The sequence below is a fragment of the Sylvia atricapilla genome, chromosome 3 (assembly GCF_009819655.1).
Source record: "Sylvia atricapilla isolate bSylAtr1 chromosome 3, bSylAtr1.pri, whole genome shotgun sequence".
NCBI lineage: Eukaryota > Metazoa > Chordata > Aves > Passeriformes > Sylviidae > Sylvia > Sylvia atricapilla.
Window position 1 is genome coordinate 82,994,584 of NC_089142.1, and position 68,880 is coordinate 83,063,463.

At 50.9% G+C, this 68,880-nt stretch overlaps 4 protein-coding genes across 4 annotated transcripts in view; 2 read left to right on the forward strand and 2 right to left on the reverse strand.

Moving 5' to 3' along the window:
- The first annotated feature begins 2,236 nt into the window (after positions 1-2,236).
- Positions 2,237-18,954, forward strand: TMEM151B (transmembrane protein 151B). Its single transcript, XM_066316013.1, has 3 exons — positions 2,237-2,329; positions 9,381-11,551; positions 16,723-18,954. The coding sequence occupies exons 1-2, from the start codon at positions 2,237-2,239 to the stop codon at positions 10,815-10,817; spliced, it is 1,530 nt and encodes a 509-aa protein (XP_066172110.1). The 3' UTR covers positions 10,818-11,551; positions 16,723-18,954.
- A 3,884-nt stretch (positions 18,955-22,838) lies between these two features.
- On the reverse strand, positions 22,839-29,129 carry TCTE1 (t-complex-associated-testis-expressed 1). Its single transcript, XM_066314370.1, has 4 exons — positions 28,934-29,129; positions 26,457-27,025; positions 24,967-25,416; positions 22,839-23,054 (listed from the first exon to the last, which is right to left on the reverse strand). The coding sequence occupies exons 1-4, from the start codon at positions 29,112-29,114 to the stop codon at positions 22,878-22,880; spliced, it is 1,377 nt and encodes a 458-aa protein (XP_066170467.1). The 5' UTR covers positions 29,115-29,129; the 3' UTR covers positions 22,839-22,877.
- Positions 29,130-46,930: 17,801 nt separating this feature from the next.
- AARS2 (alanyl-tRNA synthetase 2, mitochondrial) lies at positions 46,931-63,955 on the reverse strand. Its single transcript, XM_066316014.1, has 22 exons — positions 63,728-63,955; positions 63,180-63,368; positions 62,392-62,537; positions 61,461-61,655; positions 60,812-60,956; positions 60,235-60,380; positions 59,826-59,934; positions 59,463-59,501; positions 58,695-58,806; positions 58,036-58,163; positions 57,151-57,301; positions 55,212-55,381; positions 54,121-54,234; positions 53,590-53,730; positions 52,818-52,955; positions 52,307-52,416; positions 51,094-51,202; positions 49,474-49,596; positions 49,023-49,133; positions 48,076-48,159; positions 47,824-47,934; positions 46,931-47,447 (listed from the first exon to the last, which is right to left on the reverse strand). Exons 1-22 carry the CDS (start codon positions 63,950-63,952, stop codon positions 47,283-47,285), a joined length of 2,961 nt encoding a protein of 986 aa, XP_066172111.1. The 5' UTR covers positions 63,953-63,955; the 3' UTR covers positions 46,931-47,282.
- Positions 63,956-64,120: 165 nt separating this feature from the next.
- Positions 64,121-68,880, forward strand: part of RNF8 (ring finger protein 8) — a 12,909-nt gene continuing 8,149 nt past the window's right edge. The window contains 3 exon segments of the mRNA XM_066316015.1: positions 64,121-64,316; positions 66,597-66,725; positions 68,263-68,880. The exon segment at positions 68,263-68,880 is cut by the window's right edge and continues 123 nt beyond it. Coding sequence (XP_066172112.1) covers positions 64,227-64,316; positions 66,597-66,725; positions 68,263-68,880 — 837 coding nt within the window. The 5' untranslated portion in view covers positions 64,121-64,226.

Consider the following 68,880-nt stretch of genomic DNA (forward strand, 5'->3'; position numbering starts at 1 on the left):
TGCTGCCAAGACCAGTATCAAAGATGCCTGACACAAAAAACTCTATCTCTGGCTCACCAGTAGCCACCGACTCGACCAGTGGAAGATAAATTTCATTGTGGGTAGCTCCATAAGGGTGGCAGCAGCCTGCTTCCCAAGGGTTTGTCCGAGTGGATAAAAAGCCCAGAATGGGCACATCAAAGGAAGCTCCTTGAGTCTCTGGGTGTGCTGCGAAACTCCTTGCCACAGAGTGCATGAAGCATCTACAAGTCCAAAATCAAAACAAATTCAAAAGTGAAACAGACAAATTCCTTGGAGAAAAAGACACTGTGGGCTATTAAATGCAAAGACATAAACTCGTACCACCTTTCCCCCCTCTTCACCTTTCTGCTTTGCTCTTTTTGTGTAATATTCACATATTTGAGATAAAACCAGTGCTGTTCCTGGAGGGTGATCATCCCTCAGGCACCTTTTGGTCTAGCTGAAGTCACATCCTATAAAAAGCAGAAATGCATATAGGAATGCAAATTATTTGCAACTGTCTATTGGTGTGCACAGAATTACATTCAGTGCTGCTACAGGAATTGTGGCAGCCCTGGGCTTGTGCCTCTTTGCCTTGCTCTGCTATGACACACATGCAGGGCAGAGTTCTCCTCAGAGGCGTGGGATCCATCACGTGAGGGTGGGTCTGAAACCCCCAAGAGCCAAAGTCTGCCGGGATGATTGGGCAGGGGGTGTCTGAGTGGTAGGCAGTGAAATTCCAAGCAGGCTGCTCCTGCTTGCTGCTGTTCCCATGGAAACAGGGGAAAGGCGAGAGGAAACACATCCCCAGCCTCTTTTGAAGATGAGCTCCTTCAGCAGCACCCCCGGTCATCGCATCTATTCCCATAAGAAGCAGGGGTTGACAATTCCCCTCGGATGCATCTCATTGAGTGAGACCATCAGGCCTACACACTGTTCCTTCCTCACCCAGGCAACAGTGGACAAGGCATGCCAATCATGCCACCACCAAGGCTGAGCCTCAGAGCTCAGAAAAAGAGAAGTTTCCAGCAAATTCTCCAGCTTATGCTTCTCCCCAGTCTGGATCTGGGGAAGCACCTGCAGAGACACCTGATTTCCTGATATCAAGGAAGCTGGGCTGTACCTGCAATATCCAGGCCTTGACAAGTACAGACCCCTGCCAAACTCTGTGTCTGTCCCCCCTGTGAGTTCGGATTGAGTCTGAAGAGACTTTTCCACTCATCCCTGAAACCAAGCAGGTTAGCTCTGCAGAGAAATAAGCTGCAGTTGGCTCTGCAATATCTAGCTGAGAACCTTTGGGCCCGGTACAGGTCACAGCAGGGAAGATCCTGCCCAACCTAAGGTTTTCCGTGCGTGCCAGCTTCAGCACTGGCGATCACCACTATCCCACTTCCCCCGACTAGCTGGGGTGCTTACAGAGTAGGTAAGCAGACGGGGCACATACAAAGTGCTCCTGGTTCTCCCGTTTCATCCCGAGGGAAAGAAAACTCACGGGACCCCTCACCTCTCCATCAGCTGTTCAGCTGGAACCGAAGCCAGCCTGACGAGACCCCTCGGCGCGGTTGAGAGCAGGAGCTTCCCCGACAGCGCCGGGCGGCAGCTCCGCTCCCAGTGGGGCACGGGAGGGGCGGCGGCACCGGCCTCCCTCCTTCTGTGCTGCCGGCCGGCGCCTCAAGGTCACCCTCCGCTCCGCTCGGGCGGCCGTGGATCCCGCCGTGCCCCCATCCCCATCCCATCCAATCCCCATCCCCATCCCCATCCCCATCCCCATCCCCATCCCCATCCCCATCCCCATCCTCATCCTCATCCCCATCCCCATCCCCATCCCCATCCCCATCCCCATCCCCATCCCCATCCCCATGCCATGCCCATCGCCATTCCCATCCCCATCCCATCCCCATCCTCATCCCATCCCATCCCATCCCATCCCATCCCATCCCATCCCATCCCATCCCATCCCCGTGCCGTTCCCCCCGCCTCCGCCGCGGCCCTCCCACCGCGGCTCTGCCCGCCCTCCGCCGCGTGTAGCGGCGCTGCGCTGCGGCGGGGCCGGGGCCGGGGCCGGCGGGCGGCCAGCGCTGCCGCCGAGCCGCGGCTGGGGGCGATGCCGCCGCGCCGCCCGCCCGCCGCGCCGCCCCGCCGCCCGCCCGGCGACCGGCGAGGCAGCGCCCGGCGGCGGGCGGGATAATGCAGCTGCCCGGCCCGCAGGCACCGCCAGCGGGGCGCCCCCGCCGCCATGTCCCCCCCGGCCTCGGCCGCCGCCGCCAGCGAGGGAGGCAGCAGCACGCCGGTGCCTCCGGAGGAGGAGGCGGAGGGGGCCAGAGAGGAGGTGAGGAGAGCGGCCGCCCCCCGCCCGGGGCTGCCCCCTACCACCCTCCCTGCCCGCCCGCTTTGCATGGCGCGTTCGTCGATCGCCCCGCCGCGGGTCGGGCCGGGCTTTGCCCGCACAGGTGCGGACCCGCTCGCTGGGAGCCCCTCTCGCCCCGCTCCGGCCCCGGGGATGCGGTGCGGACCGGCGGGGCGGGTGGGCGGTCTGGGGGGCGAGGATACCCACCCGTCGGTCCCCGCCGCCGATGGGCTGCCCCGGCGCACCTCTTCTCCATCGCTCGCCCGTCACCTGGGGATCGCCGCGGAGCCTCCGGGGCTGGAGGGAAGCAGCAGCCGGCGCCGTCCGGAGCGGGGGCCGAGGCTGGAGTGGCCGAGATGGAGGAGGAAGGGGAAAAAAATCACAAACGAGAAGCGCGGGGCACCTTTGGGGTTTACTGCTGCGGGCAGAGCTTGTTATGCCTGGGAGAAGTGGACGTGGAGACCCTGTCCTTGCTGTGCGCTGGCTTCTGCGGGCAGCCGGGATGTGGCACAGCTGCCTGGGTCACTGTGAGGAGAGACGCGGTGGGCAGCAGGGTACAGGGCTTGGAGACATGGCAATGCCAGGGGCTGTCGCTGGTGGCAGTTCCCAGCTAGAGGCTGGTTGGGGAAAGCGGAAGGTGTGCAGACTGGGGCAGCCTAGGTACCAGCACAGCCTTCCCTCTAGGTGTGCTGCAGTCTCCCTCAGCACATGACTTTTCTGGAGTCCAGGCAGCAGATGCCGGAAAGGGTCAAGAGTGGGGTGCCCTGTGCCTCGGGAGCATCACTGGGAGGCAGGTGTGCCTTTTGGCTGCCTCTACAGATCCTGCTTGCAGCTTGGGCTTCACAAGAAGTGAGAAAGCAACTGCACTGACTGGTGAGACTCATTTTATGCCATTGGGCTGTTGACCCGTGCAGAGCAGCTAGGCAGTGTAGGAAGGGCAGCACTCTCTTGCTGTGGTGGGCTGTCCTGTCTGGTGAGACCACAGCTCAAAGGGTAGCTTGGAGGGCTACTCAGAAGCTGGTGCATCACTTCCCCTCCTGTTCTTGAGCAGCTGCAGTTTGTGAGTGCTGCATAAGCCTGGTATTCTCTGCCTCCTTTGGCTTGGGCAGAACATTCATGCCCGTGCACGGGTATTCTATATATACAGACTTATATTTAGATATAAATAATTGCAGGAGAGGAATGCTGAAGTTCAAGGACTGGGAAGCTGTGCAAATACGGTATACTCTGCCCTGTGTCTGTTCCTATCTTCCTGCCTGCATTCACAACTCCTGATGACCTGAGCCCAGCTCTTCAAAAAGGTCCTGATGAGGGTAGCTAAACTGTGAGGTGCTTTTTTAGCATGAGGATGTGCCTGTGCCCTGCTGCGATGTGGTCTCTTACTGCCAGTGCTCTGGCAGTGTTGGTTCTACTTTCAAGATAGCACAGGCTTTTCAGAGGTGCCGGAGCAGGAGCCCATTTGGGTGAAAGAAGTGTAGCAGGGGCAGTTCCCAGACAAGTTTCCCTCACCTACAGTGCCCCCTGGCTCGCAGGGGATTATAAGACTCTCGGGCTTCAGTTACTCTGTGGTGGCTGCCAACTGGCGTGTCAGTATAATATTCCATGGGAGCAGGCAGAAAGGCTGTAGTCCATGACCCGCTCTGTTTAGGCTAAGGGCAGCCTTCTTGTGGCCAGAAGCTATCACAGACTTGCATGAAGCAGCTGGAGGAGGAGAGGGAAGCTGCAGCCTCTTGTGATGGTGCCATGCTTGCTGGTGTCTCCTCGGATGCAATGAGGAGAGACTTCAGTGGCAAACTTGGATTCATGGACTGACCTAGTGCAATCCTCTTGTCTTCAGATCTATCAGAAGGGGAGAATGTTCCTCCTCCCCTCTAGTGCCTCTGTAATGCCATACGGCCTGTGCAACATCCTCATTTCCATCAGAACCAGCTGCTGGTGCCAGCTTTGCTGAGTGCCCCTGCAGTGTGGCTGAATCCCACATGTCAAGGTCTATTGGCCAGGGTGAGTGGGAAGCCAGAGGAGATGTCTGGAAAATGGGAAACATGCCCTGTCCTGTTTGAAGGTGCCTCATCTTGATAGCTCAGGTTGCTGTGTCTATGAGCCAGGCAGGGCTTCAGGTGCTTGTCAGCTTGTCCCAGCAAGGCAAGTAGCAAGAGCTACTAGCCAGAGCTGACTGAGCCCTTGTTTCATCTTGGCATCACATGCCTACACCCACACTTAGTGGTGGTGAACTGAATTTCACTCATCAGTGCATCCTTGGAGGGTAGGAGATGCCAAAGGGACAAGCTCTTCAGCCTGGGAACACGCAAAATCCTGTCCTTGTCTTGCTGCTCAGGTGGGATCTGATGGAAGGAACCAGTCCTCCTCCAAGTTGCCATGTAAAATGGAGACCTTGGTACCTCTGCAGGAGCTGACTGCTGGCAGGATTCCCTGGCTTGTCGATGCTCAGCCTTCCTCTGTCCTCTGCAGTTGGCAACACTGCCAGCCTGGGACTGAGCCACCTCTTTCTTGTAGTCAGGTAGCTCCTGAACCTGGGCTGTAGGCATGGGATGTGTGATGTGGGCATTTGCTGGGATCATCCTGGCCAGGAGTTGCCAGTATTTGTCCAGAGCCTTGGAAGACAGTGGTAATTCCTAGAAATGACTGGATCCTCCCTACCCCCATTTTTCTGGGGATTTGAGATCAAAGGGATCAGGGCTTATTCATTTCTTGCGTGATGTAAGTGAATCCTGGGGAAGAGCCATGGAAACTGATGCTCAGGAGTCCCTCTGGGATCCCCTGCAAGCTGCTGCCACCACCTGGCACTGGGGAATTACCTGGGCTTCAGGCTGCTGCTCTAGGGCTTTTTTGGATGGTTTTTACAGCCCTCTAGAGGGCTGTCTCTAGGACACCTAACCCTCTGAACCCCAGGCCATCTCAAAAGATGAAGGTTTAGCATTCTGGAGGTGAATCAGAGATTTCACAGAGGTCTCTGCAGGGGAGGCAGGTGAGAGGCATGGGGAAATAATGACATGGAAACACTTGTTAAAAAGGGGGACAGTGGATGGGACCAGGGCCAAGGCTGTTACAAGGAGTAGCTTGAAGAACTTGAAGGGGTTTAGTATTCAAAGTTGCAGGTCAAGGTTGCAGGGGTGATTAAGGGATTTTGACCCATGTGCTTGGCCACTGAGGTGCTGAGCATGTTTGTCCCCTTGAGGCGGTTTTTTTAGAAGAGGATACCTCACATCTCAAAGGAGTTTTGTGCAAGCAGTGATGGGGGTCCCCTCTTCTACTGCTTCTACCCTGTGCATCTTGAGTCTCCTTTTGCTTCACGGCTGGTTATGAGTCATCCCCTGCATCCCCTCCATCCCTCCCCACGCATCCCAAGCAGCAACTGCAAGTGTTGGCCTCCCTCTCTGTTCACTTCAGGGGCAATGTCAGAGGCCAGTGCCACACAGCAGGGAGGGATGGCCCAAGCAGCAGCCTACCCCTTGCCTTTCCCAAGATGTGTCTCAGTTCGTGCCTGCTAAGGGTTGCCCCATGTGTTCTACGAGGTGAGCTGAAGCACAGAGAAGGGAGCTGGTTGGGATCCCAGGACAGGTTCAGCTAAGCTATGGCCAGCCTTGCCCTCTAGCACTGCAGAGATGTTTCAGTGCACCTGCAATAGCAGATTTGCTTACCACTGTCCAGTGCTGGGCCCTGAGCAGTGAGGGAGGCTCCCTGTGATGGAGGGAAACCCCGTTTGCAGTGAAGTAGGGCAAGCCTTTTGCCTCATTCCATCAGACTGCAGCGGGCAGATGACGATGGCATTTATATGAGTGCCTGCCCTCCTCCTAGTGACACTGTTCTGAGACAGATTTCTCTTTCCCCAGCTTTTTCATCTGCTTGTTTGCTATGCTGGACTTATCCAAGGCTGGTTAAGAGCTCAAGGAGCCAACCTTATTCAGCTGCTTTTGCAGGGGAATCTGTGGAGCTGATTGTTTGCTCCTGTGAGCCCTTTGCAGCCTGGGAGAGGAGCAGGGATGCTGCAGTTCCTACTGGGATTAGACTCTGCATCTGGCTCCTCCTCTGTCTCTGCTGTGGTTGTATCCCGTCACTGGCACTTGATCAGCTCTCGGAAACCCCACCAGTGCAGCTGAGGTGTATGTGTTTTACCTCAAAAGCCTAGGACAAAGCTGGCTTGTAAACAGTTTACAGCAGGGGTTAGTGTGACCCCGTAAAAGCGCTGCAGTATCTAAATACTGCGTAGTCCTAGGAGGAGACTAATGCATGGACTAGAGCCCTGCTAACACAGTTCCTGGAACCAAGCCTGGGCTGCATCGGGCTCCCTGCCCTGGGTGGGTAACCGCAGTGGGGCTTGCCTACATCTCTGCAGGGTGACAGCCAGCATCTCCCTTCTGCAACACAGGCAGTGCGGAATGTGAGGGGCTGGGGAGTGACTCTGAGGCGGAATTTGCTTTTCTGAGACAGATGTGTCCAAAGACCTGTCATTCTGGTGCCCCTTCCCCAGCTGGTAAATGGATGAGCTGGATGCTTTGCTTTATTATTCCTTGTTCTCCATTTGCAGATCTGCCTCCTAAACAAGGTGCAGTTTCTCAGCATTCACACCTCACAGCCACCCCAGGTTTGGCACGCACCACTGGAGGGCCCCGTTCAGACCCTCCCCATGCTCCTCCTTTGGCTGAGCAGCTCCTTTAGATCCTCACAGGCAGAGCTGCTGCTGCTGCCAGGGAAAGCCTGCAACGCAGAAGGCAGCAGTGAGAGAGGAAGCCTTTAGCTGCCTGGGTAGTGGTACAGTACTCCAGCATGGGAGAGTTGTGCTGCAACCAAGCAAAGACAGAGGGGTCCGAGCAGGCTCTTATAACTGCAGCATTGACCTCAGGAGGGAGAGCACAGCTCAGGTGGCTCTGCCTCCTGAAAGGCCCCCCCTTCTTCTCCCCATTCCCTTTTCTCTTATCTGGGGTTGCCTTCTTGCCCCATGACTGAGAGGCTGTTGCAGTGGTTGGTTGCCCTGGCAAGACTGGGCTGCACATGTGTCCGTGCCAGCACTGCCAGCAGGGCCACCCTGCACCTCTCTGAGTTGCCTGCAGACCAGCACCACCCCACCTATCAGCCCTGGCTCTGTCTGTCTGTCTGTCTGTCTCCAGGTCTTGCTCCTAGCCGGTGGCTTCAAAGAGGGGAGCTCAGCATTACTGATACCTGGGTCTGCCAGTGGGATGTGCCACCATTCTCTTTGCCAGCAGGGGTTTCTCTGGATGTGCCACCTGCTCTGCTCCTCTGCTGGGCTGGCTGTTGGGGTGGGCAGGCAGGGGAGCTCTGTGCCTCTAGGAGAAAAACCTCTGTTGGAGATTTGGGCAGGATCCAGCCCTGCTGAGTGCAGTGACAGAAATCCCACTGCCAGGCTTTGACAAGGATTGGGAGGAAAGATTTGGCTGTGTGACTCTGGAGCACCAAGCCAGGAATGAGGGGCTATTCAAAAGAGCAAGATGCATTTCTTAAAGGAAAGAAGAGGCCCCTAGACCTGCCAGTGGCCTTGTGATCTCTGGTTCTTGCTTTTTCTTTTCATGCCTGAGTGAAAGTGCCCCTCCTGCCTTCTGACAGTGTGAGTGCATTCAGTTGTTTGGGATTCCTGGATGAGAGACCTCTCCAGCCCAGCATGCTCAGGAGTGGAGAATAATGGAGCCACAACTGCAGTGCCATGAGCAGTGTCATTACAGCTGGTCTTGGCCCCTGCCATGGCACAGGTGAGCTCAGGAACTGCTGCCTGCAGGTACAGAGGGAGAGCAAAGCTTGAAGCCTCTGAGTGAGTTTTATGGCATCTCCACAAGCTGGGGTTCTTAACCCCCTTCTCTCAGGTTCCACCTTGGGAGATTGCTGGATGAAATCTTCTGTATAAGAAAACAAAGAGTTACTTTGCCTGTTCTTTCTTTGGGTGAGATGATGTCAGATCTCACAGACAAAGCTGGATCAATATTTGAAACTTCTGAGTGTTGCAGAGGTTTCCTTAACCAAGTTTTTTCATAGATTTGTGTGAAACCCTGCACTGTTCTATGGGAAAGGCACCAGTGCAATCCCTTTAAAAAGTCCTGTTGCTGAAGTTCTGCCTTTTCCTCACCATGAAGGACGTAAGAGCATTTTTTTCAGAAGTATGGGCTGTCACAATTCTAGTGCAAGCAGGCACATTTGCCAGCCGCTGTGAGTGGCCTCTTACTCTCCTTGCTGCTGCGGATTGGTAGGATGCTCCTCCCTTCTAGCCTGAATACTTTGGGATGTTACTCCATATTTGCTTTCTCTCCTTCCAGAGGCGTCTGCATTTCAGTTGTGGAAGAGTGCTTTCTCGTTGGTGTGGTTTATAAAGCACTTGAGAAGCACTTCAGAGCTTCTTAGGCTGCCAAGTGTTGTAGTGGGAATAGTCATTACCAAACACAGACCTTCCCAGCTGCAGGTGGTCTGTTTCTCCATCTTATAGGCACACCAGGCAGCTTGTGCCACCCTGGTGGAGAAATTGGAATGTTGCTGTTGGTCTTTACTGGGAAGGGGAGGAGAGACTTGTGTGTACTGGGATGAGCTGTGGTGAGGGGTTCAAGTGGGGTGACATCAGCTAGACCTGCCTGTGCTGGTGAGGTGGGTGTAAAAGCTGAGGAATGTAGAGGAGATCACCCAGACTCTTATCTTGTGCTCCAGCTTCTTCCTGGGAGGTGGCAGTGGTAGGGGTTGCTCTCTGTTGAAGAAGGGGGATGCTCGGCTGACATAGTTCTCCTTTGCCATTCCTCCCCAAGTCCAGCTGGGCTCTGTCTGTCTCCCAGGAAGGGGCAGAGCACCAACAAGAGAGGTAGGGGTGACAGTTGCCTGCCTGCATGACTGTCATCCTGAGAGATCCCAGCCTCTGCCCTGCCCGCTGAGGCCAGGAGCCCCACGGTGTCTGGTGTTGTGTCTCTGTTCGCAGAGCTATAGGTGCTACCACAGCACCCTGCTGCCTGCTCCCCTGCTGCTGCAGCCTACTGACTCCTCTCTTGTTTTCTCTCTCCTCCTCCTCCCCGGTCCCCCGGAGCAGCAGCGGCCAGTGAAGCAGTCTCTCAGCAAGTCCCTGTGCCGAGAGTCCCACTGGAAATGCCTGCTGCTGTCCCTCCTCATGTATGGCTGCATGGGAGCCATGACCTGGTGCCACGTCACCAAGGTGACCCGGCTGACCTTTGACAGCGCTTACAAGGGCAAGTCCATGATGTACCATGACAGCCCCTGTTCCAACGGCTATGTCTACATCCCCTTGGCTTTCCTGGTGATGCTCTACGTGGTGTACCTGGTGGAGTGCTGGCACTGCTACACACGCAACGAGCTGCAGTACAAAGTGGACGTGGAGAGCGTGCACGAGCGTGTGCAGCGGATGCAGCAGGCCACCCCCTGCATCTGGTGGAAGGCCATCAGCTACCACTACGTCCGCAGGACACGGCAGGTGACCCGCTACCGCAACGGGGACGCCTACACCACCACCCAAGTGTACCATGAGCGGGTCAACACCCATGTGGCAGAGGCCGAGTTCGATTATTCCAACTGTGGGGTTAAGGACATCTCCAAGGACCTCATTGACCTGGAGAGCTACCCAGCCACACGGCTCCGCTTCACCAAGTGTTTCAGCTTTGCCAATGTGGAGTCCGAGAACTCCTATCTGACCCAGCGGGCCCGCTTCTTCACGGAGAATGAGGGCCTAGACGACTACATGGAGGCCAGGGAGGGGATGCACCTCAAAAATGTGGACTTCAAGGAATACATGGTGGCCTTTTCCGACCCAGACAACCTGCCTTGGTACGTATCTCACTATGTCTTCTGGGTGGCAGCTCTGCTGACCCTATCCTGGCCCCTGCGGGTGCTAAATGAGTACCGCACCTCCTACGTCCATTACCACGTGGAGAAACTCTTTGGGTTCGACTATGTGGCGGTGACACCAGCCGAGGAGCGCTCCTTCTGCCGGAGGATGCCCCGTGTCAACACGGTGGACAGCACCGAGCTGGAGTGGCACATACGATCCAACCAGCAGCTGGTGCCCAGCTACTCGGAAGCAGTCCTGATGGACTTGGTGGGGCTCTCCGGCTGCACCAGCTACTCTGCCTGCCGCTATGGGGGCTACCGGCAGAACTGCGAGCGGTGCCACAGGACTATAAGCAGCTCCTCCATCTTCTCCCGCAGTGCTCTGAGCATCTGCAACGGCAGTCCCAGGATTCCCTTCAGCAGCAGCCGCTTCTCCCTGGGCCGCTTGTACGGCTCGCGACGCAGCTGCCTCTGGCAGAGCCGGAGCGGCAGCCTGAACGAGCAGAGCTGCCCCACGGAGCAGACACGCCTCTCCAGCCAGGTGACTGTGGAGGAGGAAGACCCCCCTCCTTATCAGGATGCCCTCTACTTCCCTGTCCTCATTGTACACCGCAATGAAGGCTGCCTGAACCACGACCACCGTCACCTCCATCGCAATGGGTCCTGCGTGGAGACCTCACTGTGAAAGCAGAAGGCGGTGAGATCTCATTGTCCATTGCCTGGCCCGAGCCAGCGCAGGATTTGGGAAGAGGAGCACGAGGGGGCTAGCCTAGGAGGACATCAGGATGGAGTGGACATGGCATCCTGCTCCGGCAGCCAGCAAAAGCTTCCCTCGCTGTGGCTCTGGCCTCCCAGAGGGGTGGATGATGATGCTCCCCCTGACATGGCACAGAACTCTAGACCAATCACCACATGCAAAAAAAAAGAAAAAAAAAATCAACCAAACCAACTGCAAAACCATAATTCATGGTATCAAGACCCAAAGGGGGGAATAAAATGACAGGCCTGATGCATGGAGGGGGTGGCTTTGGCTCCCAGCCCTGGCTCCAGGCTGGCTCATGCTCCAAGGAACCAGCAGCCACCAAAAAGCACCCTGCTGCACTTCTGCCCACCCTGCTTCCCACACTGGAGCGAGACCCCTCAGAGGGTGGAGGAGAACAGGCCCCTGGGAGCAGGGTGTCACTGCCTGTGATGGAAGGTCATGGGGACCCAGGCATGTGAGGCTGAGTGGCAGGTTAGAGCAAAGGCTGAAAGGAACAAATTCACCTCTTCCCCTTCCCCCCTTACCGTTCCCCACCCTTCCCCCCCTTTTTTTTTTTAGACCATGCTCCGACTGTTACTTTGTTCTCACTGCTGGGAATGGCATTGCCTCCAGAGGATCCCAGGCTCAGCTCCTTAGGAAGCTTCGGTGTGCCAGCTGTGAGTCAGCATCCCCTTGGTAAAAAAGGGTTTTCTGTTTGGGTATGCAGCACCGGGGAGGGATGAATGTGCAAATCCAGGTGGAGCAGAGATCTGCAGCGCTACTGATGTGTTTGCTGGAGGAGGGCTCAGCTGGAAAGAGAAAACGAGAGGCCCCTGGTGAGCTGGGGAAGAGGATGGCACTAGGACAGACATTGTGGTATCAGGTGGCACTTCAAATGGCTGGGGACCCTTCCTCGTTTTGCAGTGAGTCCTAATTGGTTCAGCTAAGCATCGAGGAAGTCTCTGGTAGGTTCAGCTGCAGTTCATCTATTGATAATGGAGCAGCAGGTTGGTGCATGTCTGCATGAGTGAATTTTGCATGAGATCCAGCTGGGTTCTGGCTGTGGACTCTGAGCTGCAGGCTCCCGGAAGCCTCATTTTGGCAGAGAGCTCTGAGGGGGTAGGAGGGACAAATGCAAAAGCACCCTGGAGAATTGGGAGCTTTGACTGGGGAAAGGAGGACCAAAAGGATTCCGTTTCTGTGGGACCCCACTATTGGTGCAGGACCCATGCAGGAGGCATCTGCCAAGAGGGATGCTCTGCAGAACCAAGGCTGGGGATACATTAGAGGAGAACCTGATTAAAACTTAATGTTTTGCACAAGAGAGGTTTTTGCAAGGAGGTGTCAGGCTGTGAGAAGTGAGGTGACTTCTGTGTAGCTCATTAGCTACTGAGTTCTTCGGCCTTGGTCTTGTCAGGGCAGGTTGCTCTGAGCTTTGTACTGCCCCTTCTACCCCACTGGAAAGGATCTCAGTGACACTGGGCAAAGAGCCTTCGTGTCACTGAAGCTGCAACAGTGTTTGTAGCGTGCAGACACCCAGCTTTTCCTCCTCCAGCAGCACATCCTCAGATTGCTTGAGTCCCTGTTCTCAGAAAAGCTGTCTCCTTTTCTGTCAGCTCTTAGGGAAGTGCATGCCGAATCAGCCAGCAATTTCTCCAGACAGCACTACTGCTCAGCGTCACCACTTTTGGTGAACAAAAGCTAAGAGCTGCATGTCTGGGTGGCAAGGGCAAGTCCACTGGCACCTGGGCATTTGTGCTTGCTGTCTGTCTCCCCATCTGCCACAGAAGGGCAAACAGTGAGACATGATATTTAGTCCAGCCATCTTCCTCCTGCCAGCTGTTAATGAGGGGTCTGTCTCTCTTATCGTGCTGCTGTACTGCTTTGCCTACCAGTCTTGAGGAGGCTGCAAATACACCCATGTGCCACATTGGTCCTCTTTCGAGAGTCATCTCCTGCTGGCAAGCCTGGAGTGGTCAGCATTTGTGGGTGTTGTAGGGTTCCACTTTTCATTTCCCCCAGAGCAGTCTGTTCTGCTCTTTATGCTCTGCATATCCTGGCTAGTGTCTCTTGCCCTTCGGGTGGGCTTGTCCTCCTGGATCTCAGAGGCTAAACTATGAACAACAGTGGTTTGAACAGGAAGTCTCTTAAAATCTCACTCTGTTTATGATTCTGTCTTAGCATCTGCCCTTACTTTCACTACCAGAGCTAGATGTTGGCTTAAAGAAGAGGGTCCCTTGGAGGACAGAAAAGCGTAAGGTCTCCAGCGTAGGCGCATCCCTCTCTGCGTTTTGTTCTCGTTATTTTTGGCATAGATTCAGACTCGGCGAAAGCAGCCCTGGGATTTCCTTGCTTACTAATGACATTTGGCTTGCTGTGCCCTCGTGCTTCTCTCTCCAAGGGCCTAATGTAAGCCAAGGCCACTGTGGAGTGCCCTCGTGACTCCCGGGATATAATGGTATGTGCTTGTATGTCCCAGTGAATTGAGGCAGTAGAGCTGCAATAGGTCATTAGTGAGGAATGAGGTCCCTGCTTGTCCTTCCTGACATGTTCTATTTGAAATCTTCTGCACATTGCTTAAATTAGGCTATAATGGCTCATCTTTCTATCTCCAGCCTCCATGGTGCCTTGGACAGATGGATTTATCTAAGTTTTGGCAGGACTTTTAGCTCCCTGGGGCAAAGACAGTTTTCACAATGGCGACAGATTAGCAGGGTCTCTGTGCCCCCTGGCTTTTACACCTGCAGCAGAGTTTCAGGTGTCCTTGGCTTTTTCTGGGGCTTTCCATGAGAATGCCTTGTCATGTTCCTCTGGCCCCATTTTCACCTATGAAATCTTATTCTGGAGGTGGTCTATCCAGGTGGACCTGTGGATCTTCGAGGCATGGCGGCTGTTCTGACCCACAGGATCCGTAAAGTCTTCCTGTTCCTGAACACCTTCCCCATGTACATGGTGCCAGCTGCAGCCAGATCCCAGCTGTAGTCCCAGTGCTGCTGTCTGTGGCTGGTCCAGACCCACAGTACCCTGAGAAGTGGGACCTCTCTAGTCAGTGTTCCCCACTGCATGCCAGGATTTCTCAGAAATCCCATCCTTCATATTCTTGGCCCTGCTACCCAAATGCAGCTGGTAGAACTGCCCCCTGTTCCATCCTATTCCATTCTCTCACCGGTAGAGACATGCCTCAGGCTCAGGAAAGGGGGATGGTGCACTTGGACATGATAGGGGAGCAGGACTGGGCAGCAGGAACAGGAGCTGCCTGGTGGATTGACAGAGAAGTGGTGGAGCTGAAGAGGAGAAACTGAAACTAGGGTTCACTGTGGCATGTCTAGTCAAGCAGGAAAGTTCAGAGCAGAAAACTGGTCTCTCCCTTCCATCTCCTGGAATGGGACACTGCTCCTGGCATGGGACACTACTGGCAAAGAGGGTCTCCTCCTAAGGGTTGGTGAGAGACCGCAGTGCCCTGGGCCAAGGGCAGCTGCTGTAATTCTGCTTATGGGTCAGGTTACGAGCACAGATAGCCAGAGATGGCCTGTCCGTGTTCTGGCACACAGCCTCTCCATGATGGCGTAGTCCCATCTCCTGGCACATACACATCACCCACCACAGCCCTGGGCTGTGCAGCAGTCAGATGTCTGCTCTTCCTGAGGTTTGTGTCTGCTTTCTGCCACATCCACATTGGTGATGACGATTCCTTTGGCAGGTTGTTCGATGGCCAATCTTCTCCTCTCAGGATAGCCTTCTCCCTTGTATCTAACCTGAGTTCTCCCTGCTGTATCTTAATCTCATTACTTCTCCTCCATTGACTGGTGAGTCTAATTGGCTCTGTTCCTTTTTCTCACGGCCTTCCTGACACGAGTAGGCCTGTTATATGTAGCCTTCTCTTCACCAATCCGAGAGTCTTGATCTCACTTGCCAGACCCTGGCTTGAGTGGTGGTGCTGAAGTTTTCACTGTGTAGTGAGTATGTCACTGCCCTGAGCCTGGCCCTGGCAAGAGGGCCAAAGGTGCAAGCAGTGCCTTCCTTGTTCTGTCAGGGTGGCTGTGTCCTCATTTCTGGTGCAGAAGAACCCTTCAAAGTGAGCAGAGTATACAGAGCTGCTGGCCACTTACACAAGGAGAGCAGGACAGCACACATCACTCTCTGGGAAGGTCAAAGCCAGGTGCCTGTCAGTGTGATGGGGGCAGTAAGTGGTAGAATCTCTGCAGTCAGGTGGCTTTGGTTTTTTCCATACATCATTCAAACACAGCAGTTTTCTATGGGCTGAGAGTCAGGCTCAGCATTGCACTTAACAGCAGACTTTGCTCATATACCAGAAAGGAGGGAGGCAGGAATGCTACCAACCCCTCTTTGTCGCCCTTCATGGTGCTAATGCAACCCAAGAAGAGGGCTAGTCCTTACTGCTGCAAGGCTTGAGAATTAATTCGGGCTATTTGGTGTTTCCCATCTGTCAATGTACTTGTCAGGTACTTAAAAGCTCTCCAGCTTTTCTGACCTAGAGAAAAAAAAAGAGAGAGAGAGAGAAGAAGTGTGTGAGAAGCTCTGGATCAGCTGATCATCAAGACACATCATCACCCGTTTATCTATCTTTCAGCACAGTGGAAGCTTCCCACGTAGTGCCTAGCACCTTGCTTGTGCAGAACCAGTCGATGACACCAGCCAGCCAAGTGGTACTTCTTTGAGCCCTCTATGTGTCATGTCTCGCTCCATACCAGAGAAGGAGGTTTCAGAGAGGGCCCTCAGGGTGAGCAGCTGTAGGGGCATTCATTAGGATGGGGAGAGGGAATCTGAGCCTATTGGCCAAGGCCAGACCTTCCAGGCAAATACACAGTTTTAAGGCTGGGGAAGCTGCTGTTCATCTATTGTCAAACAAATGCACCCCCTCCTTCCTTCCTGCTCCCTATAAAATGCACATTAGAGATCCAGCTGATCCCTGCCCTCTTTGTTGTCTCTTCACTCAAGAGGCTGCAGAGTGGTTTAATAACTGATGGATACCAGTGGGGTGAGAACTGCAGGAACAGATTTATTAAGTGGAAGTTTAAGAACGTTAGGCAGCATCTGATGCCAGTAAAACAGCACCTGCTGATTAGCAGGTGGGACAAATAATCTCCTTCCAGCCTTTCCAACCACAGCTTCAGTACTGGTGTCTAATGGCACCATGGTGCTGCCTTTAGCAGGGTACAGACTAAGCTGCAGTGTGCTCCTACTCTGCTGCAGTCGCGGTAGGGGCTGGGTCCGAAATGCTACACCACCACCAAGATGTTGTGTTACCAAAGAGCTGTGAGTCTCAAGCTGGGATATGTCCTTCTGATCATAGTTCATTCATGTTCAGTGATTAGAATAAAGTCTGTAGGAATATGATCTGGATCCAGGTAATGTCAGAAATGAAACATAGTTTAAGTGATAGCTCTATCTGGTGCTGCTGCCTTCTGTGATGCACTTGGGCCTACACTCTCCACTGAGCCAAGTATGCATGGGGAACAAAGGCTGGTTCATAGGACCTGGGACCCCAATGGGGACTTGGGGCTGAGCCTGCCTAGGACTTTTCCCTGTGGACATTCTGGAGAAAGTGGGAAGGGGTCATAGTCACAGTTCAGGTAGAAATTAATGGGCTATGTTCATTCCTAGTAATATTTTACTGAAGCCAGTGGTACTATACTAATGTGAGGTTGGCTTAGCAGCTCTTCAGAGGCGTCTGTCCCTGAGTCCAGAAAAATTGATCTGTCACACAAAGTGTTGCTTTGATGCATAGATTTTGTGTTGGGACTTGGCCAACGTGAATGAATGTTGAATATCTGTAGTTTCTACAAGCAGTGGGTTGAATTGTTCTGCTCTACTGCCTCTATCACAGCTGCTCTGCCAAGGGGAATATTATGCCTGTGGATGTGATCTCGTCAGCTCCCTCAAAAGCAAGCTAACAAGCAAATTGACCTCCACAGCACTGGGAGAGGAGCCTTCTCCCACAGGACCATAGCCTTTCCACCTCTGAGGTAAAAGCGGTCCCAAGGACAGAACTGAACCTGCAAGACTCACGGCCTGCCCTTCCTCCTTCCCTCCTTACCTCATGTCTCTCTTGGAGGAGGGACAGTTTCCCTGTGGAATTCAACAAGCTCCTCTTCCTGCGGTTTGTAAACAGGCTCTACTAACAGGTATTTCATCCACCTATGCAACTCTTCCAGAAGCTGCCAGATTTTCAGGAGCCCATTACAATGTGCAGCATGGCCATCCAGCACTGAGAATAAGCACAGCGGCTGCTGGAAAGCTAAGTGGGTTTTATTCCTCCCCCATTCCCCAGGAAGACTCTTTTTGTTGGGCCATTTTGTTTGTTCGTTTGTTTGGTTTTTGTAAACTTCATTTGGGGGAGTGAAGCTTGTGAGAAATTGGTGCCCATCCTGAACCCTCCCCAGTCCTTCGAACTCTGTGAATGGATGGATCACCTACTGTGATTATTATTTAGTGGATTTTGTAGAACAAAATAACTTCACACACAGACACATGAGGTTCTCTCACTCTCCATCACCACAAGCTGCTTCTGCAATCTTAGCTACTCACATTAGTGAAAGAAAAAGCCTAGCTAGAATGTGGTGAGATGACGTAGTACTTTGTATCAATCCCATGGTCCCAACATCCATTAGCAGCGCTGTCAGCTGCTGTGACATGAATTCAGACTTTGGATGGCAGCCTGTGAACCAGTCAGGGTGAAAATTTGGAAAATCCCAAGCCTGAGTCTATGCACAATTCCAGAAGCAGATGCAGGAGGAGGATCAGCTGAAAGCAGGCATCACCTCCTGCTCGGCCCCGGCAGAAGCTGGTGGGCTCTGTTTGTGCTGCACCTGCCCCCCAGGAAGAGCCTGTTCCCAGGGGCTGAACAGAGGGGAGAGAGAGTAGCAGTGTGTCTGATGGAGCAGCACTGCTCAGCTGACTGGGGAAACAGTGGTGACAGCTAGACCCCATAATAACAGGAGTTCACTTTGGAAATGCCAACGGCTTTTTCAAACTGAAATGCAACTAGAAGGTCTTAACAGCTGTGGAGAAGTGTTTCACATTGCTGTTCCTTGCTTTAAAAAAACAACAACAAAAAAGTTTTTTTGGTGATGATGTGGGTTTAAACTCTCCACTCCTTCCATCTCTGTTAGTAATGTGCCATGGTGGAGGAGAAGGAATGCCCAAGGCAGATCAGGATGGTGGTTTGCAGTGGGGTAGGTCAATCAGGAATGGACGCCAGAGTTTAAAATCTTTCTCTGTCCCTGGAGGTGTGACAAGACCACCACCCAGGCATAGCAGGGTGGGGTTCTTGTGTGCTTGTGCACAGCTGGGATCTGTGGCCCTGCAGAGGGTTGATAGGTCTGTGGCTTTGGTGTGGTGACACCCATCCACCCTTGCAGCAAGGGCTTTTCAGGGTGACAGAGCATTGCTTGTTCCTCGTGAGAGGAAACTCCTGACCTGGTTTCTGTGAGGCGATGGTGTGAAATGTCACATTTGCTGCAGCGAGTGGCAGGGAGCAGGGATAAAAGCATGGAGCAAGCTGTGTTTGAGAACAAGCTGATCCATTGCTGGCTGCCTGAAACTGGAAAGCTGCTGGATCTGCTCCCTGGACAATGCTTTCCAGCTCTTCTCACTCTTCCCAAACCCAGTGTGCAAACTGTCATTCCTCTGAGCCAGCCAAAGCACTCCCCTCCCCTGAACTCCTCTGAGGCCGTGTATTCACATCATTTTGGTCCCCTCCCTGCTGGGCCAGCCATGAAATGCCAGCAGATGCATGATGACCACAGGCATGCTGATGGCCAGACCTCGCCGTACCCTGCCTGTGCACAGCCTTCCAGCAGTGCTCCCTGCCCTGGCGTGCCCACTGCTTGCTTGCTTGCTGCAGAGCAACCCCAGCACATCCTGGCACCACTTTGGCATCACTTTGTGCTTTCCCAGAGAATTTCTCAGCACTTGTCCTAAGTTAGAAAACAGAAGGCCTTGATGTTTTGGTGGTCATGGTCTGCAGACCAGGGAGGAGAGGGGTGGCAGGTCAGCTGTTGTGGCAGTGTGGGATCAGGGGACAGCATCATGGTGAAAGCAGCATGTCTGCTGGAGAAGTGTCCAAACATGGGGCTCTTGTCCTTCTCTGCTGGGGCTGAGGGCAGCTGCCAGAGGTCAGAATAGCATGTGAATGCTCAGCAAGTCACAGGAGGAAGAAAGCTGGTTGAGAACAGCTGCAAAAGGCTTTGCAAAGGTGTTGGTTTTTACAGGAGACAGAAGGCAAAATGGGGCAGGAGGATGCGGTGCTGGAGCAAAGATGCTGCAAGGCAGGGAGGGTGGGGGGGGGAGTGGAGCAGGGCATTTGATAGAGAAGCTCAGGAACAGAGGGGGCTTTCAAAGCAATCTGTGCATGCTCTGGCTGAGGAGAAAGGCAGGAGGTATATCCTAAGCTGAGGTGCCCAGACCATGTCTTGCTGCATTTTTGGAGCAGCAATGTCGCCTCCAAGCCCAGCGCTGACAGCTTGAGCACGTGTCATCAACCACGATGGCTAATGCAGCCACAAGGTGTAAATGTCACTAATGAATAAATTGCCTTGTGCCTTGGAGAGGCTAATCCGTCACGGCCAGAGACAGGGATCTGACAAGCCTGGCTATTTCAGGCATACCCTGTAGGGAGGAGGAACACTTCGTTTCTGAACCGTCCCCTCTACCTAAGAAAGCCGATGCAGGGCTTGGCTCTGTGCCACTTCCCATCTTCCCAGCCACATGAGCTCAGGCTTCATCCCTCTTCACTGCAACTGAGGAAGCATGAAAGGATCTAGATTAGCCAAAAGTGCCCTGTCAGCAGGGTGGTACATGAGGCTGGCTGGTGATTGAGTTTGGAGGGAAGCTGCTGGACACAGGGCACAGGTGCTGTAGAAGTGATGGAATACAGTGATGGGTCCCCAGTGACTGAGGGAGCTTGTGTTAGTTGTCTGGGTGTGTTTCAGGCCAGGAGTGCTTGGCACTATGTTTTAGAAGCGTGCTGTTTCCTCCTCACCCTGCTGTGCTGTCCCAGAGGCAGTGCACAGGACTCCCATTTTCAGGACCCCTTGTGCTGTTGAAACCCAGCCACCAGCACCTTGGCTGACTGTGCAGGAGCCCAGCAGGTGCCAAACAGGCAGGGACAGCTCAGCCTACACAAATCCAGCTCCATGGGAGCAATGGGAGGCTGAACACAGCAACCATTTCTGTGCACAGCCTCTGCTCACTGTTGTGGCAGCCTGCTCCTCCTCCCCAAGTTGGTGCTCAAAATCAACCTGCCATCCTGTTTGTGACATATGCCAGTGTGACACCTTGCAAATCGATGCCTGGGTCTCTGTGAGCAGAAACCGCCAGGCTTGGGAAGCTGGCCACTGTCTCCTGCTGCCGTGTGCACTCTGCTCAGAGCAGTGGAAGCCGGACTCGCCATCTGCTGTGGGAAGGAGCCAGCCGGGTGTCCCTGCTCCGGCCTGATGGGACAGGCACAGCCCTCGTGTCATTCCCCCTTCTTTACCTTCTGGCCACCCCTGTCTCTGACCATCTCTCTGGCACAGACCCATAGGTGAGGAGATGCATCCACCTTGACTCTGCTGAGTGTTGCTGTTGCTGTTGGTGGGTGGTGGCAGTGCCCAAGCTCATTTCCTCCTCCAGATGGAGGCCCACAAATGACCCTCCCTCCTCAAAGCCTGCCAGTATTCTTTGGGGATATATCTGATGGGAGAGCTAAGGTATCTGTTCTGGCCCTGCACTCAGAACAGAGTAACCAGCTAGTTACCCTCCCTGTGGTAGCTGGACCTGGAGCTGGCAAGTGAACCACCAACAGCAGGAATGTTCACACTCCAACAATCCGCTGTTGCTGTCTGGCTAGAGTTCGTGGCATTTGAAATAGTTTCAACTGTTGCAGATTGGCAGATAGTTGAGTGTTGGTCTTGGGTGTGGGCAAGTGGTGCAGGCTGCTTGGTTTAGACTTTGTTTTTTGACCAAGAGATTGATGGGAGAGAGGGCAGAGTTCTCCAGGCAACAGCTACCTGTCCAGGCATTCCTGCATGTGGCAACCCAGGAATGGGTTTGAAGGGTGCTTAAGCGGTGTTAACAGTCTCAGCTGTTAGCAAGAAAATGAGCAGTAAATATCGTGGAAAGCAACTCAGAAGTTGTTCTGGTGATGACATGTTTTCCCAAGCCCTTTTCTTTCCGTCCCTTGTCCTCACTGGCTCTGGTGGCCAGTTCCTCCTCATGTGTCTGCTAGCATGTCTGCAGTATCTCATTGCTGCCCACCAAGCACGAGCTTTCATTGCACAGCTGACTGACCAGCTGCAGCCCTGTCCTTGGAGCTACAGGCAGGCTTGCCTAGGACCAGGCCAGCCCCATTAAACCCCCACCCTTGCTGCTGGAGCTGTCGCTTCATCAGCCTGATGTTAATCTGGGTCTTTTCTGCTGTTTCTGAACATGAGTTCTCATCTCATTGAGGTGTGTCATCCAGTGAAAATATTTTGTAAATGCAAATAAAAATAAATAAGTATATTAAATACCTCGGTCTCGAGGATGGGAAACAAGTCGTGGGAGATGCCCAGGTAGGGAGGTTTCACAGCTGCTACTGCTGGTTAGGAATTCTTCTAGACGTAGCCCCTGGAGCATCCATCAATAGTTGGGAAGGGAGCTACACAAGCCTGTGAGGGCTTGGGGCTGAGCCCTGTCAGCACCCCTTGTGTGGCCCCTGCTGTCAGGGCAGCCTCGCACTCCATCTTTTCTGATCTATGTGGGCGTGGCACACTGCAGGTGAAGGTCCTGTCAGCCAGGGGCCAGTGGCACTGTCAGTGTCTGTATACATCAGGCAGGACAAGGCAAAAGCGGGTACGTGGTGAATAAATTCTTTTGTGAACACTGGGAAATGGTTTTTACTTTTCAACTCTGTCGATATGATCTAGCTCTGTCTGTCTCTATATATATGTACAAACAGTATATCACGATGTTGCCTTTTTTGTTGGAAATATCAAAGTACAAAGATTGTAAACCAAATCGGTGTAATAAAAGTTTCAGATGATTCACTGAGGTGGTTGCCAGCAGTGGGTCTGTGAGCAGACAGGTGTTGGGCAGGGCTGGGAGGCATGGGAAGCTCCTGCATTGCTCAGAGGGTGAGAGGAGATGGAAGTCAACCCACTTGCTTAATTCCCTGATATCTCCTGAGCAGGGTGGTCAATGAACCAACTCATTCAAGTGTGTGCTGTGTCCCATCTGAAGATGACTACAGCCTGTAGAGCAAACAGAAGCTGCACTGTTTTCAAACTTGTGAACCAGCCGTCCTGAAGGGGCCTCTCTAGCTTGAAATTATGCAAAACACAGATTGTTTTGGACAGGTTTGCACAGAAGAGCACTACTAGGTAAAGTAAGCATCTGGTTGTAAAGAATTCACCTTGTTGCAAAGCAGGCTAGCACTGAACAAAAGCAGAGCAACCCAAAGCAGGAAACTACGGTAGTGAGACCTCTGGATTTGTTGCATTTATTTCTATTTACTTTTCACCACCCATATCAGACTTCAGACAGATTTTACTATAAATAGAAGTAGATTATTGAGCAGAGCAATAGTCAGAAAAAGCTGCTGAGGAACTAGAAGCAACATTCCCTCAGTCCTCTGCCTCTCACATCCTCCTCAGCATAACCTTTAAGTTAAGCCCGGACAAGACCATTTAGGTGGCATCTTAGGTGTTTTACAGGTGAAATAATATACAGGTGAAATAAAATTGCTTGAACTAAGCTTGCTGCTGGAGCATATACAAGCATCACAGGAGGAGAGATTTAGGGTGCAGTGGGGGAGAGGGCTTAAGAGGCAGATTGCTCTGTAGTGCCACTACAGTGCCTTGAGCTCTAATGTCTGTCTCCAATTAAGGTTGGATGATGGGGGTCTAGGAAAGTCTGCAGTGGCAGCCACAAGTTAAATGTTTCACAAAAAAGCAAATAAAACCAAGACCCCGAAGTAGTGTTTCCAAGAATGCACACCCAAAGCTCCCTGGAGCACTTTATTCAGAGGGCTTCTGTGGTGGGGTGCTGCAGAGATCCCAGCCTCACCGCTTCCCGGTTGGCCCACACAATTTCGTGAATGAGGAAATCAGTCTCCTGTTCCACCTCTGCGTGCCGGAGATCAAGCTCGGTCAAAGCCTTGTTGTTTGCCAGCCCTTGAAGCAGCTGCTTCCCACCATCCTGCAATAGGATGACAGGGGATGGTTAAAGGAGGACATCCAAAACAGAAGTGTATTGCTCCTTTTCCCTCCTCCCCAGGGCAACTTCTGCTGCTGTCAGTGGGAGGTCCATGAGATGGTGCCAAGAGGGATAAGGGCCTCCACCCAGGTCTGAAATGTTGCTCACAGGAGAAGTGCAGAGGAGGAGCATAACCTTATGCACCTCTCTGTGATATGACACATGCTAATGACTCCCTCTGGGTACCATGTCATGAGTTCTCAAGCTCATGCTGGTTAATAACACATCTGGCAATGATAACCTGAGAGGAGTCTGCTCCTCCCTGTCCCCCGGTTCCCAGCTTACTGCTGGCTGGGGACAAATGAGTTAGAGTGCTGTTCCTCATCTTGGCAGTCCTGAGACCCCAGAACTGGCAGTTTTCTGTCTGGATGCTATTTCCCAGGCTGGGTTGGCTTTCCTGAGGGGAATATCTCATGTAACTGAAGACCAGCCCTGCATGAGACAGAAAATGTCATGTAGCCTTAGGGAGGCAACCCACTCTGAGGCCTTTCCCCCCCATACATGAAGCACTGTATTCAGGGATGTGACAATTTGATTTTTTTCTGCTGTTGCATTTCCCTTTCAGGTACCAAATACACCTCCTGCCCCTTCTCCTCCATCCTGATGGTCCTCTCATCCCAACACCCTACCTCTTAGCCCTTTTGCCAAAAAGGGCAGAGCAAAAAGGACTGGGAAGAGGTCTCTTTTTAATGGGAGACAGAGGTCAGAATTGAATGCATCTCTAGCAAAACTCTCAGTTTTCCCAAAGATAATACTACTAGCCATCTTTTGGGCTTCCATGGAACTTCATAAATGGGTAACAGGAGAGCTCATCAGAGGGAAGATGCTAAACACAGAGATTATTATTTAATAAACAAAGATCCTTCTATCCTTTCCAACCTTTGCCCCTTTGTATCATTAAACTCAAATGGTTTTCCACATCCAGGACCATAAAACTCAGAACTCACAAAAGGTTTTCTGCCATCAAATCCTTTTAAAAACCTTGTCAAACACATTGATGCCAATATTCCTGCCAGCAGGGACAGCTGGTCTTGCTGTCTCTTTATTTGACAGTGAGAATAATTGAGGCAGCACAGAAAGTTTAAAAGCCAGCATGATTGCTTTTGGCTGTCTAGTTTCAGATTTCTAAAGCTCTTTTTAATCAGCAGAAGAGAAGCGGTCTGGTTTGTGGGCATGTTGCATACTGCAGCTCTTAGGGATGTAGTAAGATCTGTGGATGCTCTTATGTCTAGAAAATGTAAGCCTATGTTTTAGGAGCCACTTACAAGCACACAGACATGACACTCCTGACCCACCGCACCACTCCTGGGCTGCAGGGTGAGTTAAAGCAGCTCAACAAGCAAGCCAGTTTTCTAACAGCCTCCTCTGAGTGTGTGATGGACAGGAGAAATTCTGGGAAGGGTGACACTATCTGTGTTCTGCTGAGTGACAGATGGCACAGCAGATCGAAAGCACAGAGGATATGCATGAGACCCTCATCTCATGCTGCCTATCATTAACTACACTCACGTGTGGGAAGCGTCTGTGATTTTTCCCAGATATGCTTCCTGGTTTTCAGTTTCCTGGGGGAAAAATCCTGCTCTGCCCAAAAGCCCAAAGCCTCAAAGACAGATTTAACCCTATGAACAGAGCTAGACGTAACAAGTGAGGTGAATGCATGTTCATGCAGGGAAGGTGTCCTTCTCTTTCCTGACATCTGCTACAGTCTCTTCCCTGCTCACAATTGATTGGTATCATAGCAAGAATGCAAACTGAGGGAGGCATTTGCCTCTGTGGCTTTGAGACAGGTTCAGCATCTGCTTTGCAAGGCCACCACACAGGCTCACAGACTGCAGGGAGAAGAGGCTTCTCTTACCAGCCCCAGGTGGTTGCATGAGAAGCTGATGCTGGTCAGAGTGGTGTTCTGAGCCAGGACCTGGGAGAACACTGCCGCAGTTCGCTCTGACAGGTTATTACTTCCCAGATGGAGGGACTTCAGGCTGCTGTTGGTCAGCAGGGCACGGCCAATTGCCTCCCCACCTTTGTCCTCCACGAAGTTGAGGCGCAGATTAAGGGAGGTGAGGGTGGAGCTCTCAGCCAGGCTTTGAGCAAGAGCCTGAGCCCCCAGGTGACAGATCTGGTTGTTACACAGATTGAGGATTTCTATTTTGCTGTGGCTGATCAGCTTGCCAAGAGCTTGTGCCCCATGGTCCTTGATCAGATTGTGGGACAAGTCCAGCTCCAACAAGCAAGGGTGATGCTGCAAGTTACGGGCCAGGACCTTGATCTTATCATCATCCACTTTGCTTCGTGTCAGCTTGAAAACCTGTGGGCATAAAAACCACAGTCACTGCAAGAGCCAGTGCTTTGGGCTGAGCTTTATACAAGATCATCAAGGAGTTAAACCTGTGGTCCACCAGACAGCATTCATCTCCCTTCAATTCAGACACCGTTAACTAGGAGGCTCAAGTAGTTGCCATCTTAGTAGGCAGATATTTCCAGCAAGCAGCATGTGCCACTGATGTCCCATGCCTATTCTAGGGAAAAAGAATTTGTCTCCTGGAAGTGCCTGTTCCTCTCCTCTGACTGCACAAGATCTCTAACTGGGGGCTAAATTAAAGCAAGATAAAGCTGTCCAAACATCTGCAGCAATAGCAGCAGAACCCGCCCCAGATCACAGTCAAACCTGTCTGAATGGACATGTGCACCAGTGATAACCACAGCACAATGTGCTGTGTGGCCATCTTAATAGCCACAAGAGAGGTCATTTGTCTTCTGGAAGCCATATTTCCCAAAGCATGCCAACCTGTGAGGGGTTCATATAGCCTACTCTGGCTCCACTCTGGATAGCAGTGTCCACTGATGTTTTGGAGGGGCTGAGTATCTGCACTGCAGATACTACTACAGAGCTGAAGATACTGTTAATGCTTAGGAGGAAGATCCCTCATTGCTCTAAGGCAAGTGTGAATGTTTCTCCATGCTTTTTGGGGGTCTTTGCTCTTCTGGGAGAGGCTGGCATGCATTTACTGAGCAAAACTACCAAAAAGTCCTTATGAAAATCTCCCTCCCAGAACTATATGAGGAATTAAAACAGTGGAGTGCTGCTGCCCCTTATGCTACAGGCAACAAGTTTTGTGGGAGCAAGTATTTTTCTCAGTAATCCTTTGACAAGCCATTTTAACAAGGACCTGGCAGAACAAGATACTCAGCACTAGACCAGCAGGTTAACATCTCTGCACTCTGACAGAGCCTGTAACTTGCAAAAGGAAGGTGCTACCAGCAAGCAAAACTGGTCCCTGTATTTCTATCCACAGGCAATTTGAAGATCTAGCTGAGGGAGTAAGGTTCAGTTTGGGGTGTATTTACTTTCAAGCTACGGCACATCTTCACTGCAGCAGCCAAGTTGGAGCAGTCCAGCTCAGTGAAGTTAAAGAGGCTCCACTCAAAGTTCATGCCACAGCTCTTCACACCATAAGTGAGATGAAGCTCTTGAAGGTGAGGGAGATCACTAATGAGATCTCTCAGGTCATAGTGATGCATGTAGACCTCACCAAGTTCAGCTTCATCCTCTGTGTCAGAGAGGTCATTGTTCTCCTTCTTTTGATCCACCCACAAGGGTGGCAGGAACTGATCGATCTCCAGTTTCCGCACGTAGCCTTTGCAGAGCGGGACGAGGTCTAGGACCTCCTTGGGGTCTGTGGCATTAGGGATGAAAAACTTCAGAATGTTCTCCAGGTGACGTTCAAAGAACATCTGTTTCCAGCTGCCCCCATAGTTGGAGACATCACACACTTGCCAGCGCTCCGTACAGCATCTCTTCCAGTAGTCCTCATGGCTTACTATGTTGGCAGTCACAGTCAGTGGAAGGCTGGTGGGGAGCCTGTCCACCACCTTCTTTTGGTGCTCAGGCAGAAGATAGTTCAAAATAGGATTCTCTGGAAGAGATAAAAGGAATTAGAGGTTGGTCTGGGCAAAGGAACAATTGCTGGCACTATGGTTCTGCCCAGCCCCCAGCTGTGTGCCCATGCCCTCCTCTCTGCTGATACTGGCTCTCTCCTTGGTTGCCAGAAGCTAGAGCACAGAGCTAAGTTGGCAGAAGACACGTAGGATTTATTTGTACATTTCCATATGCAATTTCTAACTTTTACAATGAAACATCAGTGTAATTGGGTTTACTCTCATAATATTTGGGAACTGTGCCAGAAACTGAGCTCCCCATTTAAACTTAGTTTGAATGCAGTTTATATTCAGAGCAGGAATTCTACTCCCAAGAGAACTAATTCAGCCTTACAGTGATGGGAGAGCTTGGCCTGCCATTTGCTGAACTTTCTCCCTTTTGGTTTCAAAGCATATTGAAGAACAGTATTTGAGAACAACTGTGTGCTTTTCATGCAGACCTTTGTGCCTATTTATTTTAATTCAAGCATCGGTCTTAACTCAAATTGATTCCTGTTCCTTTTTGCTGAGGCACACTCCTAGCTTTTAGGTCCACCTTGTTTAAATAAAATTTCTGTTTTCCCAGGTACTCTTTCCCCTGAGTCTCTTTGCCAATGCTTGCCCTAGGTCTCAGCTGTCTTCTCTGGTGGAAGTTCTTTGTGGCAAGAAATGCCAGAGAAAAGCCATGCCTACTCACACCACGAATATTTGGTTAATGTGTACACAGTTGAGTAACATAAATCATCAGTGGAGAAACCTATCTGTGTATGGGAAACCAGATTATGAAACACAAAGTGGGGTTAGCTTTATATTTCCCCTATCGCTGGGGCATTCCCTTCCTGAGAACACTGACAGTTTTACAACAGCCTCTTCCTGGAGTCTGTTTTCCAGTGTCCCAGAGCTGACACTGCAGTGACCTTCTCTGCCAAGTCCCACAGCACAAGCAGAGGTGGGACACATATGGGCAGAGCTGGACTAGCTTCACTCAGGCTCACTCAGGCCCCACCTGAGGCAAGGTGCATCCTCACAGCTCAGGTGACAGCACAAGGTTCCCCATGAAAATGAGCACACTGCTTCTATGCATGCACAATGCAAGTCCAATGCATTTGGCGTCAAACTAACTGATCAGGCTGCTAGGACTGCAAGGTTGTCCCAGCTCAGACCCTCAAGAGCCATCAGCTTCTGGCATAAGGCAGCACTCACCTCCTCTCTATTGTCTTACAGTCCCAGTGTGGACATAGCCTTAAAACTATCTTTGGTCTTTGCTGCCACTTCACTGAATCGCCAAAAAGACAGGTAGGCCCTTCTTTTCCCCCTCCCAGTCAGTTTCAGATGAGACATGCTTCTTCTGTTTTGCTGTGTTTCATCAGTCCACCTGCTTCAAAAGCACATTCCCTGCCTGAGGATATAACTTGTCACATCATGGCCAAAAGCCACGGAGGAGGGCTGAGCCTGTGAGCACAATACTGAGATGATAGCTCCTCCGGGCAGGGAGCAATTCTCTATCTCCTTGTACAGCACTTGGTACAACAGGGCTCCATCCTCGAGTGCTACCCCAACGTCTGTATGAATCAAGAGCAGGAATCAGCAACTGCACAGCCCCAGTTGTGGTTCAGAGGAGTCCAGAAGAGCATAGATGGAAGAAGATGTGATGGAACAAGGTCAGAGTCACATCCTGGACTGCAGCCCAGAGGACTACAGCCATCCCTGGAGTGTACAAATACATACTTAGCAACTAAACAGTTTGTTTAACTGGCTGCCCAAGGGGATATTTCTCCCCATCTGTTCCTTTGGCAGGGCTGGGTGCCATACTGCCTTTCAGATGCATCTGCCTGCCTTGTTGACCCTCTGCTCTCTGAGACTGACCCTCTCTCCATGTGTCCTAGAGTAAATGTGCTCCCACTTACTTTCGAAATTGTGAACAATGTGCTGGAGGCAGAGCTCAGTAAGGGGGGAGACAGTGACCAGGGACCAACTGGGATCCTCAGTGATGCAGCGGCGTGTGTAGAACGAGCCATCAGCGAGGTTGGCCTGAGGTGGACATGGTGAGGCTGTGGTGCTCTTGTCACCAGCTGCTGGCTGCTGCATTCTTGCTCAGACCCTACTTCTCCTTCAGGAGAAGCAAGGGGAAAATTCCTTAAGAGTCACCACTGAGTAGTTACCTGCAAAAGAAAAAGGCATCTTTAGAAAGAACCCAGCAATATTAATGGTCAGCTCACACTGCTCTCCTGTAATGCACGTGCCCTTTGCCTGCCTCCTTGGCTTTGGACTGGAAGCACTGCAGCCAAACAACTATTAGTCAGCCTCATCTTTATACCCTGCCCTGTGCAAAGAGGTCTCTAGGCACCACACGCAATCAGGAGATAATAACGTGGTGTTAATTCAGAGTGCTGTTGAAGAGGATGGACAGGAATTGATTGTTTACTGTCTTTTCCAATAAAAGTCATAGGGGAAGCTGGCAGGAGCTAGGCTTAAAGCAAAGAGTTCTTCACACAGACGGCATTTGAACTGGGGATGCTGTGGATGCTAGGAGTCTGTGCAGACTCTAAGAAAAGTCCATGGAAGAGAAACCCTTTGAGAATGATGAAATACACAGAAGTCATGTGGCTCAGTGTGAGCAGCTGAACACAGCTGGAGGTGGGGAGAGTGCTGGAGGAAAGAACACACACTTGCATTAATCTACTCTTCTCCAGGTGTCTGCTTCTAGCCACTGTCAGAGATGGGGTTTTGGACCAGCTATCCCCTGGTTTGATCCAATATGCCTGTTCTAATGACTCTATAAAGACAGATGCTTTACAGATGAATACATTGTAAGTGTATTCTTTTCCTGCTTTTCTCCATTATTCTCTGGCTGAACTCCTTCCAAACATCCATTAACTGATGAGATGGGTCAGACCTGTTCACACCACACTGAGCCTAAGCAGATATGAGCTAAAAGAACCAGCCTGAAGCAGAAAGAAGGATGCCTGGTCCTATTGATTTTGCAGAACTTTCCCAGAACAAAGTTTTCCATTTGCTGTTTCCTATTCCAGCCTCAAGGCCAGTGCTCTCAGAATTTCACATGTATGGCTATTGCCTGGAAGGCCTAATGGTTCTCTAACCAGCCAGTCTGAAAGAGGCAGAAAAGACAGCAGGAAGGAATCATCCACTTGAATTCTGGGTTCCACAAGAGCATCTAGGTCTGGTGAGTATCCCCCAGGGCATACAGACCCATGCTGATCCTTACTGGGGCTAACTGGACTTAACAGGGCTGCAGCACAGATCTGGGCAGTTACAGGCTGCAGGACACCCAAAAGGAGCACGAGGCAGAGGTGGATGGCAATGTTAGAGATGAGACCACCTTCCTGCAAGACCAAGAGGATATCTCAGGGCAAAGGTGGCCTTGCACCACCATAGGCTCAAAGGATCCTGTGGAAGGATAACTGCCATGTAGTAACCTCCATATCCCTCACCTAAAGGTTGGTTTGCTCCCAACTATCCCTCCTCATTTGTGAGGGATGTGACCCAGTCAGTGGGCTCTAGATGAACCAGCTTAGTCCTTCCTTGCCCTGTTCCTTTCACCTCTGCCTTCCCAGCTGGTGATGCTTCTGTCAGCACTGCCCTCTCCCTGAAAGCTTTGGAGGTGGCTTTGCTAGTCTTTGCTAGTCTTACGCCCTCTGTTCCTTCCCCTTCCAAAAGGCATCTGAGGAAGGGTCTGCAAAAGAGGGAAGAGAGGAGATCTGTGAAATGCTGAGGTCTAGAAGAGAGGAGCAAATTATTTATGCTGCAAATATGTCAGCAAAGGCTTCTTCAAATGCTCTTGAGGCAGGCCTGAGATTGACAGTCAGGAAAGGGTGGAGATGGCAGTGGAAGGGCGTTCTCTGGCCCAAAGCAGGAGGATGAAGGGTGCCAAGGGCAGGGAAGCTGTATTTCCTGGGAGGCAGTAGTGTACAGAGTACAAAGGTAAAGGCTGTAGAAAAAGGAAGCCTGATCTGATGAAGGGTGGCTGTGGAAGGGGAAGGAATGAGTGGTAGGCAGCTGTGAGGATGGACTGGGAGGATGGACCTTTTCCCTGCAAAGGTCCTTGTGCTATGATGATGGGCCACCTTTCAGGGGGAAGAGACCTGATTCTCCGTAGCACACTAACCCAGCTGAGACCCAAGTCCTGGTGCTCAATGGACTTCAGTGGAAGGGCAAAACACAGCTAGAAGGCAGTGGGGTGGCATTAACAGAAGTGACTGGGAAAATTGTTTTCTCCTTGCTCAGTCCTTTGTCCTATTCAAAAAGCATCTGTATCATTTTGTCCCCCAGGCCAATCACAGCTGATTGGAGCTTCTGATGGCTTTCCTGACCTTTTGGAAACAATCATTAAAGGCCAGCTGCTGGGGAGAGCCAGTGCAGCATAGGTGGCCTAGGATTATTTCCTGTCTGTTCCAGCAGATGATCTGATTGTCTGTTTACCGATAGCAGATTGATTTTCAGAGGGTAGGTAACCCATTGCACATGCAGGACTGCTGAATGGGCTCCAAGAGTCGAGGCAGGAGACACAGTTGCCCTGAGGCAGAACTGCTGAGAGGCTTCTCAGGCTGCTGAGAAGCTTTCCCTTGACCTGAACCCCAAAGCAGGTCAGCTCAGCTGACTCCATCAAGCCCACTTGTCATTCAGTACAAAGCCAACAGGAGCAAGGCTGCAAAGCATCCAGATCAGCCCCATGCCTGTGGTGCCAGGTCTGATCTCCCAATACATCCATTCTCACCACTCCAGCATGGTGAACACACCTGCCAGGTGCCCTTACCACCAGGGGTAGGGCCTCCTTCAGTGCTCACCCCCTCTGCCTTAGCTGTGGGAGTCTCACCCAGCCAGAGCTGAGACTCTAAGCCAGTTTCCAGAGCCAGGTTTGCTAAGCATGTATTTAAACACAGGGGCAGGACTGTAATTCACCATCAATAAACCAAATCAACACTGTTAATGCACGCTCCTTCCCACCTACTCTACATACACATCAGTCACCTGTCCTAAAAAGGCTTTATTAGACAATACACAATGAACAGAGCCACGTAGTAAATTCCCAGTTTTTGTCATTTAACACCCAGATCAGACTGAAAAGTAAATAATGCTAGGACTTAAAAAAATAAAGGAAATCACACTTTCCTTCCCCAGGAGGAACTGACAGAAATCTACTCACACAACCAAATTATGCTGCTACTAACATGCTTAACAGACCTCCTTCAGCTGAACCTGGTTTGATCTGGAAATAAAAGAGTTTTTGCTCTTTTCATTCACACCAAATCCCAGAGAGACCAAAAAAAGAAGAGCTGCATGGAAACTGGTGACCTTTGGCTGATGCTCCTACCAGCATTACAAAGACGCAAGAACTGGAACAACTGTAAACACTGTGCTTACTGGCGAGTTTGTAAGAGCAGGACGAATTATTTATGATGGTGGTTATGTCCCAACGAAGACTGCATCTGCAGTGAAGCTCTGCCTGCCCATTAATTGAGAGAGCTCGTACATCACTGCAGCAGCACCCTGAAAATGCCAGTTGTGCTGATCTTAATGCTGTTACCTGTAGTCCAGGCAAGTGATCCTGAGTCTAGCTAACACCACTGATCCCACCGACACTTGTGGGGACTTGCCATGCTCTGTGGCACTCCCAAAGGCTAATGCCAAGTATGCATTAGGACACCGTGTTGCAGGCTAATCCAGGGCCTGAGACATTGCAATGGGCTTTAAGTGATTTAAAAAAAAAAAAAAAAAAAAAAAAAAAGCGCCAAATGAGGAAACTATTTAGCTTCAGATATAATGAAATTTGTAATGGCAGATTGGGCAGAGTGAGCCCAGCTGGCCGCTTGGGAATTCGGTTAATGTCACCACTGTAATCCTGGCAGTGTGAAGAGCCAAAACTGTGGTCCTGGATCTCTCTCACCATGACCTGGGAAGCGCCACTGCCCCAGTGGGATGTCAAAAAAACAAAAGCCCTTTCGGACGCGAGCACTGCCCACCGCAGCTCAGGCCACTGCGCGCCGCCGGCTCTGCCGCGCCAGCTCCCGGAGGCTCCGAGGCGAGGAGAACGCCTGGATGCTGCCGAACGCCGCGGGCCCCGCCAGCCCCACCGGCCCATGGGATGGCGGCCCTGCGCTCCCCCCGCCAGCCAAGCTCCTCTCCAGAGACGCCGAGAGGGAAGGAACCCCACTCCGCTACGGGTCACACCTGCGAACCGCCGGGGAAGAGCCCGCTCAGGCGCTGAGTGTCCCCAGCCCCGCCAACGCCGCGGCGCCGCCGGGCCGTGAACCGCGGCCCCCGAGCCCTGGGCTGAGGGACTCGGCTGCCGGCTCCGTCCAGCCGCTGCTGCGGGGCAGAGAAGGCGGGAGGAGCGGCCCGGCCCCGCTCGCCGCCGTCTCCAGGGACGCGGCCGTTGCCGGGCGGGGCTCCCGCGGGCCGCGACCCCCGGCCGGGCACGCCCGTGGGCTGCCGTGGGAGCCGCTCCCGGCGCCCCGCGGCCGGGGCCCAGCCCACGCAGGGCACGGTGCTCCGCGGCCGCTGTCACGGGGCCGGCCCGCTGCCGGGAAGGCAGAGGGCCGGGATTTGGGATGGTGCTCCCCCATCCCCCCGCCACGCTGCGGCTGCCGAGAGTTAGCGCCGTGGTGAGTAGGAGCCCCCCACGGTGCTGGGTGGGGAGAGGGGGGACATTCGCCGGAGTCCTGGACACTCGGCAGCAGCAGCTGCTGTGGCATCATGGAAAGAAGGGGGCAAGGTGTGGAATGGGAATTGTTTGGTACTAGTCAGTATACATGGTTGTCCTCAAGGTATCCGTTTCATTGCATGTTTGTATGGCTAAAAGTATGCTGTCTGTGCCTGAAAAAGGCTTGCTTCGAGGCCTCATATTTTGGGGGCAGAACGATATTACAGGCAGGTCTGAGGGGGAGGAAAGCAAATCTGAGAACTCCACTGATGGCAAAAAGATCTTGGTCCATCTGCTGTACGTTCGTTGCTTCTCCTTGACCTGTTAGTTTTTCATTCTGCTCTTAAGCATCCTCTACAGAGGTGGGGAAAAGACCAGAATCCTCATCAAGGCACACATCGTGCTGAGGAATATAAAGAGTAAACAAGGGGATGAAAACATGCATCTCCTCTTTCTCATTTCTCAGATCTAAGCATTACAGTATTTGCCTGGGCATTTCCAGCCTGAAACAGGTTTTTCTTTCACACCTTTGGAGTGCTGATGTAACAAGCACAAGAGGAGTGCAGCCAGCCTGTGCCCTGTGGGAGCATATATAACACTGGTGCCAGCTCTCATGATAGTCCTGCAAGTCCCATAATAGCTGGCAGTTTTAGGGAGCCGTGCTGACTTTCATATAAAATTTACCTCCTGGTCATGAAGAAGATGTTAAAACCATGATCCCAGATCACCCCAAAGGCTCAGCAACAAAACAATAAATGCAAAGAGGCATAGATTATAAAAAAAAATGGATCAAGACTCCGAGGCTTCCTTTGTGAATTTCAAAGATGGAAAGTTAGACCTTGGCAGCAGTGTACTTCTTTTTCTAGGTGTGGCCTGATTCTGTCACTCAGCTCCCCAGAAGACAGTGACACTGCCTGTGAGTTAAGCTGGTGTATAACAGAGTGGAGTAGTCAGAAGCCTTGCAAAGCCCTTCCACAAACACTGGCCTCACACTGACCATGTTACTCCATGTTATTCCTGGGAACATATCTCTAGGGCTTTTGAGACCTTGAAAAGCAGAAATATTGGGGGCAACATAAAGCCAGAGATATTTTCTCTTGCACTGATTTCCGTGCACACATTTGGTCAGACTCCTGAATTGCAAAGGAGATAGCCAAACCAGATCCAGAAAAATAACACCCCTGAGTTGTCTGCATAACAATGATCAATTTCTGAGCTGAGCCTTCAGCAAGCCATCAACACTGAGATTTTTAGCCCACCTCATGGCCAACAAAATGCAAATGTCATGTTTTGGAGACTTCACAGTTCAACGGAGTCCAGCTGTGTCTACCCGGTCATTGATTCTCAGGGACAACAGTGCCCAATATTGCAGTCTGTTGTCAAAATGGATGCAATCAGGTGTTGAATCATATGCTGAGAAGTAGTAGTGGTACTCAAAAAATGGCTATGTTAACTCTTTCTCTACCTTAGCATTTATTTCCATGAGTGTAGACATTAGCGTTGTTCCCAGTGCAGTGGCAGTAGCTCCTTAAATGCTGTGGAGTAGGGTATAATATTGCATCCATTCCCGTTCCCATCCCCACTGTTGATACCTGAGGGTGAGGATGAGGGAAGATGCTGCTTCCTGGTCCTAGTGACTAAAACATGTCCTACCAGCAGACCCCAGGTGCCCTCTGTGTCCCTCCAGCTACCAGGTCTCGGATTTCCCCCAGGCAGCACCTGTGATGGTGTTGCGCGTTATCAGCTCTGCCAGCTTTGCCTGGAGTCGGAGGACGGTGTAACAACAGTTATCCTTATATCACAACAAATAAATTGGACAGGAGCCAGGTCCTGCAGTGCCTTGTGTGGGAGGAACACATCCCACGGGGCGTCTTCTGCTGCTAATGTGAAGATTCAGGTACTGTTCTGGAAACAGAGCTATGGCTGTAGGGTGACAGCCTTTTTTAGTGTCCCGGCATGATGGGCTAGAAACATTATCCTCCCTGCCTTTGCCCAGCCACCAGCACATCCTGCAGCCAAGCGTTTCTCCTCTCCCTTTACCTCTACCTCTTCCTCTTTTCTTCTCTCCCGTTACACCAGCACCAGCTGTCTCCTCAGGGACTGCAGGAACACATCTGCTGAGCTTTCTGCCCACAGCAAGTAGCAGGCTGTTTCTTTGCACTGGCAGCTGGAGGTAGAAGGAGTGAAAAAACAACCTCTCTCTGTGCATGTGTCCTCCTGGTCATCTCTGCTAGGGCATCTCCTGTGTCCTCACATCACACCATGGTGGCCAGAAATCACCACACCAGCCCAGGATATAATTTCATTTGAGTCCTGTACTCCATGTGGGGCAGCCTCTGTAGCTGATGCCTGCAGCAAGGCAACCTCCATCTGTCAGATGTGGTTCATCTCTCCCTGGGGAAGAACCATGGGCACAGCTGAAGGTCAGGTTTGAGAGGAGCCTATTGGTGTTTGATGTCTGCCTGACACCAAAGGGATTCATTAGGGTAGGAGCCAGCGAGGTTTGTCCTTGGCACTGGTGGAGTCCTCTTTCATTAATGGCTTCTACCCTTTCAGTGAGGAGTACAGAAAGTTGCCAAAACTGGGCAGGACTCAGAAAATTGAGGATGCTGAGGAACAGGGACTGGCTCCAAGGTTCTATTTCCAGGCCCTCCTCTGGCTGGCTCCCTGCAGCTCTTGCTGGAAAACACTGCTTACAAGCAGCCAGCAGTTCCTGGAGTCCTGGGGGAAGCAGCAAAACAAATGACATCCTGGAATGAGGAAAACTGCCCCTGTACAGCCAGTGCTGAAGGATGGGGGAGCAGGATGCCTCTCTGTGCTGCTGCCCTCCCAGAGCTTTCTGCTCTCCCTGGGTCCCAGCAGGAACCATGCAGCTGCTGACAGCTATTAATAGATGGGGAGAACGTGGGCTCTTTTTCCTACTGCTTCCTGGGATGAATGGTAATTACCCTTAATGAGACTGGATTTGGTTCTACCTCCTGTCTTCCAGCCCCCTTGCCTGCGCTGGCAGGGAGAGACCAGCCCATCTGCTGCCTGCACTGGCTCTGTGGGGAGCAGAGCCTGACAGCAGGAGTGGAGGCTCATCTCCCCAGGACATCCCACAGGCCTTGCTGGTGGATGCTGGGCACAGGGCAGGAGGCAGAGCCTGCCAGGTGACAGGCTGCAGCTGCTCCCCTCAGCATGGCCTTTCCAGTGGCACACAGGAGCCCCGTGGGGGGTGAGATAAATGGTCCCACCACAGGCTGAGGGTGCGGGTGGCTTGGATGCTTTCTCTTTGAGATTAATTGAAGAAACAAAACAGGGGAACAAATAATCAGGAAGTTTGATTGGCATCCCCATCATCATGCATCACACCAAGGTTTGTGAAAAGCGGTATCCTTCCTCCCTCGCTGGTGCAAAACCAGTCCCAGAATATTCCTGGACTTGCCCCCCATCTTCCACGGGGCACAGTCTAGTTGCCATAGGGTTAATCAGGATATGACCTGCACAAAGAGGGATGGTTTTGTTCTTCTCACACCACCACACCTCTGGCCTGAACTCCGAAGCACAAAGGTTTCCTTCATTCAGGTTACTTCAAAAAGACTCCATAAATAGTGCAGGTTTTTTTCATCCATTGGGAGACTGTGTCTCCTAGGAATCTCCTCCAAGTAGATGGAAGCAAATGTAGATGGCTGCTAAATCTTTCTTGTACATCCCAGACTCTGGCTCTGGGGCAGGATATCCTCTGCATTAGTGTCTGCCCAAGATGCTTGGTAAGGCTGCACTTCACAACCCCACCTCTGTGTTGTCCTGCCCACCTGAACAGCCACAGTGCCTCAGTGAGTCTTTACTGCTCCCTGAAAACTTAGGTATTTCCTTGGTTCAGCTTAGCAGCTGGAAACACTTTCCACCATGGGAACCCCTTCCCTTCACTGACCCTTGCTCCTAGCAGCAGGGCAAGGGGAAAAAGGCTACCCCATCTTGCCAAGCTGAAACTTCCCAGGCAAGACAGTTTATTTGCCTCTTAGTTTTTAATTAATTTTTTTCCAGATCATATGTTTTCTTGACTGAATAATAAAAAAAAAAACCTTTCTGCAGGCGGGATCTGTGCCCAGGGATTTGCAAACCCCTTGCCTCCTTGCTTCTGGAGCCCTCTCTTTTTCCCTATCTCCGAGTTCCCTCCAACGTCAGAAGTTTCAAGTCCCTCTGCTGACTCCCACTCAGCCCCTTGTGTTGCATCCAAGTGCCAGATGGCACTCTAGGCTCGAGAAGGAGCTGTGCCAGGCTCCCCTCCCTTTCTCTCCACCCTTCAATCTATGGAAAAGAGACAGAGAACCAGCACTGCCAGATTTCAGGCTGCCGTGTTTGTGCCAGCTTCTGTGATCTTCAGCCCCAGCTGCAGTGGGATATTGACATGGGAGGTACTGGCACAACCCTGGAGAGAGGGGTGCCAGGGAAGAGAGCACCTACTCTGGAGCTCTCCTCTGTGTCCAGCTCTGTGTTATAATTAAGAACCAATGCCAAGGACACAACCACAGCACTGCTTCCTTCATGCTCCCCCAGCACTGCTTCCTTCTTTTCTTGTTGGAAAATCTCTGGTTTGTCCAGGATTGCTAACCAGCCTGCAAAGGTCTGAAGGTTTAGCAAGCTCCTCTTGGGCAGTTCAAGAACCCAGGCCCCCTATATTGAAAGGAGGAGGAGGGGAAAAGCAGAGCAACTGCCCCACCAGAAAGTGGATCACAGAGGCTGTGAGCAGCAGAAACAACCTGTTTGAAAGTCCTGCTGGGACCATGGGGTGTGTTTGGGCAGCAAAAGGAACTCTGTGAGGGTGTGCTCAGATATTCCCAGCCTTTCTGCTTCAGATAGCTGTGTTAGCAGAGTGCCTGCTGCTTTTGGCTCAGAACTGGCTGGCCCCTTGAGTAATCCCTCCTTTTCTGGAGGGACTCTGGTACTTTTTGCTGGCTCTTCTTGATACTCAGGGATGGGCATCTCCATTAGTACTGCCTCAGCTCTAGAGTGTCTGCTGTCACTACTGTGTCACAGCAATCCCCACAGGTCCTGTCCCTGGAGCATGTGTCTCCTCACTGCCAAGTTGCTGTCACTCAGCTCCTTGGAGGGGATGAGGAAGACATGATCCTTAGATGAGTCCAGGAGGAGACATGCACAGAAGATATGAGATGCATCTTGCTGCAAGAGGGCAGGTCATGAGGGAGGTAGTTAATATAGAAACACTGATCACCGAGATTTTGCTAGCCCTGCTCCTCAATTCTTGTGAATGGGGTGCTGTTGTGTCCTTGCCAAGGATGCCAGCTGTGGCCAGTTTCTCTCAGCCATGCTGCTCACATTCTGCCCTGCCCTGTCACCTGTGACAGGGAAATGTGGCATCACCACTCGACCAGCCTGGCAGCGTGAGCCAAGCCGGGGTGCCATGCGGGAGAAGAGAGCTGGCTGCATATTTGGTTGGAGGAGGGAAAGCTTCTAGTTAGTGACTTCTATTCCTGTCTGGGCTTATTGCAGACTTCACGACATTCAGAGCAGGTGTGAAGCTTTTCCCTTACCAGGCTGGGGATGAGAGTTAGTGGGAGGCTGTTTTCCAGCACTCTCATGGAGATGATCCATTGGTTTTGCATGGTCTCTTTTTTTTTTTCCCCCAGGATGGTCCATGATTTGCATTTAGCTTGTGACTCTGTGTCATCCCCTTTCCTGCCCCAATTTCCACCTCTCCTTGTTGTGCTGTATTTACATAAATCCAAGTGCTTGCAACAGTGTTGGTGCTCTAGAGGGATGTGAAGCAGGATCAGGTCCTACAGTACAGGCAGTGCACTGTGAGATTTCGAAAATCCCAGAGGAGGAAGTGCATCATCCTTCCCTTGTGTGGCCACCAGAAAGCAGCACAGAGGCCCATGGTCCTTCTTATATTTGAAATGAGGACATCCTCCCTGCTTGCCTTATTTACCTTCAAGGCCAGCTTGGCTGTGATATGCTTTGCAGAGGGAACAACCAACACCCCTCACAAGTAGACACCCCTTCCCTTGGAGGCTGGGGATGCTCCCTGGAGCCTGACCCACAGAAGAAGGAGAGGAGTGGGAGGGTGTTCAGCTGGGCTGTGTGGGCTGGGGAGGTGGGGGCCACATGGGGAAGGAGGCACATTTTCCATCTCTCAGACCCTTGGTGTCTCCCAGGAGCAGCTCCATATATCTTGTGTCGGGAGCTGCAGGGCCTGGTGTAGGGCAACTTGCAGGAGCAGAAGGGGGCCCTGCTCACCCCGTCACAGCAAGAACAATGTCGGGGCGGTCGCTGTGGTGGGAGCTGGATACTGATGGGATAGGACAGCCTGGGAGCTTGTGCTCCAAGGGCTGCTGAGTTGACACTGTCCTTTGGTGCCCTCCTCCCAACCCAGCAGTGCCCAGCACCAGTAGAGCCGCGGAGCTGCCAGTTGCCATCACTGTCCCTGCAGAGCCATGCTCTGTGACAGATCTGCTTCCTGCTGCTGCACCCAGCTCCCAGGCACTGCAGGGGATGGGAACCACGGCAGAGCCATGGTCCCCTTGGTGTTCCCCTCCAGGGCTCGGCTGGTGCAGCAGGGCCCCAAAGCATTGTGCTGTGGGCTGGGGGGAGCTGGGTTCATGCTGCCAGAGACTTCCCCCCTGCAGCCCTCTGCCACTGCCTCCCTCAAGGTCTCTGCTGTGTCCGGCAGCACCACAGGCCAGCTCAGGGAGAACTACTGGGCTTCCCTCTTGTGCCCCATTGCTGCATCCAGATTACACTGGCAAAGGGAGCTGGGCTGGCATGCTGCAGGCTCTGCCTGAAGCTGCTGAGCCAGGCTGTCTGGAAACTCCACACTTGAGGATTTGTTCAAGGGTCAGAGATTGCCTGATGCCTGCAGGGTGCTTTTGAACCTGCAAGGAGCAACCTGGAGTGTTCCCAAGGACTTCTGCAGTGCCAGCAATGTGCTAAGCCCAGCTGCTGCCTCTGTGCCTGGCCTCTCCCTGAGTTTTGCCCTGTGGTGCTTCCTCTGGACCAGTGTAAATCGTTCCATCCCTGATTCCAAGTCCAGCTGTCCCCCTCCACTGTAAGGCCTCTGGCTCTGCCTGCTAGGGCCGACTCATCCTGCTCAGCTGTGGTTTTTGGCTGCACTGCTTGGTGGATCTCCTTCCGTCTCCCTGGCTGGGTGCCCAGGGTGATGCTGCTCCCCCAGGCTGGGAACCCCAGCTGCATAGCCCTCACTTGCTGTCTTTTCCACAGAGAAATGCCAGTGTGCAAGCTCCATGACCCTCAGATGTGGACAGGGGGGTCTCTTCTCTCAGACCCTGCCTCTGGTAGGGAGGGGTGGTGCCCGTGGTGGGGACACCCCAGACACCCCAGCTCATCCTGCTGCTGCAGTACTGTGAAAGCCAGCAACTCCTGGGGCAACCAGCTCTAGCAGGAAGCTCTCCTCGCTCTCTGGATGTCCAGTCTGTTCCAGGTGGGTGATTCCTGTGTTTCTAATGAGGCAGGGGAAGAAAATGAAAAGCCCAAGTGAGCAAAGCAGCCAGGCTTTGCCAGGAAATGTCAGAAATGCCTCTGTCAACACTGCAGCTGAGGCAAGCAAGCAGGCAGGCTGCTTCTTAATTATTGATGGTGCTTATAAATAAATGCTGGGGCAGGGAGGAGAAGGTTATTACAGAGCAGAGGAGCCACTTCTGCTCCTCTGTGGAGGGTGGGGGAGGGAACCTGAGAACTTGCTTGTTTTAGAGGTCATTTAGTTTTGCCTCTGTTTCCCTCTTTTTCTGTAAAACTCGGTGATATTTGAGTGGGTGGATTATCTTCCCTGTGCATCTTCTTGCACCTGCCTAACCTGGCTAGCCAGAAGGAGGAGAGAGGAAAGACACCCGTGAGGGCAGTGAGAGAAAGAAGGGGGAAGGAGGGAGAGAACACTGTGTAGAATGTGGGACAAACAGGCAAACGAGGAGACAACGAAATTAGTAGAGCAGCAAATCCCAACCCGAGTGTAAATAATTTTTCACCATGTGAAAAGAAGGTCTACGTAGGCTCAGATTTATCTTGCTGTTCCTGGAGCTCAAGCCCAGGCAACCTCTGATGCAAAGCAAGAGGAAAGTGCGTGACATGAGGCTGGGCAAGGACTAGAAGGAGATGCAAGGATCTTGGTTGGGGACTGGAATAGTAACCCAGTGTCTGCATAGCCTCAGGGACTTTTGCAGCAGGCTCAGGGTGGAGTGTCCTAGAAAAAAAAGACTATCTGATGGCAACAGTTCTGGGATGGGGATCCCACAGCCAGCTGAAAGCACAGGAAGGGTTTTGGATTAGGATTTTGGACTGGAATTACACCAGTACTTTGAGACTGGCAGCCCCCATAGGAGTCTTCGGTGATTATGCATAGTAGGACTTCACAACTTGGTCTGAAGCCCTTCAGCTTACAAAGTGAGCACTCAGGCACAGTGGAGCTCCTTCCAGTCTACACCACAGCAGACTCTACAGGGTCATCTTCCATCTCCCTCCAGTCTCAAGGGAGTCATTACATGTGGTGGGCAGCAGCACCCCAGTGCCTGGGGCTGGTCATGGGTACAGTTTGGGTGCAGCTTTGCTCATCTTTCCATGAATGGAGCCTGCCTTGGTCACACACCTGCAGGATGAGCAGCTCTGCGGTGCACGGGGGATGCAGCAGCACATGGCTCTCTGGATGCACACTGGGTAACACCATGACAGCCTCAGTGCATTCCCTCTGTGGTGGCACCCCGGGACCCAACAGTCACCCTCCAGTGACCCAGAATGACATCAATCAATCAATCCAAATTCGGCCCTCGATGGAAACGACCTGCTCCCGGTCAGGAGGGTGGGCTCAGTAGCACCCTGATGGCGATGGGGAAGAGATGTAAGGGGAAGCAGAAGCATTCTCCCCGTCCTGTGGGTTCACCAGGTGCTTTCTGGAGGAGAGAGGAGCTTTGGGTTGCAGCTGAGGAAGTCACGCCTCTCTGCAAGCGGCATGGAAACGCCAGCTGCATTCCAGGCTGAGGAGCTGAGTGCGGAGTGCCAGTGCTCTCCCGCAGGGAACCAGCTGGCCGTGAAGGACACGCGGCAAAGGTGGGCTGCTGGGATTCCCCAGGAAATGCCCCTCCTGCCTCCTTGGACGCTCGGCATGCTGCTGGGGACAGTGGTCTTCTGCGGCCGTGGAAACTCCTCTTCCCCAAAAATATTCCCCAGAAGCTTGGGACCCAGAGCTGGAGGGGTGATTCAGCCATGGAGTGTTCCTGCCCAGCCCATGCTGCCTGTCCCACAGCTGAACTCCTCTAGCACAGAACCATTTCTCTCCCAAGCCTCTGGGATGTAGGTGAGCAGCAGCACCAGCTCGACACAGCCCTGAGCTGCTCCCGAGGGATGGTAAGTCTCACCTCACCATGGCTGCAGAGTCCGTGGTTCCCCTCCACAGCCTCGTGTGTTCTGTGCAGCAGCTGCCCACGAGTGGGTGTTGGCTGCTGCAGGAACAGGGAGCCTGTGGTGCAGGGCAGTGTGAGAACCTGCAAGTGGAACCCAGAATCCCAGAAATCTGGATGCTTGGGTTCCTGGATTACACATGCACGTGTGTCATGTGACCAGTTCAGTGCACACTAACACTCTGTATGTAGAATCACAGAATCATAGAACAGTTTGGGTTTGGAAGGACCTTTAAAAGTCACCTCTGGTTCCCTGCCCCTGAGGTGCCCTTCCTCCCAGCGGGGCTCAGCTTGGACATGCTACATTATGTTCAGTATTTCTGAACTCTGATTTTAGCACCAGATCTGATGGACCAAGCCCCACAGCTTTTGAGTCTGTTGCTCAGCACGCTCTTAACATTCTTTCCATGGCTCAGCTCTGCTGCTACCATGACAACCACCCCAGGACCTTCCTAAAGTGAATCCTGTGGCACCCAAGGTGCAGCATGTCAAGGCCCTGCAGCAGCCTGTCCCAATGCTTGGGGTGGCAGAAGTGTCATGGGAGAGCTGGGCTTCTCCCAGACACTGTGTGCCAGCCTCCCAGTCTGCAGCCCAGGCTACTGAGGGTGAAGCTCCTGGAAGAAAGTGTGAGGAGAGACACACAAATACTTTCTGCTCCCCTTTTGCCAGTGTCAGGCAGTTGCTTGGGGTTGATGCTGGCAAGCCCTTGCATTGCAGGTGCCCTTAAGGGACCTCGGGGTCCATCTGGCCTTATGAAGGTGTTGCCAACCTGACAGCACCGGCTCACAGCAAAAAACCCGTTGTCTTTTAATTAGTTTCCCACTTCCTGCCGTCCCTTCTGTGTCCATGTGTTTGGAGGTGAAAATGTGTGCCCAGGGTACTGCTCACACCTCAGATCTTTGATGTTTGTAAGGGAATGTAGGCTGCAATTTTGGCCAGAGAACTCTATTTCAGACTTGTGTTTCACCTCCCAAAGCCTTCCCAGTTAAGCATTGCCTGACCTGCTGCTGACATGCAGGGCATGTCAGGCACAAATGTGGCAGCTACTGCAGCTGCAGCACAGTATGTGAATGTCTTGTCCTCCTGCAGCAGGGAAAGAGGATGGGATGTAAGTCTGTGCACTAGGACTTCACCAGGAGAACAACAGGGAATGCCCTCTCCTAGAATCAGCAGCCCGGCATGGCTGCAGCACAAACTCCATTTCTACTGCAGTGACCCACTTTACCAGCCTGAAGTGATATGGGCACCATGGATGACTCCACAGAATCATTCTTTGGTAGGATAAGATCCATTTTCTCCTTCAATTCCAGAATACTTTCAGTGCTACTGCACTTACAAGATCAGGATTCGGTTATGCTGTGACATCGTGGATTCTTGCAAACTCAGAAGAGATATGGGAAATACTGAATTTCATGCCTATAACAGCCAAGAGCAGCAAAGGAGGAGGAAGAAAATGGAGTTCCAAAGACAGCCCCAGATAAGGCAGAAAAGCATTGCTGCAGCAGCTGCAGCCCTGCTAACAGTCCAGGTGGTTCTTAAGGTGGATAGGAAGGTGGTGCAGGAGATGCAGCAGCCCTGGTTGTGGTGGGAATACCCTGGGAACAGAGTTATTTTCCTGTGGAACACAGGAGTGGACAAACAGACCTGAAGTACCAAGGCATCAGGTCTTTGCTGCTCATCACAGTGCTGAGAGCCCAACAGCTCCCGCAGTGGAGATGGATCTCCTTCCAACAGCTCCAAGAGCCACTGCTCTGTGGTGCCTCTAGCAGCAGCCCTTCCATGGGAGTGGTGTAAGGGGCTCAGTAAAGGCATTTCCTCGAAGGGCAGCGCCCAGACCTCTGCCCTTTAAGAAGCTGGGCAAAAGTCTACGAGGTCAGTGGCTTTTAAGCTAGTATCAAGCCAAAGCAGGTTAATTCCATAAGGCTGCTGCTGGCAAGCTCAGGCTCTGCTTTTGGAGCATCATGCAGGAGCAGCTCAAGCCAGCATTCCTTTCCTCCTCCTCACACCTACTCTCCAACACCGAGAGGAGACATCATCTGTAGCAGCTATTAATAGAGCAACACAACAGTACTCCAGGGAAGTGCTTTCCCAGTAACACAGAGCACCCCTCCCATCCCCACTAGTGCTGCTGGGGCCCAAGTGAAACACAGGAATTGTGCAACACTGGGCATTCATGCTGCTTTCAGCTGATGGCATGAACCATCCTCTCCACATGCCCTCTCCAGCACCCTACCAGCCTCCTCACAAGGGCCCTGAAGCACTGGGCTAGGTGTTCCAGCTCTCCCCAGTGCTCAGATGCAGGGGTGTTAGGAGCACCAGCAGCACCTCTGCATCCAGAAATAGAATTTTGAGAAGGCACCAAGCTGCAGTGCTAGAGTGGAATGCAAGCAAGGTCTGGGATAAGCAGCAACCTGCCCTACCGGCAGTGATGAAAGAAAGGGGCCTATGCATCCCTCTGATGGCTCAACTCTCAGTAGCAGGGGCAGATGCCCAAGACCTTGGCTCACAGATCCCTTTGCAATAAGCCCTGCTTTAAGCTTCCTGGCTGAAAGCAGCAGTTACTGAACCAAAGGCTTCAGGTCTGCACTTTCACTGTAGCTGTCAGTGATTTGGGGCAGAAGAGGAGGACAGTTGGGAGCACCATCAGCCACTAAAGGCTCCCGGTTCCTTCTGCCTCTGCGCCCTCACATTTATATCTGGCACTTCCCAATGCAAAACCAGCTGCTGACACTTGGCAAAGATGAGTAAGAGCCACATTAAGCCAGAGACCACATATGAGATTTTGGGCTGGACAACCACTGGGATATGAAAGTAAAGCCCTTGTCTGCTAATGATGCCCCCCAAACTCCACATCCCTTTTTCTCTTAAGCTGTTCACTGAAGAGAAGGGAAATGAGGCTCTGCTCACAGCATTTATTCCCCCTCCCTCAGGCAGACACTTAAGTGGGAAGCCTCTCATTGGGACACAACCATTCCCCACTACATCCTCTTCACTAATTTGTATCTATGTGACAGCCATTTCCTGCTACCCATCACTGTGCTTCTACCCCTCCTCCCTCTCCCCAAAAGCAGGCAGCTACTGGTCCTCCATCTCCCTTCACAGTGACAGGCAACCCTACCTGCTGGTGAAATTCACCTGTGTCGGGCTGCTCTTGCTGTTCACAGGGTGAAACCTGCTTGTATCAGTATCCTGTTGCACTTTGGCCTCAGCTACTATTTATGATTTCTATTTAGATCAATACTGTATCTAAAATAATGATGCTTTGGCCAGGAGCTCTCAACATCACTCTAACACTGAAGTCTGAAATGTCTTTATGAATTGAATTTGCTAGGTGCACCACTGCTTGTGAAAAATAACCAGTTTATGAGACTTACCTCAAGACAAAGCAGGGCACAGTCCTGCTGCAAGGACTTCCATGCTGCAACACAGCAACAGTTTCCATTCTCACAACTCATTATATCAGGGCTGGGTTTTGGGTATGAGCAGGTAAGAAGACAGAAGGAAGGAATTGCAATGGAGTGGCAAGAAGAAACAGAGATAAGAACATTCATCCAAAGCAAAGAGGTGCAGAGGGGAACAATTTTGTTCCCTCGGTGCTGAGGACCAGCTTCAGCACTACCTATTGCATAGCCTAACAAACCTGAGCCCACAAGCAAGGTGGAATTTCTCTAATTTCTAAATTAGAGTCGCATTTTTAATCAGAGGGGTGTCCTGAGTTCTGCAGTAGGAAGGAACTGCTAAAACAAGAGTACATGCTGACTTCTGGAGCTGCAGGGGCAGAATAAACCCCTCTGCCAGAGCAGAAAATAAAAAGGTGCAACAAATAAGAAACATCAGGTGATTGGACACCCTCTACCCTTTAATGGCTTTAAGAAAACAGTGCCAACTCCTCATGTTCTCACAAAATCTCTGTGCTGGTCTTGCAGCAAGATTTGCACTGTTCCTTTAGAAGCAGGATGTGCTGTTGGAACTGTTGCTCTCCAAGGCTCCATCCCCATATGCTGGTGCTGTGAACAGGCAGCACCATTCTGTCAGTGGGGTCTCTGCTGATCATGGATGGTCACAAGTCAAGTGCTCAAAGGCAGTGGTTGAGAATGTTCACTGCTAATCCTTTCAGATGGGCAGAGTTTATGCTTGGTATCAAGTGTCCAGCTGGGTGCATACAGCTGTCCTGGCACTAAAGCATCACAGTTTGCTCTGAGCGAACTCCAGTGCAGTAGTCAGGGCTCCCTGAATGCCTTTGGCATTTCCACTGCCCTTAGCTACGATGGGAGAGCCTCCTGCCTTCCCTTCCATCTGTGCACAGACAGCCACGGCCCAGTCAGCAGCAGAGAACGCGGGCAGGCAGTTCTGGGGAAGAGACACAGTATGTTATTTGCACTGTGGGGCAGCCTGCAGTCTAAGAATAAAGAAAGGTAACAGCATCTTCTTCCCACCCAGCCTGAGGCAGTCACGACTGTGAGGACCACAAAGGCTGAGCTTACATGTTAACCCGGTGTCTTGCCCCTGGGCAAACACAGCCTGGAGGATCCAGGGATATCTGTGCCCAGCAGAGACTGAAAGCACATTTGATCCCAGTACAGTCATCTCAGGTCCTGCCCCTGTGGGATTAACCACCAGCACTGGGCAAAACCCCAGGAAAAGCCTCAAGCAGGACCTGCTGAGCAGTGGGTCCAGTCCCCCTTGGCAGGCAGGTTCCCCTTGTCTCTATCAGGGCTCTGCTTACCTTGGATACCTGACAGGCACAGAGCACCTCACCCGAAGCCTGAGGGCTGAGCAGCAAGACTGATGTGCCAGGAGACTTGTCACACAGCTGGTTCACTACTTTCATTAGGATCTAGGAGAGGCAGGGAGAAGAGAGGTCAGGCAACAGCAAAGGAGACCAGCATCCAGCAGAAGATGTGCCCAGCAACTCCCTCTTGCTGTTTGCAGCACCTGAGGTATACCGCTGGGCCAACGAAGAATGCAGATTACTCACAGAGAGGGAATCAGCTGGGACAGTATCAATGATGACAGACTGGTTGCAGTATTTTGCTAGCAAGATTTGTGCTGCCTTCTCAGCCTGGAGGGAGAAAACCACAGCACTTTGAAGGGCTACTGGTGGCACAGGGTGGGTTGGATGGGGATACATCCATGCAATATATACACAAAGGGAATGCAAGCGCTGTTCTCTGAGACATGGGAGATGTTTGATAGCAGAAGTCAAAGTAAGACTAGCAGACTGAAATCTCCATGTGGAGACCTGTACAGCCCTCCTCCCCCAAATGCGAGCAGAGATGAACGCCTGTCAAAAGTGGAATAGAGAATGATTCATTCAGTCCCCAGACTGTCTCCTGCACCTATACAGTGCCACATGTCTCAGGAAGGCTTCTGTGGTAAGATGCTCCAACTTTAAGAAAGCAATAGTTCTTCCTGAGATCTCCAAGTTAACAAGAAGTATTTCTAATCTGCTTTTAATATAAATTGGCAGAACACAAACACGTATGGGACCACAGCAATATCCATGTAGGTGGAAGAAAGAATCTGTCCTAACACTGTCTAACTGTATAACTTTGTTAAGTCCACTGTGAGGACCATCTCATCTCCTCCATGCATAAACAAGGAGGTGATGCCCAATGCCTACTGGTGTTGGCCAAAAGTGCCGGTATGGGGCTCTATGCTCTCACAGCCAGGGAGACATGGAAATTCTGCAGGTCCTAAAAGCCCAGCCAGTCATTCTCTGCATTTTAAACAATGGCCCCATAAACAATGGCCAGTGAAATCAACACAACACAGGGCTTGTGTTGCACTGCACATAACTGTACAGGCTTTCTTCTGCCTTCTGAGACCCTAGTGACTGAGTGGCTGTCAAGTGTGACAGAGACACTAGCTCCACTGGTGTGTGCTATCAGCTGGCTGCAAGTCAGCGTGCTGCAGCCTCAGTACCTGCTGCAGCTCCAGTTTCTTGATAGCTGTGTTGGCTGTTCTCTGTAGTGCCTTCAGGATGGTCTGTAGTTCTTTTCTTTGCCACTGGGGCATTGCAGTGCTGGACACCACCTGCAAGACAATTTGCTCTGTAAGAACATTAAACTGTACCTCTAGACATAAAGTGCTAGTTCTCTGGGAGGTCAGGCTGGAGCACGGCCTCTTCCCAGACCCTGCTTTAACCCATGTGATCAGGTCAGCCTGTCATTGTGCTGAGCAGCTTTCTCTTTTCAGGTAGCCATCTGCAACACAGCAACCTGGACACTGGCAAAAATTCCTATGACCAAGGAGGCCACAGCAGGTAGCAACCTGCCCTTGCTATTGACCATGGTAAGATGTGAATCTGGCAGGGAAAAAGTCACATGTCTTGTGCCCATGCTGGGCCCCTTCTGTACTGGAGTGTAATCCTTACTTTGGTCAACTGGCCCACTTCTTTGGAGAGGTTCTGCATCTCAGGAATAGAGGTGATCCTCTGCTTCATTCGTAGGGACACAGAGTCCACTTCCATAGCCAAGCAGTGGCCTACTTCCCGGGCCTGCGGAGATGGAAGGAATGAATGCTTCAAATGCAGCAACAGAAACAGTCCACAGGGATGGGAAAAGCAGGGAGACGGCAGGGTCATGAACATGGAAGTGCTGCTCAGAATCCACTAAGAAGACACCTACAGATGGTTTAGGAATGACTGCTCTGCAAGACTCTGAAATAAAACATTCCTCTAGATTTGCAACCAACACTAGATGGTCACACTCAGGCAGAGCAAGCTGTTGAGCTTTATGTGGTGTTTATGGTCAAAATTCATGTTTCCTCAAAAATTTACACCAAAATCATCAGGATTTCATTGAGGAAAAACTGGGGAGCTCTGTGGGGCATCTTAGACATCTTTTTCCATTAGCAAATGCAATCTTGAAGCTGCTGACTGAAGAAACAAGAGAAACACACTAAAAGAAACCTCATCAGCCATTCAAACATATTTCCCGAGTTTACCTCTCCTGATATATTTCTTATTGTTTTCACCAACAATGCTACTATTAATAATTTTTTTTAAAAAACTATTAAAGTTTTTTTCATCTGTGCCAATCCTTATGGTTTGGAGCATTTCCTCCCTGCCAGATCTCTGTGCCCAGGATGGTGCTGCAAGACTTTAGCCCAGGACAGCAGAGGACTGCTCTGCTTAGCTAGGATACACAACCTTTGTTTCAAGTAATTTTCTCATGCCTTCAGTCTCCCTTGTCTCATTAACACTTGCACAGAGCTCCTCTCGGGGGCTCTCCAGGTCAGCACTTCCAGCAAAGCATGCAGATGTGCCCTGCAGCTTTTTGTTCTTCTGCATGAAGAAAAGCCTCTCTGGGACACAGATGCACAGGGGATGGCCAGCCAAAAAGTAACAGATTTGCAGGGGTGGGCTTTGCCTTTAGTCTTTCCAATTCCAGTGACTATGAGTCACTCTCCTCTGACAGCAGCCTTAAAGGAAGAGGGAAGGCTTATGGGGCACCTGACACTTCCAGATACTCAAAGGACAGAGTGATCTCATGAACACAATAGTAGGTTGCTTATTTCTTATACAGAACCAGCCAGACCAGAGCCATAGTTTAGCAGGAAAAAGTCTAAAGAAAGGAAGCAAAAGGGCTGTAAGAATGAGGCCAAAACCCTGTAATCACAAAGTGCAAATCCAGCTGTGATAGGCAGGAGGCGAAATCAATGTACGAAGAATTACACCTTAAATACCTACCAGGGGATCGAAGTTTATAGACCAGACACTTCCTGATATTTTGTGCAAGTTTTTATCTTGGAAAAGGGAGTCTGAAGGGAGAAATGAAGGTCAAGGAAACAGAAAACCAGGATGGGAGAGAAAGGAAGTGAATAGTGACAGTAGCAGAGCTGAGTCCAAGGCTGAAGCAGGAAGCCAGATGAGGCACAACAGGGAGGCTCCAACCAAAGCAGTGGGGAGCTAATTGTCTATGAGGAACCTACAAAGTTTGGTGCTTCTGGCACTGCCTTGACATGGCAGAAATCTCAGTTTCCTCTTTCTTACCTCTTTGGCTCGTCCCCCTGTCACTGCAATGACACGGCTAATCCCTCTGACAAGCTGACGCTCGCTGATGATGGCCAGATCTTCCACAGATCCTGTTTGGAGAAGATGCCTAAAATGTCAGCAGAGAACAGGAAAGAAAGCAGGTTGCTCTTTGCAAACAGAAGTCAGGAACCCTGCTTTCTTTTTTGAAAACTCTAAAGTCCAGTAGCCCTTTCCTAATCCTAATCCCAATACCTTGAGTCCTTTCTCATCCCTAAAATCCTGATGGTACCCTGGCAGGCAAGAGACAGCAAAGTTGAGGCTACTCCAGAGGAACCCCCGTGCTACCTGCCCAGCAGGCTCCAGTCAAACAGTACAGCTGTTTGTTTCTGTCCTCGTTTCCTCTCCTTCTGCAGTGAGACGAATTGGCATTTTTGTCTTCTACTCAGCTGCTACTTCACCAGTCTCTTGTCAGGCCAGCTCACTGCCTGGCCAGTAGACCCCAGACAAAGGATAGTTGTGCAGTCTCAGGACACTGACAATGTCCCTTTTCCTTCTTGATTATTCAACGCTGAATATGAAAACTATGGTGTCTCGGGTTCTGTTACCACAAGTAATCATTCCAGACATCTTCATAAGAACTGATCATCTCTTCTCCCATGTAGTTTCCTGCCCCTCTACTCCCACAAGATGATCTCATGGCTACAAAATTGCTCATTTTCAGCTCTATCTGCTCTAAGGCCAGTTTGTTCCTTCTTTTTTATTTTGTTTTTGGTGTCAGCACTGTCCTAAGATCGATTAACTTTTCTTCTACTCTCATTACTGCTAAAAGCAGAAGAGAGTGAAGATAATTAATTAAAATAATCAGAGCAGTCTCAAGTTCTCACAGCTGAATTGGACTCTCCAGCTGGGACCCCAGCCCTTCTGCAACCCCAAAGGCAAAGCACCACAACCCTGGTGTGACAGGTCACACACACCTTTCCCATACTCTGCTGCTGCTCTGTGACTTCCAGGTTGGTTTTAGACTACAAAGCAAGGAAAAATGTGTTTCATTAAAGTTTGCTTACCCTGGAACTTCCAAAACTTTGTGACTAGCCCATCCTGCCCTCACAATATTTTTCCAGTGAGGAAACTTAGTTTCACGGAGACAGGGAGGCGAGCTTGTAGTGATGTTTGTACCTCAGCCACCAGTGCCCACAAACATGCCTTCTGGCTGCAAGTAAAAGTCACTTACGTCCCACAGCAGAGCTCCACAGAGGTCTGCATTGCAGCCTCGGAGTCACAGGTCAGCACATTCTCCACAGGGACCCCCAGGGACACTATCCTCACTGGATCTGGATACCCCTGACAGAGGAGACAGGGATCAGCAGCTAACAACATGGTTGTTCAGGGGCACTTACAGACTAACTAGATGGCTTCAGGTGTCTGCCTCATTTTTTCCCTATTCTAGAGCAGCCCGAGTAAGGGGTGGCACTACTTCTGCCCCACAACCAGCCACCAATGGGGAGAAAGAAACAATTGATAACATGACAAGCTTTTGGTCCACAGGCATAAACAAAGCCTGTGCATCACCAGTCTCCATGTTGTACAACAATGTCCTGAGATCTCATCTCTGTCCTGTTTTCCCTTCTGAGTTTTGGGAGACAACTCCCTTGCAGAAACATGTTGTGTCAACATCTTGTGTCCCAGATGATTCCTGCTGAAGGAGAAGGCTCATGAAGATGTGTGCTGCCATCCTGTCATACCTCATCCACTGCACGGAGTCCCTGAACTCTTCTTGCCAGTGTGAGGGGGACTTCAGCCATATGCACCACCTCATTTTTTTGGATCAGATCCTGGACCACTTGCTCCACTTGCTGCAGCTGCTCCACAGTCACATGGCCCTGAGAAAGCAAATCAGCCACATTCAGGAGAAGCCTCCTGAGAGGTACAGAACGAAGGAGGGAGAACTGGGACAGTCACAAGATGACTCAGCTTGGGCACACCACTCTTCCCCTGCATATCATCTTCTCTGCTTGTAAAAGGAAACTGTGAACATCATGGCCCTCCCACCTGTTCCTCCCATGAGAGATAAGGATTTTTGATGCAAGAGCATCAGCTAGTCTTCAAAACAGATACTAGAATGAGTGACAGGTTACCAGAGCCAGCACTCAGCCTGACTCAAAGCTTCACAGATATTCTCACCTGAATGTCCAGCAGAGACATCAGACGTGCCACAGGCAAGCACCATCTCTCAAAGACTCCTTTACACTATTTTGTGTCAGTCCCAAAACCACTGGCCTTGCTAAGTCCTTCCATTTCTGACCCCCATTCATCCCCTCAGCAAGCCCTGCTCAGGGTGAGGTCAATGCAAAATGGACACAGTCACATCCAGAGGACCAAGCTTCATTACTCAGATAAAATGTGACTTGTCTCTAAAGGAGTGGTTATGGGGAGAGGGGAAAATATCCCTGGAGAGGAGAGCCCTACTGGAATGTTGGTGCTGCTGAGAGCTAGGAAACTGGATTTCAGAGTCACCTTGGTGTTGAAGTCGAAGCGCAGCTGCTCTGCTGTCACATGGGAGCCCCGCTGCTCCGTGCTGTCACCCAGGACATGTCGGAGTGCGAAGTTCAGCAGGTGGGTGGCAGTGTGGTTTGTCATGCAGGCCAGACGCTGTGCCTGAAAGCACACACCAGTCAGCAGGGAGTGCTGGGTCTCCACTGCTCAGGGGAGCAGGGGATGGCATAAAGAGATAAGGAAAAGGCTGCATGTGAGGTGATGGGAGAAGATGGAGGGAGAACAACGGGTAGTACAGCTGTCTGATGAGTTACATCACAGGGCAGATCAAACTCCTTTTTCCATGGGATCACCTTTGTAAAACAGTAAAGGGTAGGCTGGATACTTTTGGATAGACCAATGGCTCACAAAGATTACAGACTCAGTTGTGATATCTCCTTCCCATTGCACACCATGATAAGAACAGCCTCAAGAATAGAAGGGACAAAGATCTGCTGTGCCTGGGTTACTCAGGACATCCCAAAGAAAAGGTCAAGAGCGCTCAGTTATCACCTCATCCACAAAGAGCTGCACTTGGTCACCAGCACGCAGGGTTTCCACAGCAGTGACCTCATGGACCACGTAGCCACCACAGAGATGAACTGACTCTACAGGGAAGAGTACATCCTGAGCAAAGAGACAGAAAAATGAGTTAGGACACAGGGAAGATCCAAATACCTGTGCCATGTACCTGCTCGACCTGACTGGGAAATTCCCACCAATCCCCAAAAGACAGGGATGGAGTGGGAAAAGCAGAGAGAAGCTTACTCCAAACATAGCCAAAGTGTCTCAGACCTCACCTGTACCACTCACTACACTGTATGTTGAGGCTGCCAGCTTGCAGTGGAGGGGCAGTAACACCATCCATGATGACAAATCTTCTTAACAAATATGCTCATCCATGAGAAAATGAACAGTATCTCCCAAGGCACCTGTTTCTGGCATCCAAGGTACATTTTCTGCCTCACTGGGATGGCAGCAAAACTGGACCACTTTAGCTTGGGGAGAAGTGCTGAGCAAGGCACTACAACGCTCTGCAAGGCTACAAAGGCCCAGGGGTGATTATCAAGAAATGGGGAAAGGAGAAAAGGCTGCACCCTGTGTAACTTCCCAGGACAGGGTCAAAGCTCTCCCTTTGGCAAGGCTGAAGGAATATGCTGCAGAAGTGGAGGTCCTCCCTGATGCTCTTGGGATGAATAAGAGTTTTTGCATTGGGTCTCAGCCTGGGCAGCACCTGCAGCTGTCCAGGACTGACCAGAGAAAAGTTACTCAGTTCACACACTCTCTGATCAGTGATTGCCGTCTCTCCATTACAACCCCAGCTGGCAAGAACACAGCACATTGAAGGAAGACCTGAGAAGACTTTTGTCTTCCTCAGCAAGATGAAATTGCAAAGGGCTGTGAGAGACAAACAGAGCAGCAAGAATGTCCTTGTGAAGTTACTGCTGATTCTGCCTTACCCCACCAACTCTGATGCTAAGCCAAGGGAACTGTCAGGAGTCAGCAGCTTGCAAATTAACACAGTAGAACAACCCATCACTTGGAGAATTCTGCCTGGCCTCAAAACCCATGGCAGCCTTGGGTTAGGCAGCAAAGGGCCTTACCTGCTGTCCTAAACGCATCATGTAGCCTTGGTCAGAGTCTTGCCCTCCCTGCTCTGCATAGAAGTTAGTCCTGTCCAAGATGACACCACAGCGTTGCCCTGCCCCAACCTCCTTATGGAGAGACTGATCTCTGTACAGCATCAGGACAGTGGCCTGGCATGGACTGAACTCTGTCAGGGGAAAGAAGACAGCAGCAGTTAGTGCATACAGCGTGTCAGATTGCAACAGGAAAGGAGGGATCACTTCCCTGTGCTAACCCTGCCAGCACCTAGGCTATGCTGGAAGTTGGCACTTTGCCTTGGTAGAAGAACAGCTACTGGCAGAAAGGACAAAGGGCTGGAACTAAGTTACCCTAATCACAGAACTGCTGAGCAGCAGATAAGCAGGCAGGGACACCCAATCTGGCTCCACACGAACCTGGTCGAAGAAAATGTGGCACAGACACATCTGCATCTTGCTACACTGCAAGCTTGGCAAACCTGACTGACTTTTATGAAGATGTTGCGGATAGGGGACAGCAGGGATGTCACCTTCCTGGATGCAGCAAGCTTCCAACATGCGCTCCTGTAGGCTCCTTGAACCCAAACTTGGGCACTGTGGACAAATGGACCATAAGACATAAGTGTGTAACTGGCTGGGCAGAGGGCCCCAGTGAGAATTGCTCAGTAGTTCAATGTTCAGCTGATATCCAGCTACTAGTAGAGCTGCTTGGTGGCTGATACAAGGGACAACATCACTTAACGTGTTCATTAATGACTATCCATGACAAAATGGGATGCACCCATATCCCACTTGATTGGCAGGGACTGGCTGATATACTAAAGAACTGGACTGTTTTTTGAAGGCATCTGAACAGTCTACAGAAATGAACTGACAGAAATCTTAAGTTCTTGGGAGCAAGCTGAACACAAGCCAGCTGGGTGTCCTTACAGCAAGGAAGGCTGCATGCCTACTGAGCTGTATGAACACAAACATAGCCAGCAGATCAAAGATATAGGCTATTCATCCCTATTTAGCATTTGGGAGACTACACCTAGAGTACAGGAAATTCTGGCTGTATGTAAAGAAAAAAACCTTTACACACTAAGAGCAATAAAGAACAGGGAACAGATAGGCTGTGAGATTTTTGTCCCTGAAGATACTGAAAACTTAAATGGACATGGCTCTGAGCAATGTGATTCAACCGTGAAACTGATGTTACTTTTAACAAGAAATTGGACATCCAGAGATCCCCTTCAACTCAAATTACTCCATGATTCAGACGCTGAGAAGGTGGGACAGTTCTAGCTTGGAGATTTCAGCCAATGTCACTGCTAGGCCTTTTTCCTCTGTTGTGTTCTTGCTGAAGTATATATAGCTTTAATTGCTTTCTGCTTAGTGTGGGCTGCCACCAGCACACTGGGTAAAAGGGAGTTGGCCGTACACAGCCATCTCTAATTGTCTGTGACAGCCACACCACCTCTTGCTCCCTGTGGCTTATCTTCATGCCTTCCATAGGGCATCAGCAACCTCAGTTACCCTACATGACAAAAAGCCTGCGCTGGCACCTAGTGGTCTGTCACGAAACAGCAACGGCATGGTTTCACACAACTACCTAAAACCTCTGCCTAATTATCCTTCTTTCTCCCGAGTGCACACACCCAGAAGCCTCATTGCTGGAAACAGACTCCTCTCTAGAAGAAATGAACAGTCCCTGTTTAATCACTGCACCCCGTGGTGCCAACGCAGAGCTCAGCCTTGCTACCAGCCCAGAGCCTTCCTAGGGATGTACCAACAGCCCAGTTTGGGATGAGGTACAGGGGTAGGGAAAAGATATGGCAGCAAGCTGGACAGGTTTGGACCACGAAGCACATGTTGTGCATGCATGGGGTTAGGCAGCAAAAGCAGTCATGAGAGGGACTCCAGTAGGGCTTGCTTTGTGGGTGGGCCAGGCACTCACCATACTGCCCGTGCTGCCCCAGCGTGTAGGCGTACTTCGGAGAGTCATCGGTAGCAGGCACACTGCTGCTCTGCAGCCAAGCCAGCGAGTGCACATCCAGGTGGGTGTTTGTGTTCCCTGGCTGTCCTGCCTGAAGGCCGCCAGCCTTCCTCTGCAGCAGAGCAAAGGCACAGTTAGATGGGAGATCCCTGGGGGCAAGCCAGCAGGTAACTGGAGCTATAAGGCTAGGGATGACTTCTTCCACCTTCATGGAAAAGGTTTGTTCAGATCCAGGCTGATGTAGGCTACTGCTAACTAACCCCATCCCTTCAAACCTCACAAGCACTGAATACTACTCTGTGCTAGCCCTGAGCCAGGCCATACCAACTGTTAACACATCCCTCCTGGCACAGCCGGCTGTGTAGCTGTGAAGCTTCCAGGCCATTAAAGCTCAGGAGAGCAAGGCCTGCACTGGGAGGTGGTGGCAGTGGGTGGGCAGTGCAAATATTTCAGCATTACAGAGATCAAGGAGATTTTGTAAACCTTTCAATAAATAATTTGCTGCTTGAGCTGTCTAAGCTGTTTCTACTTTGTGTGAGAAGTTAGACAACATAACTAACAGAGGACTGTCTTAACCTATATAAATCTTTTATAACCTTCACTCCAGCAACAGTCAGCATCATAAAATACCTGAAGAAAAATCATCAACCAACACTTCAGTTCCACATTCAGAAACAAGGGGACTGTGATGACACTGCTATTTCAGACTCACTTCCCCTTCAGGGAGAATGCGTGTCAGCTTGTGGTGCTCTGAAGAGCCTCAGCAGTAAAAGGGATCCTGCTTCCATGTTCACAGGAGACAGGTAAGGCTTCGAGTTATTCTGACAAGGCAGGTCTCCCTCTTACCTTTGCATCTTCCAGAGCAAGTTCGTTAAAAGCAGCTGAATCCAAACTGATTCCCTTCTCTTCAAGCATCAAGTCAATCAGATCCAGAGGGAATCCCAAATTCCCATACAGAGACCAGGCTACTTCAACTGTAAGAGAAAAAGGACAAGAACTCTGTGTGAACACAGAAAGCAAAGGCACCTCAAGATTTGTCTGCATGGGACCAATCTAGTGTGTGCTTTGGTAACTGGATCCACCTGTATTGTGTGCAACTGTAGAGTTAATGGGGAAGAGAAGCTGTGGAGTTCCTCTTGCACGGGATTGAGTATTAATAATGCTCCACAGCCCCATCCCTGCTAAAATTCAGTGCAGCACATCTAGACCTGCACTGGTTGGGTCCTGTGCTACTCCTCTCAGCTGTGCCTTATATAAGGAACTCGTTGATCAGTCAATAAAACAGCAAGGGAATGTTTCTAACTTGCCTGGCGCCTACTTTGTTGTGAGGATGAAGTACTAGAAAACAACTGCAATCTGGAGAAAGGAACATCTGCTCCTCTGTCTGGGGCTAGAGTCACAGAAAAGGCAGGGGAGGCAAAGATCCACCAGTTTTGACTGCAGTGCTTGTGAGGACTTGGAGCAAACTGTCTCTAAGTGCAGCTTGTCAGAGGAGAGACACTCACCTGGGAAATGTGTGGAGGGCTCCATCTGCTGCACTGTCCGCTCGATGATGCACCTCCCACGTTCCAGGGAGGACAGAAACGCAGCCTCGTTCTCATTGATGATATCACTGATCTGCTCAAGGATCAGAAGAAGGGTTAGCCACAACATTTCAGGGAGTTCCCCAGATCAGCTCAGCCCTGCTCAGTCAGCTCAAAGCATATCATCCAGCCTTTTTGTCCTGCATATATCCATTACAACATGGCTCCAATGCATTATTGAAGAGTGACAGTCATTGTGCCTCCTGTCACCATTCCTGTCAAGGAAATATTGACCATTCATGTGGGGAAAGCTTTAGGCTGACAAATGTTCCCTATTGGGCATTCATATCCATGACCCAATTACAACTGTATGTCTGGAACAGCCAGAGAAATTGCTGTCAGTGGAAGCAAACTGGGAGCTTAGCCTTAAATCATCACTCCAGACAAAGGGTACCCGGGCGAGGACAGGCTGTACTTGCACTCAACCAAAAAAGCTACTGTAGCTTTTTTAGAGCAACAGCTGCCTTACACGGGACATGCAGTCCCTGGTAAGGACCTAGTGGAGCTCCCACATGGAAATCTGCCACAGATACTTCTTGTGCTCAGCACATCTCAGCCCACCCACGAGAACATGGTTACAGAGGAGGCTACGCAAATTCCTCCAGCTAAACTCCAAGGGCAGGCTGATTTCTGGCCCTGAGAGCAGTGCCTCAGGAGGATAATGAGACAGGGGGATTCCACATTGCTCACCTGGTTGACATTCTTTGTCAGCTCTGGATAAGCATCTCCCTGTGGAAGTGAGCCTCAGTTAGTGAAAAGATCCTCAGCATCTTCCTCAGGGGATCTTGCAGCGTGCCACAAACATTATAGAGGTTACTTGCATACACTTACACATGCTTGTGCTGATTGTACCATTGATGACACTAGGCCCCCTCCCATCACAAGTGATATGTGGACAAGAGGTTTTTAATGCTGGAATGCATAGCATCAGGTACAATTTCCTGAGCTCCTTCACATCCAAGACTGACTTCTGACAATGTGCAGGAAAGGGCCGTGGGGCTAAAAAGGACATGTGTGATGATATTTCTCCCCCAAGATAGCAGTTTTACTTACCAGCACTTCCACTACAGTAGGCACCAGGGAGGCCAGGAGCCCAGGTGGAGCCTGCAGAACTTCGGAGCAAAAGCGTACAGCCCTGCGCAGGATCCGACGCAGCACCAGTCTGAAAACAGGGCCAGATTTCTCAGGCAGCCTTGTGAGCATCCCTGCCTAGCTCCCACATCCAACATTCCCCAGCTCCTCTGGTCTGATTCATCAACACAGGCCAGCTGCTCCCAACACTCTACACCCATCCAAGGGGAAGTCTGCAGATTGGAACCACTTCCTGGCTCTCACCTTCCTGGCTCCCCAAAAGCTCATGCACTCCCTCTCTGGGGCCCACACCAGAACCTCTTCCCTGGCTGTTCATATTCCTTTCTAGACCTAACTTCCTCCCCCTCATGGCATTTCCTTATGTCCTCACTCTGCTCCAGAGAAGCCTGGGTAGACGCCATCACTGATGCAGACACACAGGGTGCGGACGTGATCCGCCACCACGCGGTAAGCCATGTTCACGTGCCCAACATCAGCGTCCCCCACCAAGCCTTGGTATCTGGGTGCCCTGCAGCCCTGAAAGAGAAAGTAGGGAGACAAATCAGCAGAAAGTAATGGCTGCAGAAGAAGTTTCAATGCAAGAGGCACGCCTGACATCATGTTTTTCAACTACCTCTGAACCTCGTGCACCTAAGATGTACTCATTAAATCCTTCCACAGCATATAGACCAAGACTTCTGTACCTAACACAGGTCAGTCAATGCCTTAGCACTGAGAAATTTAAGACACTTTCAACGAAAAACGTATCAGCAGTGCTGATATTCCAGTGGATTTCCAACCTGGACTTTTCTCTTTTTTCTAAAACACATTGGACCTGGCAGGACATAACCTCCAGTATCAAGATACCGCTCAGTAACATTCAGAGAAAGCTGTACTATGCTACCCAGCAAGGAGCTGTGTGCAAGGAGCTTTTGTTGAGCTGTGACCCTGAGCAGAAGCACCATCACCTTGTGAATGGCATCCAGGATGGGAGTGAAGAGATCTGTGTCATAGTTGGACCGTTTGTTCTGCAGAACTGTCGCCAGCCTTTCCAGACCCATTCCTGTGTCCACATGATGCTGTGGCAAGGGAAGGAGATTCCCTTCCACCTCTCTGTCAGCCAGGCAGGAAAAATAAAAGGCAAAAGAGAAGCAAGGATCAGTTCATGGGCAAAAATAAGGAACAGATGAATCAAAGAGAACTGAAAAGTGACAGGGGATGGAAACAGTGGGTGACCCAGCATAAAGAAGCTCAAGGACAAGAGTGACAGCAGCCTGTCAGGCAGCCAGGATCTGACCATCACATAGTCAGGATAGGCTGCAATGTAAGGAAAAAGGCCTTCCCTAACAGGACCAAAGGCCTCCTCCTCCAGGCTGCTGCAGACCTCAAGAGACCTCTGGAATGCAGCATTAAGGGAGAACAGGCAGTGAAGGTTGAAGAAGACAGGGAAATAAAGGAAAGGGGACCAAAAGCCATGCTGGACAAATCTCCATAGCTTCTCTCTTGCTCCTGGTATTGCCACCTTCTGGAACACAGTAGTAAGTCTGGGAATAGACACATGATTTTGGAATCAGGCTGGGGGGAAAGGCTGTGGAGTTCAGAAGAGATGCTTGGTACCTGCTGTACTGCATGAAGACCAAGTTCCAGATCTCCACTACATCGGGGTTGCCCTGGTTCACCAGTGCTGCAGCATTTCTGCCACCACCCACGTGGTCATAGTGGATCTCTGTGCAGGGACCGCAGGGACCTGTGTCCCCCATCTCCCAGAAGTTATCCTTCAGTGGGAAAGGAAGCACGTGACTGGCAGGAACCCTGGAGAAGCAAACAAGAGAGGTGGCAGTGCTGAGGCATACACACAAACCACACGCTAACCTAGATCACAGATAAAGCTGGAAGAAAGGAATCCTTTCTTCCTATTATAAACTCAATAAACAGCCACATTAGAATTCCTCTGCTCCTGTTCACCCAGAATTACTCTCCTTAAGAAGATTAAGTGGGCCAAACCAGACAGGACCCTAGTCTCAGCCCAGAATGACTGGCAAACACAGCCTGGCCAAGATAGCCTCTCCACTGGGTCAGTGGAGCACCTTGCTCTTTGGAGCCCAGGCAAGACCTCAACACAGAGCTGGCTGTCTTGGGTTCAAAGCCTATGTACAGCCTGGAACAAGCTCCCAAAGCATAGCTGTGCTCTCTGCACTGGCTGCACCCTCTCACTGAAACAGCCATTGCTCACCTTCAGAGGAGAATGTACTCTCACGATAAAGAGGAAGCAACAGATTGGAGATCCTGTACACACTTCATCCAGGCCAGCCAGTTTTAGGCACATACCCACCCCCACTGATATTATCTGAGAATGAACTAAAAGTTCAAGAGACCCAGTGAGCTCAGAGCCCAGCTGACTTTTAACAGCCCAAAGAAACCAGAAACAAAATGGGTTTAAAACATAATCTATGGTCTCTACAGCTGATCAACTAAAGAGCAAATGCAGAACTGTGTAAAGTGAAATGCCAGCACCTGCTGCTCAGAACCTCTTCTCTAACACACTTACCCCAGGTGGAGCCACACGTCCCTGCACTCCTCATCTGCGCTCAGCCCCAGTGAGGGGTCTCCACCAAAATAGGTGACGTAGAGACGATCTCTGGGGATCTCATAGACCTCTGTCAAGAGCTCCCAGGCCATGCTACACGCCTCCTCCTGAGCAGGTAGGGAACATAAATGAAGCACAGTAATTCAGGAAGGGTCTTTGGAATGGGAGTCAAACAAAAAAGGAGTTAATTTCAGCTGTCCATCTCCCTTTCTAATTTTCAAGTGTATTGCAAAGATCTGGATGAAGGTCAGGAGAGTGAGACAGCTCACTGCTGCCACTGGAAAAATGACTTTCCTAAAATGTTGTGAAACCTTCAGCATGGTCTGCGTCTATATGATTACCAGCAGAGTTACATGGATTATTTTCTTTCCAAAGAAAAAATGTATTCCCCGCCAAAAAAACCTAGCATGCTTTATTCTTCTCTCTTCAAAATTTCTAGTAATAAGCATCAAATGAACTGGTAACCTCTTTTTGCCATATTAAGTGGTCAACACTGGGATTCTCACAGAAAACTTTGATTTTTATGTGTTGGTCACAGCTTTGACAGGCTGAGTGCTTTGTGAGCCTGCAGGACACATTCAGTGACAGAGCCCATGAGCTGGCCATCTCTGTTCCAGGCCACAGAGCTCCCAGGAATGAATCTGGATCTTACCAAAATGCCTTCTGTGCACAGTCCTACAGCACTACAGCATAGCTCCGAAAGAAAGGCTATGTTTTCCCCTAGAAAGGGATCATTCCTGTCACCTCACCTTAAAGTAATCCCCAAAGGACCAGTTCCCCAGCATCTCGAAGAAGGTGTGATGGTAAGTATCGCGGCCCACATCCTCCAGATCGTTGTGCTTCCCTCCCGCACGCACACACTTCTGGCTGTTCACCACCCGCCGGTGCTGGGCCAGCTCGCTCCGGGGGTGCACCGTGCCCAGGAAAATGGGCTTGAACTGGAAATGAGAGACACCCGCTATGGACAGATGCCACCAGCGCAGGGAGCTGCGCCTCAGGCTCCTGAAACCCAGAATGGGTCAGGCTGGAAGGGACCATAGTGGGTCATCTTGTCCAGCCTCCCTGCTCAAGCAAGTTGGTTCTAGAACACACGACATAAGATTTTGTTCAGACGGTTCTTAGCTATCGCCAGCGAGGGAAACTCCCATAGCACCAAGGCACTACGAGAGGCGCGGGAGCCCGAAGCAACGCCGGAGATCTCCTCGGTAGGGGACACCCCAAGCCGGGCCGCGCTCCTCTGGAGACGCGGGAGCGCCGGCGAGCCGGAGGAGGGGAGGTGCGGGAGCGGGAAGAGCACCTGGTTCATGCCCGCGTTGACGAAGAGGAGGCGGGGGTCGCCGCGGGGCCGCACGGGGGCCGAGGGCAGGCGGCGGTGGCCGTGGCGCTCCTCGAAGAAGCGCAGGAAGGCGGCGCGGATCTGCCCCGCCGACGGGCAGGCGGCACCGCCGCGGCGGGGGCTGCAGCGCCAGCGCCACGGCACCGCCAGCAGCAGCCGGCGCCGCAGCCGGGCGGCCGCAGCCATGGCGCCCCACGGCGGATGGCAGCGCCCGGAAGGGGCGGTGCGAGGGAGAGGCGGGACACGGAGGAGCGCGGCGGGGCTGCGGGGAAGCTCGGCGGGACGGTGGGAAAGCGCAGCGCCATCGTCCCCGTGCGGCGCACGCGCGGGCTCCGGTCACGGCCCGGGCACTGTGGGGGGCGGCCGCCTCGTCCCCTCCCGTCCCCTCCCGTCCCCTCCCGCCCCGCCCCGTCCCGCCCCAGCGCCGTCCCCTCCGCAGCGATCGCTCCCGGCGGGCGCCATGGCGGTGCGCGGGGTGCCGTGCCTGGCCTGGTGCCTCCGCCGGGTCGGGGCCAGCTGCGACTGGCTCCTGCTGGAGGCAGGCACGCAGGTGAGCCGCGCCGGGCTCCGGCCCCTCGGGGCGGGCGGGTGGGCACGGCTCCCGGGGCGCAGTCTGGGAGGGAGGGGCAGTCTCGTTGTTTCTTAGAGCGCTTCCAGGAGGAGCAGCAGCCGCCGTTCGCGGCCGTTCGGAGGGGCCGCCCGCCGGGCCGCCCGAGCCAGCGGGTGCGGCTCTGCCCCGGTGCCGCCCGAGCGCGGGGAGGGCGGAGCCAGGCGCTGGAGTCGCCTTGACCAAGCCTATGCTTTTTTTATATTTTTAAATTCTTATGTCGTATTTAGATAGAGTTGTTCGTGTGATGGTAACGTAAGCGAGGGCGAAGGGAGTCTCTAGCCTAATTAACAAGGCGATACTTTGGCGAGGTTAACACTAGGTAAGGCATAAGGTATTCAGGTGTAAACGAGGTCACGTTTAAATGGTTTTGATTATGTTTTGGTGCGGTACAGGAATAGCTGGTTTCTCAGGGATCGTGTTTTTTCACTGGATAATGGGCCCTGATACTCTTCCCTAAAACAAACCCAGCAGGCAAAGACGTGTAGTGAGGTTGGGGCAGTGTAAAAGGATTGCTGTTCTGGTGGTCAAAATCAGGCAAGTAGTTAGGTGGTGTGGGTGGTGGTGCTGCGGCCAAGCCCTTGTGCTTACACACTGCAAAAGGCACCCATCCAAATGTATGCTTTTGTTACTCTCCCATCATGGATTTGAAGCCCTGAGATGTGCAGATCTCCTCGGTGAAGGACTGGAGGTAACACAACTTGCAGCCATGGCGCTGATAATTGTACAGAAAATCCAGTTTGGGATGTTACTGTCCTGGTTGCCTGCACAGTGGTTGAGGCAGAAGGGAAGCTGATGGCATTCTGGTAGGTGTGCCAGGCCACAGAGCACAAACTGCTTTTGCTGGAGATTTAAATCATAATCATAGAATATCCTGGGTTGGTAGAGACCCACAAGGATCATTGAGTCGAACTCCTGACTCTGCACAGGACAGCCCTAAGAATCACACCACATGATAGGGAGTGTTGTCTAAACACTTTTTGAACCCTGTCAGGCTTGGTGTTGTGACCGCTTCGGTGCCAAAGGACACTGAGGTGTGGTGGTGTGCTGTGACTTGCCAGTACTACTGTGAGCAGCACTGAACTCCAGCAGGCGAGTGGTAACATTTTGGACCCTGTTTGCTAAATGAACTTGATCTAGGGGGTGTTTTGTGACTGGCCCTGCTTGCTTTCACTCATATTGGTGCGTGAGATCCTGCAGATGTGTGTGACTGGGTCCTGAGGATGCCACAGCAGAGACAAATGCAAAACTGATTTTATGTTTGAATCCTCGTGAAGAGGGGAGTCTTTATCCATTTGAGTCTCTGTATCTCTTACATATGCACTCCATGCTGACAGAACACTATATGAAACATTTAAGAGGTAGGCATTAACTTGGTTAAGTTTGGTTTTGTCATCTTAGTTTGCTTCCTTGCCTCTGGTTGTGACATGGGGGTCTGAGTTCTTGTTCTAAACTCAAGGTGAGAACTGCTCGGGTAATGCAGAGCACAGATGAATTAAGAGAAGTGTGCAGAGGAGGCAGCAGAGGGAGGGAGAGCAGGGATGTGCTTTAAATGGCAATATGAAATTAGATGGGGCTTAAGAAGATACTGTGCAATAGTACAATTAATTTAGTCCCTTCTTCCAGAAGATATTATTAGAGCCTAGTCCAGTTATTTAGATCACTTTTACTGCTGATTATGAGCTGCATGTAGTTTAGATTCTGAGCCATAAGATCAATGGTGTGATTCACAGAAGTATTGTTATTTAGGGCAATGTTGAGTGTGCAACATTGGATCCTGTATCTTTCCTGTTCACAAATGGTCGAACAGGTGCAACCAGCAAAGGAAGAAGGTAAGAAGTAATCTTGAGACCCACACACAGTAGTGCTGGTTTGAAGAAATGGTGTTTGGTTAGGTAATGACTGAGGTGGGACACAGATGGTTAGTGAGTGTCTTCGAGCAGCTTTGCTGCTGAGGAAGGTTTCCATGAAACGAAGGTTCTAATGTGCCTCGGAGAAATCAAATTTTACCCAGTGAGAGAGAAAGATAATACTTCAAACTTTGTAAGTTTCCATTTTCTGTCTACTCTTAATTTTAAATGAAAAAAAATAATATTTTGCTAGACTTCTGGGAAATAACCATAAGATGTTGATCTACAGTTTTGCTGTACTTAAATTGAAATGATATAAACTGAATTTACCATGTCATTACTGACTGCAGCAACTAAACTATTTTATTTTTAGGTGACTATAGGCCGAGGATTGGATATCACTTACCAGCTGGTGTCGAAAACCTGTCCCTTGATGATCTCTCGTAAGCACTGTGTCTTCCAGCAGAATGCAGAAGGGCAGTGGACTGTCAAGGATAACAAGGTACAGAGACCAGCTGAAAACCTTGTACTCTGGGATTAATTGAATGGATACCATTGTTCTGGATCTAGCAATGTATGGGCTATGATATAGTGTAAGTGTGATAGAAGGTACATGGGAATGTGTCTTGCCTCTTGTGCACTTCCAGCAGGAAACTTCAGTCTGCTGCAGCTGGGATCCAAACTATTACTTTCTATGTGTAGATCCACCTCTTGGTTTAGCATTTTTCACACCAGTGCCAAGGGCACCTTGCAGTCTGTGAACCTGTTTGGTGTTGCTTTCTTAAAAAATATCCTCTATGATTTTTTGACACAGGATCTTATCTTTTGAAAAGGATGACATTCTTGTAGTGCTAATGAAAAGATAAAGTACAACTCCTTATTGTATTGACTCAATTGCTTTAATTATAATCAAATTCCACAAGAATCTGGTGTTAGAAAAACCGTGCTTCATGTTGTGTTCAAATGATTTTCTCCTGAAAGTTCTTCTCAGCTGATTAGGATAAAATGTTGATGTCAGAGTCCTCACCTGGGTCTCACTTTGACTTTAGTAATCTGTTTTTTATATCATGATATCTCCACTTTCTCATTCCTTCTGAAAATAGTAAAATGAGTAATTTGCTTTAAAACAGCACTGGTAGAACAAGTGTTCAACACATCATGCAGATTTGAAGGGTGTTGGGGTTGACAGCAGATCAGTCAGAAAGGAATGGAGTGGCTGCTGTTAAAATTACCCTGCTCTTAAACAAAACCCTCTTGTAGTACATGCATAAACTTGAAATCTTAATGTTACTGCATGATAGGAAACATTTACCATAGATTAACTGTTAATGGTTCCTGTCTATTTTCACTGTTGACCAGTTGGTCAACTTGTTTCATTGTATCTCATTGAGATATGTCAGTTCCTAGTGTTTCTGTTGTTCATCATGAGCACAGACCAGTTTTGCTGGTTTTGAAAACTGTTTCTTGAGCTAAGTTTGAAATCTTTTTTTGTGCTTTGAACATTATCTCTAGAAGAACACTTTCCTTCTTCTTTATAGTCTCCTTGTATTTATGGAAAACTTTGTTTTCTTCAAGAAGTATAACCAGTGCTTCTTTTTCTTTCCTGTTGTTTTGTCTGAAATTTCAGGTAATATTAATTGTCAAGAATAATTACTGTAGTATTCTATATTCCTGACAATGATCTATTGTGGTGTCTTTTTATTAGTTAGTTCTTATTTCTGAAGCTTTTCTGCAGATTTTTCCCCTCAGAGTTCATTGTTTTCCTTCTGCACAAGCACATATGTCAAAACGTTGTTCTTGGTGCTTATACACCAAATCTGTAATGCAAGAATACTGTACAGTAAATAATACAGTGCAGTAACTAATAAATGCAACACTGAGCCAATAAACTGGATATTCCAAGGTTTATTTAAAGAGGTGGCTTGTTCTGATTGAAGCACTGAAGAGGTTGGCTGTGTTTATTTACAGTTGTCAGAAATAACTTTCAGAGGACTCTGTAACTACATATTAAATGTTGGTGATTCTGTATTTATTGGCAGAGTCTAAATGGAGTCTGGCTTAACAAACAGCGCCTAGATCCATCAAAAGTCTATCCTATTGCTGAAGGAGACCGTATCCAGTTGGGAGTGCCTTTGGAAAACAGAGAGACTGCTGAATACGAGTATGAAGTAATTAAAGATGAATGGGAGAAAATTAGACCCTTTTTAGCCCAAAGAAGTGACCTGGGGAAAGCTAACAGTTCAAGAACTAAACGTAAATTTAATTTGGAGGAATTGGAGACATCTGGATCAGAAGGCCCTTCAAACTCCAGATGCAAAAGAGATAGAATGTCCTGTGACAATGAACCTTTAGATAAATCATGGGGGCAGGCAGAAGAGGCCAGACGGCAAACAGGGAAGTGGGATGTCAAATTGTCTTCTCCTGGACCCAGTGAGGGGGACAGTGATCCAGTGCATGGTAGCCCTATTCACTTCAAGAAAGCTATGACTGTCCCCCAGAAGGACCAGAAAGGCTCCGGTCTTGAAGAATCATGGACTGGCTTGAAAATGCTGAGGAAATCTCTTGTAGATACAATGAAATTAAAGATCAAAGTGCAGGAGAAGCAGACTGCAGTTCTAAATGTGAAGCAGAAGCAGAGGAAGTGTGATCAGGAGGAG

Coding starts and splice junctions, on each gene's coding strand:
- AARS2 (XM_066316014.1), bottom strand. CDS start 63,952: ATGGCTGCGGCCGCCCGGCTGCGGCGCCGGCTGCTGCTGGCGGTGCCG. Junction 60,381..60,811: donor TCCTGGATGCCATTCACAAG/GTGATGGTGCTT, acceptor TTTCTCTTTCAG/GGCTGCAGGGCACCCAGATA. Junction 54,235..55,211: donor TGATGCGTTTAGGACAGCAG/GTAAGGCCCTTT, acceptor CTCTTTGCTCAG/GATGTACTCTTCCCTGTAGA.
- TCTE1 (XM_066314370.1), bottom strand. CDS start 29,114: ATGCAGCAGCCAGCAGCTGGTGACAAGAGCACCACAGCCTCACCATGT. Junction 25,417..26,456: donor AGATGTGCCGTAGCTTGAAA/GTAAATACACCC, acceptor TTATGCCCACAG/GTTTTCAAGCTGACACGAAG. Junction 23,055..24,966: donor CATGCAACCACCTGGGGCTG/GTAAGAGAAGCC, acceptor ATCCTATTGCAG/GATGGTGGGAAGCAGCTGCT.
- TMEM151B (XM_066316013.1), top strand. CDS start 2,237: ATGTCCCCCCCGGCCTCGGCCGCCGCCGCCAGCGAGGGAGGCAGCAGC. Junction 2,330..9,380: donor CGGAGGGGGCCAGAGAGGAG/GTGAGGAGAGCG, acceptor CCCCCGGAGCAG/CAGCGGCCAGTGAAGCAGTC.